Below are 64393 nucleotides of genomic sequence, written 5' to 3' on the forward strand. Positions count from 1 at the left end.
TAGGCGTGTATATGCATACACGTTATTTAAAAACTACTGTGTTATAAAATAAAGATTACCCAAAGAGGCGCATCCCTTCATGCAATAAAGTTAGGGTTTGACTCGTTCGTGAACGGGAAGTGACGTCATTTTCTTCTTCGTTTTGTTTCCCGGCGAGGTGGCACCAGCTTCAATGCGCATTACCGACACCTACTGGTTGAAGTCATATGAACTGAAAAAAGAACGGATCACTTCCTCACGTTCACTGAAAAGATTCGTCTTTTGAACGAATCGTTCACACACGAGCCAACACTAGTGAAGCAGAACTCCTTTAGTCAAGGTTGAAACCTGATGTAAAGACAAATTAATTAACAGTTTGTTGTTCTTGGTGGTGCTGGTGCAGGCAGGCCATCGGGAAACGTGCCTTCTAAGTCAACTTCCTTTGAAACATGCACAGGTGACTCGACCTCTAAAGAAACTTGACATTTTTAATGTTGAAGACTCTGCCACGAAGACCCTCCCACCTGCTGGGCAAACAATGCAGAATTCTTAATAATGTAAATTCAATTTCGCCATTGTTGAGTGACGTCACATTGTAGTCCGTCGGTAAACTCGGGAATGGATGCTTTTTTTTTTCTTTTACTTTTCTTTCCTCCCAGTTTAAAGGGGTGTTCAGAAATCAGAAAACTCATCAAAGCCAGCATAATGCTGCATTCTGTCCACTAAGTGTCAGTGAAGTTCCACATAGTAGAGGCTGCAGGTGTTTAGTGAAAGATGGGGAGGTGGTTTTGGAATCTGGGGCACCCTGCTGTTGAAGCCTTCCAGCTGATGAGGGAGAGAAAGAAAGAAAGAGAGAGAGGGTGGGACGGAGGCACAGCTTGATCACAGCTTGCTGGCCTTGTCTGCCTGCATCTGCTGCTGCTGCAAGAAAAAGCCCGAGCGAGGGAGAGAGAATGAGAGAGAAAGGAAAACCCCCATCATGGCATCAAAGGCAGCATGCAAAAGCACTGTCTGTCTGTCTTGTTTTATCCTGTTTGGAACATCCTTGAGGCTTCTGGGGTCCTTCGTCTGGTGACGAATCAGTTCCTGACGGCTGCGGCAAACCCGTCCGGGGGTGCCATCCATTCTTAATGAGTACCTAGAATTGGAGGGTCATCAGGACGCATTTACTGCAACAGTGCGGCTAATTAGACCGTGAAAGTGTCACACTCTGCTGAATTACTTATATCTCGAGCTTTTGTGTGTGCAATATGTGTGTCGTCGTGTGTTCAAGGGAGTTTTTGTATGTGCATGAAATGTGCCATGCTGCAGGCCTGCGCATGCGTGGGTGTGAACCTTTGATGCTGATTGTGTAAGAGAACGCTAAATGCATGTATCCATAAGTTAACATCAAAACGGTATTGCGACGAGGTTATATGCAGGAAGAGAAAGAAAATCAGAGGGGTGAAAGATTCCACTTACTCTGTGAGAAAATGAGTAATTACTAAAAATATCTCGGTTCATCCGTCTGATGTAGTGAGAGACGGAACACTTGAATGCTCTTCCGACTAATGACAAGGTACTATAAACTTGCGCATCCACCTGTTGCCATTCAGACAACAGAATGAGTCATGGCTTCCCGCAACTTCAATTTAACAAGCACAGATTTCACACCGAGCGAGTAAATTTAGAAATGTCATTATTTTTGTTTGGTGAGGTGTTTTTTTTTTTTTTTTTTAAACACTGGCTTAATTTATCCATAAGAACAAGGTGATATTTCATTAAGTCCCATTAAAGGAACAATATGTATAGTCTTAAACCATGGGTGTTAAACATGAGGCCAGATACGGCCTGCCACATCATTTTATGTATGAGCACCTCATATTATATACAGTAAAAGCTACAAAACAAACTGACAAATAACTCGTTCTCAAATCAGACGAGTAAAAGCAGGTCAAATATTTAAAAAAAAAAAAAAAGATATTAAAAGTGAAGACAATTTGCAATTCTAGTGATGACACACGAATTTGATGCACAATTTGTCTTCGCGGGCCACATAAAATGATGTGGCGGGCCGTATCTGGTCCCCGGGCCTTGAGTTTGGCACCTGTGCTCTAAATTATAAAGCATCTCTCAATGCAATGTCAACTCCAGACCTATTTTGGGGTTTGCCTTGGAAGATTGTCATTTGTCATTTCAAATATGTTGATGTAGCTATTTGTTACTGTTCTCCCAAAAACATCGTCATATTTTCAGTACAACTTAAGTGATTCATACTGTGGGTTGAGGGGAACCTTAGTCCAATAGTGACTCATACCTGCTAAAGGTTTTTTTTTTTTTGGCCTCAATGGTGCAATAATAGTCCACTCAGACAAATGACATTTATCCTGTCTGAAGAATTCAGCTCATTAGCCAAAATAAAGACACATCATAGGTTATATAATGCTTTTAATGGAAAACTAAAGGGGCACTCTTAACCTCATTTTCTAAGTGTGGTTTAAATAAATATCATTTTCAGGAACTTTGTAATGACCATTTGCAATACAATTGTTGTATCTGGTACCTTGAGATCCAAAATGATGGTTGTATTAAAAGATGTTCTGTCGATATAGTGTGTCTTGAGCGTGTAGCATTACTCAATCTTGATGTTACACGTGCACCCCCACACACACCCTTGTAGAAAGCATACTGAGCGATGACTCATCGGACCATTTTGTATCATTCTAAAGATCAGCGCCTATATCTTTCAAGCAGCACAATTTTCGATGCAACTACCTTTTTTTTTTTTTTTTTTGCCCGACTACATTTCATTGGATTGGTTTGTGTGTATAAAATAGTTCTTCCATTCTTCAGTTCCAGGAAAACATCCAAGCTTGACCACACAATCATCAACAACAGTCATTTATCATCTCTTACCTCAATGTGCTGCGCCGCAATCAATGAGTTGTCAACAGCCAAACACGCCAACCTTTGTTGAGTGAAAAAAATATCTCATGGCAGAAAAATACTGAAATAATGAGCATTTTGCTCAGTAGAAAAAAATAAAATGTGCGCAGGAAATCTATTGTATGAGTGGCAATAGGTTTATTTTACCTTCTGGCACATCTAATTCAAGAGAATTGAATTGTTCTGCCTTCTCACCAGCATGGAAGATCATTTTGTAATTGACAAAAATCCAACAAATTCTATGAAATTGGATAAAGTGAGTTGAACACATCTGAAATGCTTTATGAAGAGCTGCAGATTAATCAACTAATTGTTTCTGCTCCATTTTATTAATGTGAGCGTACATCCAGTCAAATCTTTCCCAGCCGACACATCAAAAGCAGATTTGATTCTTGAAGTTACAAATACAAACATTTTAAATACATTTTCAGACCTGTTTTATATTTTTATTTATATTTTTATTTATTTTAATATTTTATATCTATATATTTTTTTTATTTGCCCTGTCCCTATCCACCACAAATAACGGGTCTCAAGTGAAAATATACAGCCAAAAAAAAACTTTTTGGTTTTCAAGATGCATTGTGCAATGCATTTAATTAATTAATTCATAAGGACATTTGCTTGTAAAAATTAAGATTTGCTTTTTTTTCTTTTTGAATGACAGGTCAATAGGGCAACAAATTTCATTTGGCCGAATATTTTTGGCTGATGTTTGAAGGGCCGTGATCAGACGATTAATCGGTCAGGCCCATATCAGGTGGAAGTGAGTGAACATCCAAGTAAAAGGTCAACTTCTCCATTGCTTCATTGATTTTTTACATCTGTGGCCCTTTTGTGTGGCGTCAAAAGGGCCCAGCTGTCGGGCGAAAAACACCGCCAGGGGAATCGCATAGTAAGGTGAACAGGGGGGATTGTCGGCGTCTCGTCCCCTTGGCCTCGCCTCGTCGACGCACTCTCAAGCTAGCATCAGATCGCCTGTCGTTCCCGTTTACGATCAAGAGCCTGTCTCTGTGGACTCAGAGTTACTGTGGCAACCCGGGCGAGCAGAGCTGCAAGTGCAGGTGCTGAGCACGTGATTCCGAGCCATCCGAGGACGTGTTGAGAAGCACTGACTCATGAACACGAGAGGGAACACTCTGTGAACTTGTCAAAATGCTGCCGAGCAATTAAATATCTTCCATTTATGGGGTTGTGCAGAGGTCATTGCCATCACGGGGTTGATGAGCTATTAATGTAAAAAAAAAAAAAAAAAAAAGAAATGTGGAGCAGTCCTGGTTCTGGAAATTAGAATGTAGTTGAAAATCACAAGTATCCGTCGGCCAGACCACGTGAAAACATGAGAAAGTGTGTAGGTGGTTTGGAGATCTGTGTGTGTGTTCAACATTTGGGTGGGTGTGGGCAGATGGGATGTCATAGGAAGAAGAGTAAAAGAGAGAAAGAGTGGCCGAGCGAGCACTGGCATGCATGAAAAGAGGACGGCGAGTGTACTTGTGTGTTTTCGCACAATGGGGATTTCTCGGCGCTGATCTCAGCGAAATCGGCGCCCCGTCTCTTGCAGAGGTGGTGACATGAATATTCACGAGGTCCTCTTGTCTTTTGGTAAAAGCCTCGTGTTGTTCCACTCCATACTGGGGGCGGTGGAGGGGGGGGGGTTGCCCTGTTGAGGCAAATCAATGTTTCATTGCACCTTCCGTCATCAGAGCGTCACAACAACGGCGCTATTGTTGTTTCTGTATCCAAACAAAATGTGTTTTATCAGTCATGCATGTGTCATTATCTCAGCTTTACATTGAAAATGTGCTCGCACATGCAAAACAAGGCCCCGGAGCGCTTTCACTTTATGAATAAATAATACGAATTTCCTGTCCGGCAGACGCACTATTTGCCTCAACCCCTGCCTTCCACTCGGGGCTCTATTTTTTTTTTTTCTTATACCCGCCCCTCATAACATAACACACATATTTGAATGTTTACACATACACACACACGTATTACCACTTTGGATTTAATAGGCCTACTTTCACTTCGGGCTTCCACAGCGCCCTGTCAGCTTGCCCCCCCACCCCCACCCCACTTATGTAACTGTAAGAAGGAGGGCAAGCAGGCTGTCTTTATGTGCTGGCTTCATTGAGTCTCGCTCATGCCCAGGGGTGCGTGTTAAACCCTGCAAACCGCGCAGTGGAACATACATAAAGACAAGAGTGAACCCTCCGAGCAAAACCGCAGGCTCCATCTACAAGTACCTGACCCATCATCCATCCACATCCAAGTTTAAAGCGCAAATGAATAGGCTTGATGCGCCTGCACCTCTTTATCTGTCAGTGAATTAATGCAGGGGTAGTGGCGGCGGAGCGGGCGGCTGGCGGAAAGGGCTTTTATTGTGAAATGGATGCAGATATTAATGGGACGGAGTGAGAAAGTGAGGAAAAAAGGTGGCACTAATGGAATGTAACATCATCCAATCATTTTCAAGCCCAAATCATTCCAAAAAGGCTTTTTATGGCAATTGTCCTTGGGAGGCGATTAGAACTCGACAGTCCGATGTAACTGGCTTGATAATAATAGGAGCACACACTTCCGTTAAAGGTTGAGTGCTGCATTTTCCGTTGGGGTTATTAAGAGTACATCAGCTCTCATTAATGTTTCATACATAAGTGCCACTAGAACATTGTAGTTGGTAAATACCTGCGATCAGCACAGGCTTGGCTCACTGGGGTTATTATTGCATGGAGCTTTGCTTGCATAGAATTTGCATGTTTCCTTTGCATGTCTGGTGCAGCAAAATCGATGAACAGGTTCTCTGAATCAGACACGATGAGGTGTCAGTGTTGTGCAGTGAGGTGACAGGCACAGATGATTATAATCTGCACAAAGTGATGGGATGAGAATTAATGGGGGAGTGATTTCAAACCACCATTTTCAATTGTCGGCAAACTTGCATCAGGGGTGTTTTTCGCTTCTGCCCTGCGGTGAATACCAAGAATACCAAGGGTTTCTTATAAGTGCCGTACTGATGATCTAAGAGGAGTTGAGATGTCACAACTGACCAATACATCCACATTCCTGTCTTTTACAGGTGGCCAAGGTGAGCACACCAGAAAAACCAGCAAAATGTGACAAAAACAGTTCTATATTTTTGAATGACTTGTATATTTAACCGCCATTGCTGTCGTATTTTATATTAGTGCTATTTTTTTCCCCGATTAAAAAACACAGTACAACATTTTTGTTATTTTTGAGTGAATTCTGGACCGGATTAATGGCATTTCTATTCATTTCAATGGGAAAAGATTATTTGCAAACTAGTGTTTGGAATTATAAGCATGCTCATATTTCAAGCCATACAAAATGGACCAACTTTTCACAACATTTGTCAAATAGCTTATCTGAAGTTGTTGACTTTCTTTGATGCTCCATAACATCTTGGCATCTCATTATCAAGCTGCTCACCAGCCTGGTCATAATAATGTTTGATGGCATACAACTCCTCCACCAGGAGTCGTCACAAGTCAGTAAACTCCGCCAGGGTTGGTCAGCCTAGCTTGAACAGCAAGTTCATACCACAAGTATTCATTCGTGCTTAAAATTCAAGTCGATTGCAGGGACAATCACCTAGAATTGACCTTCGAGTCTAGACGTTCCATTCCGCAATATTTGCTTTAAGTTGGACTTTTGTTCAAACATGTCCGGTTATGTATAATCTAATTATCGGGAACAGGCTGATCAAACATTTAGCGAGTTAATCGAACATGGCAGGGCTCCTTGGCCATTAAACCTGATGGCATTTGTTTGCCTCTCACCTGTTGCCCCTATCGAGGCTTAGCATTAGCCTGGAAATGTCAGCGCTAGCAGCTCTGAGCCCAGCAAGCTCATTCAGGTTACAACCTGTCTATTATTCATCAACCATCTCAGGTGACCTCTCATAAACACCATGTTATCATTTAGGATCCAGTGTCTCATTAGCAGCCCATTCAGCATCCTCAAATATTGCTTTTGTGGCTCGAGTGAGTCACCACCTGCTTCCGTGATCTGGCCAATCGATCATTCGCCGGCTGTCAATCACCAGCCGCGATTGGTTCTTTTTTTTTTTTTTCCTGCTCGGCGAAGGAAACAGAAGATGCCCCGATGGTGGCAAATTTCAGTGAAACGCTAGCGTCGTCTCAGGTTTTTCTCTTGCAAGTTCCCCCGGAGGTCACCGTGGCAACCACGGAGGAAGTGCTTGTGCGAATACAAAACAGACTGCTGTGTGTTGAGACATGTACTTTAACTCTCCATAACCCGAAGGAATCTAGCATAAAAGGTTATTTTTAGACATTTGTGTGTGCCTCCGTTAAGACTGGACGCCATAATTGCGTATACAGCAGCTCTATTGCCTTAAGTGCTTCAGTATGACTTCATGCTTTCACGCTTTTCAGTGACGTAAGAGCGACCTGAGGTCAGATCAGCTAAAAAAAAATCTTACCTGTCTCTTTCAGATCTGCCCAAAATGTATTCACAGTGGTGAGGCTGATTTTTGATGTTCAAGTGACGCTCTGGTGTGATTCATAACGGAAGCAAGGCTTGGCTTGAGGGCAGGAGGATGAAAAGATGGAAGTCATCAAGCTCTTTTGACTGGGAGAAGCACTTCCTCTTGCCGTTTCCGGTAGACAGGCGGCCTCAACTGGCCAATGAGTACGTGCTGCCAGCCGCCCACCTGATGACTAGGCCCATGTGTGGGTGCATACGCCGGAGAGGCTAGCGCTGTTTTCCAGCTTTGTCTCATCCTCTGTGTACCTGTTTCAAACACATAAAAAAAGGATTGACGGTGAATGATAGGAAACTTTTCAGGGCCTTTTGTGGTTAAATTGTGGTCAAAACATTGTGCATCGCTTACCTCACTTTATTGATATTCATTATGATTTGCTAGCAGGGAGAATTCACAAGTTGTTGTTTCCTGAAGGTGACCAAATATGGTCGATAAAAAGCTACAAAAAAGAAAAAACGTAATATGACCATGTTCATTTTCGATTTCTTTTGATCATCTTTGAGATGTTTCTCCAACTTTGATTGATGTCCATTTGTGTTCAGTTTGCTGGACATGATTTGGAGAGGCACACATGTCTAAATATGGCCATCCATTCTTTTTCTTTCTCACAGTAAAAAAAAAAAGAACAACAACAAGATATGAGGTCACTAGACTGTGGCAAGGCTGCAAGAAAGAAAAAAAAAGAAAAAATCCTCCCATGAGCACGGTGACCTCAAATTCTGAAATGACACAAGTCTAAGACAACCACGTCTCATCCGAAAGCAATTTGAGCAAATTTTTCTCAGAGTTGCTGACCTCGGGGAGATAAAATATTCAACCTGTGGACCATAACTTGAATACCAATGTGTGCTGGATGAGTCAAGCGACATCATTATGGTCTCTTAGGTAATCGTTAGCATTTATTGAACAATTTTAAAACAGATGAGCAACACCGATGGAGTGACAACCTCTCTACCGTCTTTATGATAATGTGACGCCGCATTAACAAATCTACTCGAGAGTGAGCAGGTGCTTTGCAAAAGTTTTGACAAGGTCAAGTCTCGTTTTCAAAATGCCCCCCACGCTCCACATTTGTGGAGTAGCAGTCGCTGACGCTCGGGAACAAACGCCCTGTCCTTCCTGTCAGTACTTTTCACGTTGAATGTGATATAATTTCACCCCCCCCCCCCCCCCCCCCAACAACACACCCACCCATGTTTGTCTCTTCCGACCACCCTTTGACAGCATTTTTTTTTTTTTTAACCCCGCGCAGCACAAAAAGCAGCTTGCCACAGCAGGACACAAAAAGTCCGAGTCGGCTAGTTGCCTCAGCCTTTCTTGACATTCAAATGCAGCGTGAATTGTCACATCTGCAATGCCTCAGTCGGCTACCACTGCATTATGTTGCATTTGCATCTGCCTCTGCAAAACGACCCCCACCACACACACACACACACACACACACGTTCCCTTTAATCTTTCTCAAATCTCAGCTTCAGGACCATTCTGCAGGTCTGAGGCCGACTTTTTGTTTGGGGGGGGAAACATTGCAGGGGAAACACATCACATAGAGGAAATACCTTGGAGGAGGACCCCATCTTTGCAGCCTTCATCCACCCCTCCCCTCTCTTCTTCTCCGCTTTTTCTGCCCACTCTAGCTCTTTCCTGTCTCTTTGCATCACCCCCTCTGCATTGATCTCCCTCTCTCTTCTTTTCCCTTTTTTTAAACTCAGTGGTGGGGGGTTTACCCCGTTAGAGAAGATGCTGATGCAAGTCATCGCCAGCGAGTCAACCCTCACATCCACCATGTAGCAGTGTTGCTTACATGTCTTTGAAGTTTTTTTTATTTTTTTTACATTATCCAGTGCAAGAAACATTGATGCAATGCAAAATGGCAACCTACAATATATATGACAAACATTGTAAATTTTGCAAAGCTCCAAAAACACGAATAGCGTAAAAGTCAAGCTAATGCTAGCGAAACCCTAAAAATCGAGCTCCATGTACATCTGCTTAAATCAGGGGGTGTCAAACTCTGGCCCGTGGGCCAAATTTGGCTCGCAGTGCAATACACAAATTGCAAATTGTCTTCACTTTTAAAAAATTTAGATGTTGCGAGCAATTTTTATTCCCATTCATCTTTTTAAAAAATTAACAGTTTTTACGAGTCTCTTGATTTCAAAATTAGTTATTCATCAGTTTGTTGTGGTGAGTATGAATGCGGCCCGACAAAAATAATTTTGACACCCCTGGCTTAAATGTATACTCATCAAAATAGTGATGTTATGTTTCTTAAGTTTTTTTTTTTTTTTTTTTACAGCTCCTGTATTGGACTCTGTGTGGCTTCTAGTTACCACTGCGCTTCTGAAGCCTAACATGGCGCTAGTATTTATTAAAGAGGCTGTGTGTATAGCATGTTTTTTTTTTTTCATTAGGAGTAATCTTATATCATTGCCTCTGAATATTGCATGAGGTCTGGGGCGGCTCAGTTGTCCTGACACCTTTGTAATATTTTACAATCAAAGATGGATGAGCCTATTCTTCTTGGTAAATAGAAGAAGGTCTGACATAGACTGTGACCAGTGACGTGCGGTGAGGTTCATGACTGGGGAGGCACTGACGTCCCCCCCCCCGGTAAAATTTATCCGGCACCTAACCGTGTCACAAAAAAGGTTGGGGAACGCTGCTCTAGAGTGGCTTATTCATTATTTAATTTGAACTATTTTAATTAAAATCTCATATCAGCAGTCTTCACAAATAAAAACACTCAATAAAGCACATTGAATCCAAAACTTGTTTTCGATCGTGCGCTTCCGTTCCGAAGTCCCGTTGTTCGAATCAAACCTTTTAACTCCGGAGTTGCTCTTCCTTTACTGATGACCTCCTGCTTCGACCTAAAGTCCATAGTTGAAAATCGTTTGGATATGTAATCCTCCATTGTAAAACGAAATGTAAAAACGGGGGGGGGGGGGGGGGGGGGGGAACGAATGTAAAACGAAATAAATGGACGACTGCTCCTCAAGTCAGTGTAAATTTGAACTGGAGATCTCTTATTCTACAGGTAGCGCATGAAGCATCTCGGGATCACTAGCGCCCCCTGCCATAAGGCTGGAGAACTTTTTTTGTAGCGTCCGTAAGGTCTCTTTTCAAAACCGTTTTGTTAATCTAAAGAAACACGACGTTACAGACAGATGATAAAAAACACCAGATATTATATACATCAGCTTAACTACGGAAATTAGTTAATTTAGCCACAGTGTTTGAACACTTAAAAAGCGACATAAAGACAGAGCGGTTGAGTGTAACTACATAGCCTGTCAACATGGGCAGCCGTTTGATTACGCAATCCTCAGAGGAGGCTAGGCAGGAAGTTGGCTCCTCCGAGCGAATCGTCTTCGGTTTTAAAATAACTATAAGAATTCAGCGATTTTGGTTCAAAATTATACAAAACTATTTAAATTAAAAGGAAAAGGACTTCATAATAAAAACAATTGAATTTGTTTTTCCCCTTTTCATGATGGCAGGGGAGGCGTGGCCTCCTCTGACCGCACGTCCCTGACTGTGACAATGATGGACAGTAGAGAAAGAAAAAAAACTAAAGGTGATTGGAATACATCAAAATGAAAAATGCAGATGGCTACCATGTTAGTTCCAACTAGACAAATTATATGCAAGCCATTTAGGCCACAGTTGTGTTTGCTCATTTAGTGTTTTTTTTTTGTTTTTTTGTGGGACTTGTTTAGTCACATGTAGCACAAGTAGGAATAATAAACACACCTATTGCACGAATAATCCATTAAACCTCCACATGATGTGATAGATTTTGGCAACATTGCCATTTTTTGTCCAAATTGTGACAGAAAAAAACCCCATCTGTCACAGTTTGCCATGTGTCAGGAAACAATTGCAGGGAAACATAAATGCCAGGCTGGTTTGCTCACAAAAAATAATTTGAAAACACAAAATCAACAAAGTCCAAATAAGATTAAAAGTAACAAACACCAGGAAAACTTGGCTTGAACAGAATTGAGAGAACATACAAACAACACGACTCGGACAATAAAATGAGTAATACAAACAAAGTGACGAAACACCTGAACAAGTGTCTGAGGGAGCTGATTGGAAGAGCACAGGTGGCCCAATGGACCCAAACAGATAAATTAACGCCCGTAAATCACGATTCAAGTTTCACAACTGCTTTGGGCGAGCAGAATTCCTACGGTGTCGGATTGTACATATTCTATTCGCCCCAATAAGGGTCCAAACATGGCTGACCAGTTCTCATCCATGCACACTTGGCCCACACATAAAATATAGTATGCACAAGAGAATCCGAGACATAATCCTACTTTTTTCCATCATTCATCTTGTCAGTGTTTTTCGTTTCTTACCAAAGTAGGCGTGGTTGGGCGTGACACATGATATCTGGTCCTTCTCACATTACGGCCTCCGCATTGCGCCGCTTCATTTACACTTGAAATATTTATGTTCTTAATTTAACCGCCAGTGTGCTCAGGTGACTCTTCCTCTAGCCTTCTTGGTTGAAGTCACACCCCTTCTTTAGTGGGATTGGTTAGCTGGTCTGCTGGCTGCATGTGTAAAGAGGTTTTGGCGATGTAGCCTGACTTATTCTTGATTGAGTGCGGGACTGTAAGATTTGAGTTTCCCTGTTGACCTTTGGCCTTCCCTGCAACATGTCTGCAGAAATGAGTATGTTGGAATTGAGACCATAAATTCAGACGTACCCTTACATTTACTACAGTATCAATAAAAAAACGTTTGGGATTTTTTTTTAACTTTCACTTCCCTTTAAAAGTTTTCTTTTAAGGATAAGAGTGAAAATGAAACTACACTGGCAAGGATACAAAGTTGTGTTATAAATAGTGACTATGGTTATGAGACTAGTGTGTGTGTGTGGGAGGAGAGCCGCCTCCCCAAGATGGTCGTGTGGTCCAAATATAGCAAAGCAGTGCAGTTCTTTGCTGGTTTCTCAGATGTTGAAGTAGGAAGGTGTGAGGGGGGCAAAGCAAACGCCCTCTGCCTTCACTCAGTGTCATTTTCTTACCAGGCCGAGCCAACATGGAGTCAATACTGAAGGCTTTATTCCAACTCCCACCGGCCTAAAAAAACAAAAAAAAACTGACATGCCAGTTACAGCATGTTCCTGTTGCCTAGCAACCATCCAGTTTTTCAGGAATATAGTTATGTGTTTTGCAGTCCCAGTCTTGTAATTGAGCACGGCGTGATGCGCCACTGGCCCCGCCCCCAATGACAGTGCACATGCAGAACTGCAGATGCTTACAATCGTTTATTATTGACACATTAGTCATTAGCGGACAAAAATACAGATTACTTTGTCTATTTTTGCAACCAAACATATAAATAAATGATTGAGGAAAAAAAAAAAAAGAATGACAAAAGACATAATAAAGTTCATGGTTTTTATTTGAAAAAAAAAAACAAAAACAAAAAAAAACTATAGCATGTACAACTTGGAATGAATGTAAACTGAACTCGGATGTAGAGCGGCGGCATGCTCAACAGCGTGCGCCGTCAACACAGCATGCCGCTCGCCCGTCCGAGTCGAGAAACAGAAGAGAAAAAAAAAAGTGAAGGCCAGTGATTCTCTTGCAAGAAAACAGGACAGACACTCCATCTCAGCGAAAGAATGAAAAAGAAAAACAAATCAAAGAAAGAAAGCTCACTGTAAGACTCTTGAAGTCCCCCCCGCCTCCTCCTTTTAAAGGGCAGGACACACGACTACTAAGATGGTCATCCATATAACCCCCCCCAAAAAACAAAAAAACATGCCAAAATGTTTTTGTTTTCTTTTTTTTCTTTTTTTTACACTTTTTTTTTTTCAATTTTAAACTGGCAAACAATTAAGTCCCATTTTACTTTATGTTTAATGAGACAGATCCTGGAATATTCTCTCATCTTAACATTACAGGGTTCCTCTCCAAATACAAAAAAACTGTACCAAACCATCAAGAGAACAGCGTATAGAGCCCCGGACGTTGACGTCACGTATCCCACAATGCACTGCGCTAAATGTAAACAAAGCTGCTTTGGCAGTATAGAAAGCATGTCACTCCTTTTTGAGTAAACGCAAAAGCCACAATTTGAAAATGGTAGACAGCAAAAAAAAAAGAAAAAGTGACGAGCACTCTACAGACTACCATTAACAAGAACCAACATGTTGTAAATGGACAGCAGTCATAAAATATTTGTTACTTTTCAATGATGGTGAAAGAGTGCGCCACCGTTGCAATAAAAAATCTAATCGACCGAAATGTTGCCGACTAAACAGCCGCCCGTGCAATTATTATAAGTACACACGCCTGAACGCTAAATTTGTAACCTGCTAAGCTAATGCAAACTCGACAGAGAAAATTATAGAAATCATTCCATGGCAAGGCGTGCCGGCGCTACTTTACTGCCACTGTGGTAAACGGGAATAGTCATGTGACGTCCGGGGCTCTATGGTGGAAACAGCACACTCTAGTAGCCCAGAGGAGATTTAGGTGGGAGGAATATGGGGGGAGGGGGAGACGGGGGGTGTTTGTATGTGCTCCGGTCTCAAGCTTGCATGCACAAAGAACAGAAAAAGAGAGATATAGCGGAAATGACCAGCCCGGACATTTACCACGAGCAAACGGAACTGGACACCAACTTCTTTGCTTAAGTCTGAAAGTAGTCGTTACAGGGTGGATGTTATTATTTGATCAGTACTGATGCTAAATTGATTTCCAGAGGAAGGAAGGGGAGGAGGGAAGGGAGGGGAAGGATCACTAACCATCTTTTTCATGCAGATATTTTTGTCTATTTTTTTTTTTTATTTCCCTGTGTGGACAGAAGGATATTGTATTTCAACATTCAATTATTTTCTATACAGAAACAGTATGAATAAATGAACTTTTTTTTTTTCTCCAAGAGGTAAGTAAAACATTTGGATTTTTTTTCCCATTTTTTTTCTTTTTTCTTCTAAGAGGGAACAGAATAGGGTGGGCAAGCTTCACTTTGCAGTCATCATCTGTACAAACTCTGCAGAAAAGAGAAAAAAATAAAAATACATGAGCTTTGTGAGCGGGAGCTTTGGGAGATTGTCGAAAAGTAGGGCAATTCACTTAATGGACATAATAAACAACACGATGAGCGCAGAGACAAATTTTTTTTTTTTTTGCCTCCATCTAATAACCAGAAGTGACATATTGTCAAGTGCGCCGAGCTTGTGTCGCCCTCCCACATTTAATAAAAACAGCCGACTGACAATCTCACTTATGTGCTTCACATGCAGGGGGTCTCAATTTAAATTGAAGATATTTCCTAGATATATACGACATCCAGTTATATCTGATTGGCCGACTACAGTACTAGGTTACTAGTCATAGCTATGTGTTTACCTTCGTAGTTGACCTGACCGTCTCCGTCAATGTCTGCTTCTCTGATCATCTCGTCCACCTCCTCGTCCGTTAGCTTCTCGCCCAGGTTCGTCATGACGTGACGAAGCTCTGCGGCGCTGATGTAGCCGTTTCCATCCTGGACACAAGAAAAATATTAACTCCACGTATGATTTATCTGTAGTGCAATAAATTTGTTCTTAAGTAGGTCTTAATCGATCTTTGATTTATTTATTATTTGAGTTTTAATCCAAATAGTGTGGAATTTTTTTGCATTTTGGAAATTTCTATACATACGACGTACCTTATCAAATACCCGAAAGGCCTCACGAATTTCCTCCTCGCTGTCTGTGTCCTTCATTTTCCTTGCCATCATGGTCAAAAACTCTGGGAAGTCAATGGTTCCATTACCTGGAATAATCAATAAAGGCGCCATTTAATCCAAATGGCAATTACATCAAAGTCAATTTAGCTAAGTACAGACGACATGACCCCAACATTAAGCTGATGAAAATCACTAAAATGAAAGCCTTCATTGCAGAGTTCGGCCGCCATTTTTTTTCTTTCTGTCCTAACGATGGTGACACAACAAAAAATTATACACTTTTGACAAATGCAACGACAACAAGGATGAGAAGGATGGGTGGGTTGGGGGTTGTCGAGGGCGTGAGAGGGACTTGTCTGTGTCTTCCTTAGGGAAGCCCGGCGAAGATGCTGCATATGGAGGGAGGTGGGGGTCGGTTGGGGGGGGGGGGGGGGGGGGAGACCCTGAGCCACTCATCCATAATGTAGACAGAGCATGAACAGCTGGAAGGCTGGATGAATCAAAGACTCATGGTAGGAAAACCCAGCTGGAGACATGTGGATGGAGGAAGGACAAAATGGGAGAAAGTGGAAATGGCCAAGGGGTTTCCCACCCACGCAACATGGGTCAGACCATTTATAAATCCATATTGTGTAGAAGTGAAATATTTAGTTGCTTTTAGGACTAAATGCAGACATGTATGATATAAACATCTATTAAAAATAAAGGTCTGATGGAATTACAGTTAAAAGGTCAGGGACACTCAGGGCAAAGCACCCAGAGGGATTAGCCCTGGGGTGGGACAGACGGGCGAGGGGATTGTACAGATTAGACAATGACAGAGAACGACTTGAGATAAAAGAAAGCCACGGATGGAAATGTAGGCGTGTGGGCGGGCGGGGTGGGGGGGGAACAAAAAGGGATGCGGTAATGTGATAGGGCAGATGGTGATCTCGCGGCCCAGGGTAACAATCTAAGGACCTGTTATCTAACGCGAACAAGAGCCGGTTACAAACGGGTGAGGATGGGAGGGCGAGGGGAAACAGGGAGGGGGGTGAATGGAGAATTTAGGCAACCTTCCAGCAACAGCGCCCCAAAAGCACCGCAGCGACAAGATAGAGGGATGGACGCAAGGAAGTATGTGAGGATGAGCGACAGAGTGAAGCAAAGGGGAAAAAAACTAGAGTTGAAGATGAGGGAGATGCGAAGAGGAGAGTGTAAGGAGTGAACCGAGTGGGAGATGGTGTGATTACACATAAGAGGCGCTCTGACGCAAAACTAGCGAAGGCTGAGGCTTCTCTGTGCTCTTGAATGTGTGCTCATTGTTTTTATTCTTCTGCATCTCTCCCAAGCCTCTTTCATGAAGGCCTTTTAGGCAGTCACGAGAAGTGCTTGCTTTTATGCCGATCATCAAAAAACATTTTGTTTTGTACCAATCTGGTGTTTAACATTTGACTTCCAGGAAGGCTGATTAAGTCGATCTCTCTGCATGTGCATGTACTGTAATAAAAAAAAACTATTTCAGTCAAACTAAAGCTGTCACCCTCTGATACATTCGCTTGAATGTGCCGCTTGTTTGGTAAATAAAGGTGATTTCCAATGAGCCGGCTTACATCTCACGGCTGCCGATGTGGGTACTGGATGTGCAAAGCTAAGAGCGGCCTTATGTAACCACTTTTATTTTCCATTACTAGCTTCATTGCTGTCTGACCTAGATTGCATCAGCCCAGGCAGAACGAGGGGATGTTGGTGATGGTGTGTGCGCAAAAAATGCTTGCTTGCTCCTCTTGGGTGGAAGCAAAAAAAAAGTGCTGGTGGGAGGACGCTGTGCTAGCCGGGCGGCCAACCTGTGCCGCAATTGATTCCTGCTCATCGATGTGGTCCCGTTTACGAAATCCTATAAGCGGGTCAATGTGTTCTCACGAGAATCTGACAGAAACTCGTGCGAGACGTGAGCGCCGTTCTCATGCACTGTTTTCCAGCAACTTGAACTGACTGGACGTGAGCTAACGGTTAGCAGCTAACAGATTATGAAGGACTCTATTGAGGTCAAGAACAAAATTCTCCGAAGAACCGCACAACACTGACAGCTAATCTTAAAGTTTAAGTCCTCTTCTTCTTTTCTTGCCTTTTAGTTGTGACAAAGTAGAATGCGGAAGTTGAACTTTTGAACCCTGGCTCTTTATGTAACTCCCATTTATGATTCTTGTATTGTGCACTTCGGTCGTTATCGTTATGAGACAAGCTTCTCTATTATATTGACCTGCTACTACCCACAGGCTAAATGTGAGTGATACTACATGGCTCACAAAATGGAGGTCTTGATTCCCCTTTACCGTCATCACTCAACCGTTGAAGAAATGCGGTCGAAAAGGCCGTACTGACCGTCAGCGTCCACCTCATTGATCATGTCCTGCAGCTCAGCCTCTGTGGGGTTCTGTCCCAGCGACCTCATGACGGTGCCAAGTTCTTTGGTGGTGATGGTGCCGTCGCCATCCTTGTCGAATAAGGAGAAGGCCTCCTTGAACTCTGGCAAAGAGAAGAGGCACGATAACATGAAGACTGGGAGGGCTTATGTGGCAAAAAAACGAAGAGATAAATAAACAGCCCCATTTTTTAATTAAAAGGCTTAAATTCGTGAAGGGTAAACGGCGATTGAGTGAATAGAACCCACAGCGTATTTAGGATTAACCTTGGAGCGTTAGCAAAAGCTAATTAGCCACAGAGTTGGTGGGATGGAGCAACATCCATATTGAGAATTTAAGCCTACATGATTTAGCGTGAAACCAATTGGAGACGCCATGTGAGGTGGCACGTCCGTCTCACGATTCCAAAGTTGGGAGTTCAAATCTAAACTCGGGCCTGGAATTTGGCTGTCTAAAGTGTAAGCTGACATTTTGCTCCACGATATGCGGTAAAGAATTCGGGTAGATGAATGTGGGTCTTACTCCTGTTAATACTCCCGCTACTAAATCCCATTCATTTTTTTTGCAAAGCTAATGCTTTTCCAAGGGAGTGCAAAGTCCTTCATTATTCCGTTTTATTGTATGCCGTGATAACAGCCGCGTTACGTAACGGCTGCGAGAGAAAAGCTTCATTGACTAAATTGCAAAGGCGCCGGTCATACCTGCAATCTGCTCCTCTGTTAGTTGGTCGGCCTGCGGGTGGAGAGAGAAAAAAAAAAAAAAAGAAGGGGTGGGGTGAGCGGGGGTGGCAAACAAACAAGTTACTCAGCACGCGCATTTTCCAAAATCCCAGATGTACTGGTCATCACATTCCACATCATCCCCGCCCACCGTCACACGTTTCAACACTGAAGACTGTGTTCAGGGTTCTATCCTGAAATAGAATGGACTCATGGGGGATGCGAACATGTACTTTTCCATTTTTTCCTTAGTCCCCCCACAACACATGATCTGGGTGTGCTAAATTGATTAGATCCTTATCACGTTTTAATGACTTTATGAGTCCATCTCATTTCCTGCTCAGTTTGATTGCTGTGAAAGCAATCGCACACATGCGGATGCCGAAAGCCACTACGTTAAATGTCTTTGTGTTTATTGTGTTTGTAAAGGTTGACTTGAACCATCGACAAGGCAATTTTATCTTTAGGATGTAGTTTTAAGATGCAGGTCAACATAACTGCATCTTCCAACCAGCAGGGGGCAACAGCTACTAGCGACATTGGAAAAGATTTGCTGTCATTGACACACCCGACTGATTTTGTTGCGAAAAAAAAAAAAAAGAACATACACAGACAATTACATCACAGATGTACACACACACATACGCTGGAGCCTCTGAATGGCAAGCTTCCTTGACACCAAAACTTTCCATTCCCATGGCTCCAGTAAATTAGTCACAGTTGCCAGTTCTGCCTCCAAGCCAATTCCCACAGCGGTTTGGTGCACTTAAATGAGTGTACCTGCAAATTAGCTCCGGATACAGACGTGCATTGAGGTCATCATTGAATCCCAGAGATACGGAAAAACAAAAGTATGGAGCTATTTTTGTCCAGTCTGGCCAGTAAATTAGCACGATAGGTTGGATTAGAAATAGTGGCATGGACCAGCAGACTTAATAGAATGGTCTTTAAAAAAAAAAAAATTGCTAAACATGACTAAAACAAGTGGTGGGTGGCATTAACAATCCCCCCCCCCCCCCCCCCCCCCCTTCGCAATCACACAATGGAGATATTCAGTTAAATCGGACTTTCTCCGAATGGCACGCCACAAATTGACCTTTTCACTCAGCTATGCGAAAAACAAAATGCCTTCCCTCATGATTTGAGTAGCAAACAAGCGGATGAATCGATGGAGCCAGTCAAGGATTGTGAATAACCTCGGCAACACTCATTGGATTAGCGGACGTGATTCAATGACTTCCCCGGCAAACAACACGGCTGACTTTTTTTTTTTACTTCCTTCCTGGTTCTATTCTGTGTTACGTCAAGAGGCAAAACATGCTGAGTGATGTCACCTAACTTGACGAACGTTCATTGTTTTAGCATTTATGCCAGGACTTTTATCACCCTCTTGTGGTAATTTCAAACTGCATTATTAATAAAGCATAGTTAATGTTATAGTGGAACAAAAACACAAGGTTTGTACTTCTAAATTATTTTTTACCCCTTTAGGAAATAATCGGAAAGTCAAATCATCCATTCCAGAGTCAAACATCATCAAATCTTTGTATTGTATTGATTTTAAAACGTGTCGCTGTCATACAACTATAAAATATGGCAATCTGTCAACAAAAGTAAATCTATTTGTAATGACAGACACTAATAACAGCTGACTTAACAAATCGACATGCTTCCATTTTCCAAGCTATCATTAACTTGTCATGATCACATTTTGGAAGGTGCCACTGCTTTCGAGCTCCCCACTGCATCCTGCGTTGTCATGATGCATTGCTGCTAACTTCGGGGTGTGGGGTTTGGTGAGTCACTGCTAGATCTCCTCCCTTGGATTCAGTCCAAGCTGTCAGGTCTTCTTCACCAGTGCTGCAGCCACCAGGCCTATCAACGAGCCCATCCCTTCCTTGACTCATTTTTTTTTTTTGCATGCTGGTCCTCTGAGCAAAACCTCTTTTGGTTATTTCCTCCTCTATTTCCTCTCCACATGCCACTTGGAGGAAAACTCCCTGTGATTCACGATCCTTCGACAGATTGCAGTTAGTGCGCTTGGTGACTGAATGGGGGGGTTGGCCATGAGTGGGTCAGCCACACCCACTGTTCAGCCATCCCGACAGCATTGCAGTCCAAAGAAGACTGCAGCATGCTAGAGCTAGTTCACTGGGCCAGGGAATCCACTCAAGTTTCCCCACTTGCACTCTCATATGATTGCACAGGGTTCACATGGTTAGGTCAAAGGGTATAAATGAATCTTTTAACGACGCTGATGTCGAGTCATTATTAGCCAAGTGAAAGGTGCAAAAGCAGCTGTCACTCTGGCAGATGGGCGTGACACACATACACACAGTCCATTCATTCTGACACCAGCTCCAACACAGTCAGCGTGACCCACACACGCGCTCTTTGTATGGAAGCGCTCGACAAAAGACAGTGAGGCCTGAGTTGAGAGAGGACGAGTGTAAACAACACCAGCTTCCCGACACCCTGCGGACAAGGCCGGTTCACCATATGGCCGGGTACTCCTCCGCGCCACTCACGCCAAGTAACTGGGAGCGTACACGGGACATGGCAAGGTGTTGGCCGGCAAGCGTGTAAATTATTCATCACGGCAGATCAGATGTCCTTCAAGTTACAAAACATGCATCGGGAAACAAGAGCGGAGCAGAAATGAGATCAGGCCTCAGCGTGGTCAATACTTGCACCGCAGTGGGGGGGCGAGGGGGGGGGGGGGGGGGGTTACACTTCAGTGGATGCACTGCTGCAGACAAGGGGCTTAAACTTTTTCAAGGGAGGCAGGCAATAACAATCCACAGTTAACTGCGCAACATGAAGCTTCATTATAGCCAATACCAGAAATAGGACATCTGATTGCTTCAGCAGAGGGATGATAAGTCATAATCACAGGAAACAAAAAAAGTACTATATTTCAAAACTTTTTTTTTTTTTTAAATCTACTTTAGTAATCTTTTATCATTAACAATGCATCATTATAATAAACTTTAAAATGTCTTTGTTTAAAGACTGAGAGCTATCTCATGATTCCAAACCCCCCCCCCACACACACTAAAAAGCGTCCATTTTGATTTATGTTTTATGGCACCAAACATGGTTGCTTGCCTTAAAAGGGCTACCTCAAAGACTTTTACAGAGTACCATAACCATCTAAGGGCGTTCTCCTGATGTTAGCGTGTGCCTCTGTCAACTTATTTTTTTCATGGTAAAACGTCAAAAAGATGAAGGCTATGGACATCAAAAATACAAAGAAGCAAAATATTCCATTTCTAAGCAACCCTGCTTTGATTAAAGACAAAAGAGAGCATTTAACACGTCATAACGCAAAAATATAGATCCATGAAAGACTCCCAATAGGCTGCAATGCTGTTATACCACGCATATTATTTCATCCATTAATTACACCGATGACATGGCCTGGCACCGCTAGGCCTCAAGAAGAAAAAATAGAACCCCGAGAAAAAGACTCCGTGGGCAAAGTTCCACGGAATCAAAAAGAAGGCCATCTCCCACACTTCCTGCATGTCCTAAAAGAGAATAATGTCAGCGTGTGCCTCGAATAGCGGCAAGGTAGGCGTCCCAGCACGCCTGCGCTCCACGGGCGCATTGGAGCAACGGGACTCGATGTACTTGTGACTGCGGAATATGAACGTAATAACTCAATCCGGTCCGGTTATTACGATCGTCCAAATCGAAATACAAAGTGTACAAATGCTGCAGAGAAATAAAACAACCCGGCAAGCTTTCTTATCGCCCCTTTCGAATTGCGCAGTTATGAGGAAATGCGGTTCGATTTCATACATGCGATACAGTCACATATATTAACGCATTTGAAATCGAATTCAAACATCTTGCAATTTTGACATTAAGGGCGTACACAAACACAATGAGCGTTTTTGCGGGCGTTTTCCGCCTGTCCGCATAACAAGTGATGGCGCTAAAATACATTCGAATTATTTTACCCCCACTTGGACTCGAGTTTATATTTCCCCACAGATTTAATTGAGGTTTAGCACCGGACGCAAAGAATGAATGAGAATACATACCATGTCGGATGGATTGTGTGCTTGTCGGTGTGTGGAGGCAGACTAGGAATGTGCTCGTTCCTTAGATGGAGCTCCACTGGCGGGTGAACGCGCGTATATTGCCGCGGCCAGAAAGGGGGGGAATTGCTCTGTGTATCCCTCCGCCAACACGCGCACTAATCACTCACTTCCTGATTTCCACATCGATTCCTTTTGCGGCTGACTGTATGCAAATCTTCAATGTGATGCTGCCTTGTATTAAATGATATATTTGTCAAAGTATTAGAGTATATTTATTATATTATATTAATTTATTGACAAAAAAAAAAGCAGAATAAAGCCTTCAGATAATAAACGTATGGTTGATATAGCTACTGGAAACCAAGAGGCCAAGATTTTTTTTTCTTTTTTTTTTAAAGGTTGTCGGACATATTTCAATGTTTTGTTGACATTTATAAAACACAGAAAATAGCCATTGTTTTAAGGCACCTTTTGTAAAATACAAACTTGGCTCCTTTTGTACACAACTCAAATGCCTGTGATGTGTTGTTTCAGAATATTTTTTTAATGAGATAACAGATAAAATACATTATTTTTTATAAAATCCAATCCAAAGCCATTGTCAACAATTTTTGTAAAAAAAAACAAAAAAACCCAAAACAACAACCAAATAATACTTTGTGCAAAACAAAACCTACAACTTCTAAGTGTAAATTATAATAGATAAATGTATGAACTCGTAATTGGGCATCAAAGTGTATCTTTAAACGTTTAAAAAAAATCAACACTCTTATTTTGGGAGGTATTTTTAATTTGTAGACAAAGTAGTTCCCTAGCAAAAGCACTAGTTTGCTTCCGCGCAAGGATCCCGCTAGCATAGGAAGTGCCATGGTTGAAGCTGGAGAATTTGCGGTACCCGGCATTGTGAAGTCGCTTCTGATTGGCTACTTCAGACCCGCAATATTATACTCCATGTGTCGGCTCTTCTCATTGGTCACACGGGACCTGCATTGCACCAGGCAGCGGCGTTTGATGGGAATATAATAAACATAAATTTAGAAAAGTTGAAAAGTAATGTACCGTTCAGCACTGGTCTGCGAACGCCTTATTTTCTAATCCCTTGACATTATGACGACGGATATAAAACGTAACTATTTTTCATTGGCCCGCAGAAAATGATATGGGGAGAGTGCAGATTTACGATTGGCCGCTACAAGTGTGTCAGGCCCGAGTAAAATCGACAGCTTTCATTTCGGCATTGCAGGGTTTCTCCTTACGTTGGTACGTGTGATGACTAAACAACTTTACCTCTCATTTCCTGCGGTGTGGCAGACAGTTTTGACATATTGTTCCTCGCGTCCCAACACACTTGTAAGTCATGTCTGTCAGAATGGGAGTTTGACTCTATAGCGTCACGTAGTGGCCACAGAGCAGAAATGAGTCACATATCTATGAATATGTCATCTCATAATATCATATTAGCCAAGTATGTTAAAACACACAAATTTGTCTTCGGTTTTTTGGAGATGCTCTAGTACTGCAGTAGCTGCTATCTGGGAGGGCGCTGCACTGTGGCTTAAGAAAATTTAGTCATAAAAAAAAAAGTGTCCAGTGGTGTGGTAACAGTGATCGACAGTTTTGCAAAGTATTACGCAGTGTTTCTTTGGTGACCTTGTTTCCTGTTCCCTGAGGCGTTCAATTTCAAGGCTTGTCTGGTGTTATTTTCCAAGGATTTGACCAATTTTACTTCATAGCATTTGAAATGTCGACCGGATTCAATAAGGAAAGTGTTTTGAAGGAGGGGCACTTCTCGGATGCCTGCTGCACGGGACCTCTTTCTGCTGAGCACAGCGATACATGTGGCTCCACATCAAGAGGGATTAAATCAGTTGCTGCTCTGTTGCACTGTCAGACATCAGCTTAGCTGCATTTACTTATCTGTGCTGTAATCATTTAACTGCTGATTAAAATATGACAGCAGATTCAATTCAGGCTGCACTTGTATTGGATATTTGCTGACAGCTTTGTGAAAATTCACTGATTTTGCCCCCCCTCTCTTTAAACAGCACTCTATCAGGACAGGACTTGTTTCTTTACCATCTGTGGTGGAATCAGACGTGCAGTGTGGTTTGCAATAGATTGGATTGTAGATTTTACCGAAATCTTGCACAGGACTGGGTATAATGTATTTTTTTTTATTAATATCTGAAACTGGAACCTAAAGAGAGTGGGATAAACCAGACATGACATGCACGAAATATGACAAAATTCTCACTGAGGAGATGAACAACTCATCTGATGGCCCCTCTCTTTCACATGGTGCTGTATACAGGCGGGGTGGGAAGAAAGAGAAAGGTTTGGGAGTTTAGAGGTATAGTCCCTCCGGTGTGCCTTCTTGCTTCTTGTACAAGACGTTTTCCTTGGATTTCTTGAAGTCCTCGTTGGTGACTTTCATGCGGCGTTCCCGCAGTGCCATGAGGCCTGCCTCTGTGCAGATGGCCTGCAGTGGACAAAGACTTTATTTTGCTGAAATATTTTGCTGAATCATTTATGATAAATGGAGCTGAGTGTAGTGAAAACAAATAATTTAGTTGCCTTCTTCTGGCAAAAATGCACGTCATTTCTTAACATGCCACATGAGGGGAGCGGACAAACTTCCAAGCAGTTATTGACACTAATAATATATAAGTATAATATTCAGAGGTCTCCCTCTGGGCAGCCTCAAATTCTTAGTTTTGACAAACACTGTACAAGGTATTCAAACACCAATCTAAACTCAAACCACAAAAAAAAAATATTGGGAAAATGAATTAATCTGACAATGTCAACAAAACTGAAAATTGTCCTCTTAATTTATCGCACCTTAATGTCTGCTCCCGACAGATCGTCCTTCGCCAGAATGAGGTCGTCGAGGGTGACGTCGTCAGCCACTGTCATGCGGCTCGTGTGAATCTGGAAGATCCTCCGTTTGGTCTTTTCGTCAGGCAGGGGGAACTCAATCTTTCGATCAATTCGCCCTGAGGGGAACAAAATTAAAACAAAAAGCACTGATTACTACTACAAATAAGAAATAATAATAATAATAAAATCAACAAAGAAAAAAAAAACAATTATCTACAAAGGAGTCCAACTGACCAGGTCTGATGAGGGCCGGATCCAGAGTCTCTATCCGATTAGTAGCCATGATAACTTTGACGTCGCCCCGCGAGTCGAAGCCGTCCAGCTGGTTGAGCAGTTCCAGCATGGTCCTCTGGATCTCTCTCTCGCCACCAGAGTTGGAGTCATACCTGTGCGACACAAACACGTCAGACGGCCGCCATTCCGTCCTGAACGCCGCTTACGACGAGAACGTCTTTGCACCTCTTAGTCCCGATGGCGTCGATCTCGTCGATGAAAACGATGGAGGGCGCGTGTTCTTCTGCCACCCTGAAGAGTTCTCGTACCAGCTTGGGCCCGTCTCCCAGGTACTTCTGGATGAGCTCGGAGCCCACCACACGCAGGAAAGTGGCGGACGTCTGATTGGCTACGGCCTTGGCCAGCAGTGTCTTACCTGGTGAGCAAACATTACGCATTAGAAATGTTCTAGCAAAAAAACAGTGACCACAATGCATCATACCAGATATGCTTTGAATGTGTAATGATGCTATAGATGACTTGTACAACTAATTTTGAAACAGCTAGACTAAAAATGGCCCTTTTGTGACACACACAGCGTGTCTCTCAGTCAAAATGTGCCACTTCACCCTTCTTCCTTGGCAGCACGATGCCACAAGATAGCGCCACAGGCCTGTATATTGAAACCGAAGTACTTCTTAAACGGCGCTTTGGCGCCATCTAGTGGACGTGTCAGTTTGGCTGCGGCACACGGTATTATTGAGAGGATGAATCAGCGCAACAGAGAATGGATGGTAGATTGATTGATTGATTGATTGATTCCCTCCAAAATCTGAATAGGTGATTTTATGAGTAGTAAACAATGTGTGGAAGAATATTAATGTTGTCCACTTACATGCACTGACAATAATTTCTTAATACTGCAACCGCTACTGTATGCTCACCTGTGCCAGGTGGTCCATAGAGAATGACACCTTTTGGCGGTTTTATGCCCATTTCTTCATAATACTCTGGATGTGTCAGAGGAAGTTCCACTGACTCCTGGAAGAGCACCACACAACCACACACAATCAACCTATGGACTGGGGATTTAACAACTATATACAGTATTACCACGTAGACATCCACATATATTAAAAAAAAAATGCAGCCTTTCAATATGCATTCAAACGCTCAGCTGTTAGTATTTCCAAAACCTTTATAAAATATACAAAAAGATTAAATGAAACAATTTATTTACTCTAACCTTTATCTCCTGGATCTGATTGTCCAGTCCCCCGATGTCAGCATATGTTTCTTGAGGGGCCTTCTCCACTTTCATCACAGTCACCAATGGATCCGTGTCATCCATCAGCACCCCGATCACAGCATGAACCTGAAGGAGAAACGAGATGAATATCAACCTTATCAAAATTTTGAATGACAAATGGAGGAGCTTCATTGAACATTACCTTATGGTTAAGCAGGACTGAGCACCCTGGCTCCAGCAGATCTTTATCCACAAAGGACAAGATGCTGACATAATGCTCAGATCCAACTGAGGTGGACACAATAGCATGGTTGTCATCGATGATCTCTTCCAGAGTTCCCACAGACATGGGTGTCCCTCGCAGGTCGTCCACCTTGGACCTCTCCTCCTGTGACGCAAAGACAACTTTTTTATCCAGCAGCTGCTCATATCTAAGAATTCCTATATATTCAATATGTTTATAAGACTTACCTCTTGTTTTTCTTCCAGGGGTTTCATTTGTTCCTGGTTTCTGATGAACTCCTCCTCCATGAGGAGATAATCCTTAATCCGCTCCTGCTTTAGTAGCTTCAGGCGGCACTGAGTATGAGGGGTGACTGAAATAATCAAAATCATTTCAGAATGATCAGTTACATAAACGCACAACATTTCTACTGCTAGAGTTTGCACCCAAACTGATTTGCAAGTAAAAACGATTTTAGTTGGTTTTATTTACTTACCCAGTGGTAGTTTACTGGCAGCATCTGGTCCTTTTGTCTTCTTCTTCTTCTTGCCAACTCTAGTGGGAATTGGGGGCTCATATTTCTTTTTCTTATCCTGAAAAAGTGAAACGTTTATCAAGCACCATAACCAAAGACTTACAAATAAATACAAATTTGAATGGAGCCAACATGGGGGGAAAAAAAGTCTAAAACTAACATAATTTTAATGACGAGAGGAAAAACATAATGAAATGAACATGACATAACACGTGAGTGGATCATGCGGTGTAATATAAACAATAATAATAACATAAGCAGGTTATTGTTACCTTAAACGTGCAATGCCAACCTTACCTTATCATCCTTTTTGCCTCCCCCTGGACCGTGACCGCCGCTCTGGCTTTGACCCTTGAATAGTCACACGTTGTTTAATATTAGTGTCAGTCATACCAAACTATAAAGATGTTTCAATAACAGACAAGACAGAACTCGCGACCGTCCAAATCGACTCTCACGACCCACATATTAGCTCCGTTCGTCAAAATAAATGAACAAGTACAGAATAAATAAACGTTCTTAAAAGGAACCCCACCCGCACACAGGATGTAAAGTCACTATTTTCACGAAGAGATTTTAAATGACATCGCAAGAAATGACAACAAGATGACAGAAAAGCTAACGCTAATAGCATCAGCTAAAGGCTGAAGCAGTCGTTAAAACGTGGTGCTTTTTGTGAAGATACCAAACAAAAGTAATCGAATAAAAACAATACATTGAATACGACTACATCATATTCTATGTTGGTCCAACATAAAGTATTGCAATGTTACTGTTCGATAAACCTTTCGAGGCGTAGAGAAAATTGCTTGCTCACTTACCATTGTTTCTCGTCGCTTGGGAATGACGTCACGGAGTCAACGAACCACTTGCTTTGCCTCGTTGTTTTGAGTTGCCCATCATATGGCACATCGGCGCTCTACCGCCATCTTGTGTTTGGAGTGCAGTTCTCCTATATGTACAGTATTTATATCTAATGTAGTATATATTACATTGAAAAAAATGACCATCAGACGTGTACTATCAATTTTTGTTTGTATTTCTGAATGTTTTAAATCTTTCCGTACTGTATTGTACAGAAAGAGTACATCCACACTTATACACATATACAAACAGGTGTCATCCTAAACTCAAGAAACATGTCCGAAAAATGTACTTCGAATTTTTGTTTTCTTACCTTTATACTTGTGAATGGCATGCAGTCAAATTTGAGCTAAAATTGTATCATGAATAAAGGCTAGATCAAACGAGTAGTTATTTTCAATACTGTATTCTGTTCCCTCTCATGATGATGATGGTGTAGCATAAGGTCATTCAATAAATTTGGAAACTTATTTTATATTCTGCTTGACACTCTAATTTTTGTAAATAAAAGACAAATCCCAGCAAAACAGCCACTTTATTGAAGTCAGTTTTCTCCCATCCTTGTGAAACAGTGCGAGATGCTGTCCAGTGCATGTACTGTAAAGTACTTAAGCGCAGTGGAAGTCAGCTGTGCAGTCGCCTATGGCAAATAAGCCTTTTAAAGCTTAGATACAAGGGAGCAAAGCAAGCTTCTATATCGCCATGGAAACTGAATACCCTGGGGAAGAACAGTCCAAGAAACTCAACCTGGCCTACATGTGAAATTCCTGCAAACTATCATGCATCATTCATGTTGTTTGTCTACACATTTGAACAAGAAATACACAGTATTCAAATCTCCAAGGAAGCATAAGTCTGTTGATTTTCCCTCTCCACGCTCATCCTCACGCTGATTAATATCCAATGGATCCACTTTACTTCTCTCTATCTGTCCATGCTTGTCTCAGCAAGCCGGTTGTTCATGATGCCGAGAGCCCCCACTCCTCCCGAGAAGCCGTTGTGATGTGAAGTAGGACCGGGCTGGCGCGTGTGTCCTATCGCCATCTCGGAAAGCTGCTTCTGCATGATAGCCAAGTTCACCTGCAGCAGACATGAAATAAAATCAGATGAGAAAGAGCCACTTGTGAGTCGTGTCGGCAGTAGTTATATCTCTGAATCCACTTTTGTTCCTTGCCTGTGTTAATTTAAGTGAAGAAAGATCGCAACAAAGTGCGGCTGACAGGTATAAAACTACTCCCATCCTAGTCACACACCAATTTTGTCTTTTGTTGGACATTACAGAACTGTGCAGAAGACAGTGAATCACTTTGGCAAGTAGTTTGAGCCCAATGGCGCTGGCAGCCCCCACATTTTCACTCGCAGAGGACTAATTGGGCCATATTGTTGCTAGGTTACCAAAGGCACTCTTCTTTACCCTGTGCATCAAATCTTGCTGGGTTACATTAGGTTAGTTAAAAATTCACCCCCCCCCGTGTGACCGATGAATAATACAAGTAGAGCATACAAAGTGGATCAGGAGTGGTGGCGTAAAATATATATTTTAAACTTCAGTGTAGAGGGTTAACAGTCAGGAATTGGATTTTGGAGCCAGAGTTATGAGTATTCGATTAAACAATAGATGCAGCTGTGTTTGCACACCACTATCAATTTGAGACTTCACCATGCATGCCTCAAAATTATTCTCTGTGTGATGTGCCGCACTACATTTCTATGTTTGAATGAGGTGTTGTGTGGACAAGGAAAAAAAAAAAAAGCATAATAAAAGAAAAAAAAGAATCCGAAGATGGCGGATAATAAGCTGACTGGAAAATCAAATCATCTCCATTATATTAAATTGGCCAGCTACAGCCAATGTTGTGATTGAACTGATTGGAGTAAAAGTGAAAAATAATTTTCTTGTTTTGCTTATTAGCCTCCTTATCTGGAAGTGTATTTTCTTTTTAAACCAGACTGGAAAAATAGCAGTAGAATAATTTCTTTAATTGAAAGATGAAGCTCGAGAGGCTCAAACACATCAATTCTTGAAATATACACTCTGATGTTTGGAGTTGACATCTCTTGGCGCTTGCATGTTTTTTTCCCCCTCCCAATTATATTCCAACTTCCTCCCACATTATAAAAACATGAATATTTCAGCCAAACTTTCAATCACGTTATATTTCCAGACAGTCTGACATAACAGTTTGTTGCTCTTATACAACATATTTGCTCTACTTTATATTGTTTTCTTCCTCTGGTCACTGGAGCATATTATTCAAATGATTCTGATGAAAATGAATCCATAGTTCCCTTTCTACTTTAAAATATAATCGGGAGACTGATTAGAAAGCTAGCGCCGTGCACGTGTTCCTCTTATGTGTGAAGTAGTGTCACTTATGTAAATTTAAAGACAAATGGCTCCAATGAAGAGTTGCTCAGGAGCTTCTCACAATAGGGATGGACAACTGTTATTCGGAGAAATGTCACAACATTAAATTCATAGCAAATATATTAAAAAGATATAAAGATAGGAGTGAAAAGATTACACATGTTCTGACCTTGTTTGCTGCGAGAAAGTCTCTCATAGAGATCATCTCTCCAGACATCCTACGTCCGGCGTCAGTCTCGCTCTCGTTGACGGCATCGGTCTCTATGGAAGGTTCGCTGCGGGCTCGCAAGTGGCCCGGGGCCACCACGTTCCGACGTGGGTGACGAAGAGGGTGGTGACCTTTCCTGGAGTAACAACACCTACACGGGGCTTCGAGTCGCCCTAGCAGCCAGTTGAGGACTTGCTTGATGACGATGGAGATGACGTTAAAGAGGGAGTAGATGCAGCAGACCCCCGTTAGGGTGAACAAGAAGTTTCCCAGTTGGTACGCTGCCGTGGCGTTGCCCTCGTAGATGAGCCGCTGACCGCTCACCATATCTCCAAAGCCGATGGTGCTGAAGGCCACGAAGCAGAAGTAGAGCGAGTCCAGGTACCCCCAGCCTTCAGCTGCAGAGTACATGAGCGAGGCACAACAAGAGACTAAAATGGCCGCCGCTCCGAGGATGAACATGACACAGTAGACTGAAGGCTTCCAGCCGGCGAGATCCTCCCCTTTTCCACTTGACCTTGCACGGACCCCCTGACCATTGTGAGGACCAACCTCCCCCTTGTTATGGCGGTGCTCATAGCAGGACTTGAGGACCACGGCGATCACGGTGATGACCCGCTCGAGGAAGAGGTTGAAGAAGAGGATGGTGGCTGCACAGCCGAGAAGGCCATAAAACATCAGAAAGATCTTCCCTCCAATTGTGGCAGGTGTGGTCATCCCAAAACCTTGGACACACAGAACACATCTTAAAAGTCCCGCCCGACAATATTACAATGTTTCCTTAAAACTAGAAACAACACAACTTTAATTAACCATAAATGTTTTGGTCTAATAGGTCTTAAAGGCAAATAAATCACAACTTAATATAAAAGACAATTTATTATTTCAACTCCAGCAGTCTTTAAGCGTTCCTTATGACAACTTTGACAAATTGTGCTAAACAAATATGTGGCTTAATAATTCATACTTATAATTAATTTTTAATTCAGGAGACTGACCAAAACAAGAAATTTTCTGCAAATCGAAAACTGAATTCCCCATTGCATGCCATGTCTATTAGTATTTGATTAATCCACTTAATATTTTTATTTATTTGAGGTATTTTCTGCACTCACCAATGGTGGAAACCACAGTTCCCACAAAGTAGAACGCTCCAGTGAAGTCCCATCTGGGTCTGATGTTGTCCACTCGAATCCCAGCCACATTGGCTTCCTCGTAGTTCCTGAGGAAACTGTTGAGCTCTTTCTTACTCAAATTATAAGCCTGCCTGAAGATCTCGAACCTCTGCGTCCATCGCTCCTTGGCCTCCCGCTCTTTGGGCTGCTCCAGCGCGGAGAAGACAGCTGCTCCACAAAACAGATAGAAGATAATGAACAAAGCCAGAAGCAAGAATCTCGCATTATCTTCGTTAATTGGACCGCAGCAGCAAGCACTTCTAAGTGCCATTATTTTTTTGTCCTCCTCTTGGCGCAGCGGGGGTGAGGTTCTTCTCTCATGATGCTCTCCAAATAAGACGCGCGCTCACAGTCGAAGAAAGACGTGCGCAAATATACATAAGCAAAGCAAAAGATGGTTGCCTTTTCCACATCTGGTGCGTCTTGTTGCGCAAAAGACACGACGAGAATTGCGCAACAACCTGTGGATGTCGTGCTGTGGTGCGCTCGAGTCCTGCCTCTCCAAAATAAATGCCCCCCCGCCCCCACCTTTCCAGAGCGCACGTTTTACGCACGACTGTGAGGGACGACACCAACACCACTGACTCATTTTAGTTGCAAATGCAGACTAGGGATTAAATTGCACAACATAATATAATTTGTACACTTATTTGTTTTGTAAAAAAAAAAAATCATAAACTCTGCTTGGTTGAGAAACCTACAGTTTTTTTTTTTTTTTGGTACAACAGCTGCTAATTTGTTTATTATTCTGTCACATCAATGCAGCTATTAGCATAATTTAATTGACTGTTTGCAACAGAGAAAATAGAAATGATTAGAAAATAATGATTAATTGGAATGCGCTGTAAATAGATTTTTTGCATGCATCGTCATGTCACTGAAAAAAAAAAAGCTTCTTAAGAAGTTAAAAATCAGAATCTGTCTTTTGCAGGCATCCAATTACATAATTAAAGTTGTTTGTAAAATTATTAGTTGAATGTAAATATTGGCACAGAACTTTGTTACAAGTTCCAAATGAATTTCATCCACTGAGAACCAGGTTTTAAATATTAGCCCTGGTGCAAAATGTGAGGACCCTACTAATACAGCATATTGTTTACAAAGTGACATCTTGACATTTTCAAGCTCCTATGAGAGATTTGCACTCTTGGCCTATTTAACAGACGACGATGTGAGCAAATGTCAAGAAAGGAAAGAGTAAATTATTCCTGATCAAAAGCAGGGACGACAAAAAACTATTTCAAAAATGTTTAAAAAACTTTTAGCACGTTATATATTTCAAATATTCTAAATTAATTTTTTATTAAGTGTTTCAAACAAAACAAAAGTCTGGCAAATTCTCACCTATGCTATATCTTAAGTGCTCCTGCATAAGAAAAACCCTTTGGAGCCCATCCAATAAGATCTTGTTGATTATTTAAAACAAATAGGGCTTGGCAATGCTTCTTACATAAACTCGATGTTCATGTTCGTGCATAAATGTCTTTGAGAAAAATGGCTGTTGACAAGCACAGATGTGTGTGTGTACATATTATTATTATATTATACTGGTACATATTCAGTAATGCATTGTGGGTACTGGTCCTTGGGGGTGATGTGTTGCCCAAATTTTATTCGATCAGAAAAATACCCATAATTAATTGTTCATCTATCAGAAAAAAATAAATAATTTCTTATTGGATGGCAGAAAGCATCCACTTTTTTCTTTCAGCTGTTATTTGCTCATAATTCAGCTTGTCACGGCAAAGTGTGTCTACCTACGCTAGTGGATACATGAGTATCGGTCATTTGAATTCAAGTGAGCCACTTTTACGAAATAAAAAAAGCTGCAACGCTGATGATGTTGATGATGAGGTCAGTGAAAACTGCATATCAAATACAACAGATTGTATTCACTCTGTTCAATGGGTTTATTAAATGTCACTTATGCATATTGTATTCAAGCGAAACAGGTAAGATTTTTTTGTGGGTTGCTATAGAAATTGCAAAAAAGTCGCCAATCCTTTGCCTGCAATACCTGTACCAGACTCATAGATATTACAAAACTTCCAAAATGCCACTTTCAGTTGTTTATTTGAAGATTTACTCCCCCCTCAGTCTCCTTTTTAATATTAAAATACATTATTTCTCGGGTTAAAATCTGAAGGTAGACTAGATACGTAATTATCATTCTGAAAATGTCAAAATATACTTTTCAGATGATCCAAAATTTAAGATCAGATTTTAAATCAGAGCCTGTGATCAATTATACAAAGTACCCCACCCCACAGTATATATATAACAATACCATTCTGTTTCCATGACAACGTATTTTCCTGTTAGGTGTTCAACGGCATTCTTATTTTTATTCAGAGTTCGTCATTGTCAAACTCGTTTCATAAAAGCAAAACACAAATAACTGCCACTGGATTGATTCACGTGGCACCCAGAAATATCGATTTTATTTTTTTTTATCCGTATGTTGTCACTTTAAGTGAAAGTAGAGACAAGCAATTCACATGCAATTCATTAAATAACCCCCAAATAAAATGCAGCATTAGGTCGGGTGACGACTAAAAGTAATTTCCTATATCTATAAAAATAAACAACTGCTTTTGTCAGTCCACCCCAATGCAAAAGCACTTTAAAATCCAATACTGTAGTCCTAAAACAACCCACATCCATTAATTCTGGAACACTCACTTTATTGACACTAAGGTTAACTCAGTGGAGAGCACTTAGTTTTTATTTGTGTGACTTATGAGTACTAGTTGTGCGTCATCACTGGTGTTGTGACGTTGTTTTCTGTCACATGCGTTAAATATGATAGCCCATATCTCATTTAAATTGATGCACTTGGCATTGGCATGCTCAAGTAGCAAGTATGTAAAAGAGGAGTACACATGGATTCATTTTGGACTATTGTTTTGTCCAGTGCCAACACAGAAGAAGCGAAAACAAACAAGAACTATAAATGTGAACTATTCAGTACCGTATTTTCCGGACTATAAGGCGCACCTAAAAACCTAAAATTTTCTCAAAAACCGACAGTGCGCCTTATAAATGGACCAAATTCCTAAATTTAAACTGGCCCAAAGCATTGTGTCATGAAATCAATCATAAGTGGCCCGCTGAAGACTATGAATCATGAATCAAAAAGACTATGGATCATTATTTTGTGATTATAAAGTAATTTGTTGAAATAAAAAAGATAAAATGGAGAATGATTTGATTTGGATTACAAATCTGACATGATGCATTAATGATGCGTCTTATAGTCCGGTGCGCCTTATATGAGGACGTTTTAAAATGGGCCATTCATTGAAGGTGCGCCTTATAGTCCGGTGCGCCTTATAGTCCGGAAAATACGGTATTTTTTTTTAAGCTCTCAAGGATGTATGGCAGTTCCATTTTGATATTGGTCATTCTTTGATTCATGATTCTTCTCGTATTCAAGCTGTACTCACGTCGGCTAATTTGTGTGAGATGGGAAAGCCTTGATGACAAACTAAATTGCTAAATCATTCACTGCCATTGACGGCTATAGACGTCAAATATCCATTTGACCTAGAATGTGAATGATTTAATAACCCAAGATTGAGTCATCTGTTGTTTGACAACATCAATATAGTTCCAGCTGTGTCCAAATCAGTGTTCTTCTCATTAGATAATAAGCAGCTCATTAAATCGAACAACTATAAATTGCAATTATCATCATGGTTGCATCATGCTGTACTGACTCATCATCAGTAATTACATCTTCTAAACATGGAATGTATGAATGTGAGATGGAGAACGGGAGACTCGCCTCCATTCCGCTCCCATGAGTTATCCATCATTCCACCACTGTAACATCGCTATGGGCAATTGATCAATTTTTATTGTATTATATTTTAAAGCAAACTAAAGTGGATGCACAATGTGAGGCACTTGTCGACCGTCCACCCCCATATGACTTTAAGGAGGGCTTGTTACCTTGACAACAGGTGGGGGTGGGGGGAGCAAAGTACAGGAGATTCAATTGAAACCTTGGGATTTTTCAAGGTTGTTATGGTGATCGTTTTGTCATATGGCTCTGGGAACAGGTTTTATGATAAGGTCACGGTCACAAAAAAAAAAGGAATACTCACAACTCTGACAAAGACATTGCTGTGCATTCTTTAATTAACATTTTCACATAATCTCACCTTGGCAATGGTAAATAAGGAACAGGTGAAGGATAAAATAGAGCAGGCAGCTGAAAAGCAATAAAACAGATGAGATGGAGAAGAAAAAGTGGATTAAACAAGATGACAAGTGATTATAATGGGAAGGAGCTTAGCTGCAGACATAAATGACTCTCAGGCTTGAGAATTGAGTCGGCTGTGCGCGGCTGCTGAAGGATATAAAATAGCACTTATTACTGATAGAAATGTGTGTGCGCGTGATTGCAATCGTAAAGGCAATTTGTTATTTTGGATATTCCTTTCCAACTGGCAAAACCTCAATTGCTGTCAAGTCCAAATATCTCTCACAACTGTGAAAAGTTTGGCTAATTTTTAAGTGTACCGTATTTTCCGCACTATAAGGCGCACCTAAAAACCTCAAATTTTCTCAAAAGCCGACAGTGCGCCTTATAATCCGGTGCGCCTTATATATGGACCAATATGGATTCGTGGATGAGTACTAATTTATTAAAGTAAGCTTTACGTGTTTATTTTGTGTGTTGTGTGATATTACCATTTGAGCAACGTTGAGTTATTGATATATCGTTATTGTTTTCACTATTTTGAGTGTTACTATATTGTGATTGCATTAACGTGTGAGCAACGTTGAGTTATTTATTCTATGCGCCTTATAATCCGGTGCGCCTTATATATGGACAAAGTTTTAAAATGGGCCATTCATCGAAGGTGCGCCTTATAATCCGGTGCACCTTATAGTGCGGAAAATACGGTAGTATCTATTTTGACTGCTGGACTTATGAGCGTTATGCTTAGGTGACCGAAAATACATTTTGTAGTGGCTTATTGAGTCTGGACTGTCTTGGTGCTGATTCTAAAATGATATTTATGGAATATTCTGTATTTAAAGTACTTGAATCTGTCTGTTTGTGGAGGTGGATATGTTTCCAATATTGAAAGCAAGTAAAAATATGTGGCACCATGTTGCCGAGCAACACTGCACATAAGCGGCCCCTTCTGGGAATTCCTAGATGGAATATTTTATAGAATCGATAGGATATAGAGCACATCTTTATTGGACCTGCATTGGGGAAAATTCTAATTTACAATAACACAGTAAACAGTAACAGCATCCATCCATCCATCCATCCATCCATCCCAAAATTTCCCCAATTTTAGTGTTTGTTTTCTTTCGTGATGTGCTCTAGTATTTAAATGTCACCAAAAGCGAAAAAGGTCACATTTTCTATTCTTGAAAGGTGTGTGTGTGTGTGGGTGTTTGAACAAACTCTAGGATGTTTGTACAAAGAAAGGTTACAATTGTAAAGTCAAATGTGATACCTTACACACCACTCTCCAACTTTTGATGGTATTTGACATTCAATCAAATTGAATATTTTTTTGCACATAGCTTTTTTTAAAAAAAAAAAAGTCAAATAATGACCACCAATATATATTCTCATGTTGCGAAATAATCCCAGACAATGTTATTCTTGTTCTTTGTAATGGTTGTGGAGTCAGTGAGGAGAGTGACACTCTCAGAGATCATTTTCTATTTTTGTTCTCCCTGTTATGATGGCCCTTTTTTCTGATGACACAGACGCCGGACAGATTGGTCACAATTTTACAGTTATTGTTGTATCATGAGAGGTCTATTACAGTCAGTGGCGATTCTGAATGACTCCCAGGGGGATTATTCGTACTGACACGATTCCCGACCCCACCTGTACTGTTGCCACTTACCAAAAATAGCCAATCAGCCCAGACAGGTCATGAATACAAAACATTAGAATTATTATTAGGATTTTATTGCACTTTGCTTTCCAGACAATATTGAGTACTGCAAATTAAAATTTGTAAACTGTAATAACTTTGTAGACTGACAGTATAAATTATACTAATCAACAAATTTTCACTCAATTTTTTAATCAGTGATGCAATCTGCCCCCCTTTTTATTTCTTACTGTGCCAACATAATAATAATAAAAGTGCCTGCCCATTAATAATATTAAAAATAACAAGCGTCTTTTAATCTGTACATTGGTACAATATTTAAATGCATTCAAATTGAGGAAGCGTTACTACGACAACCGTGACAGAACCGCATCCTGCATGTAGTTTTTTGTGGCCATCTAGTGGTCTTTAATTTACATTACATTCTATGTTGAAATTGAAATCTGGAGTTCCACTTTTTGTTTTGTTGTTGTTGCGATTTATTTGTTTACACAGAAAATAATAAAAAATGCTTTAAATAGATCATACAGAGCTAACAAGTCACAGTCAAGTTTTTTTTTTTAACAATGTGCAACACAAATTAATATATATATATAATAGTCAACTGGGTAGTTTTGCATGGCATGTCACTGTCCAAATATTTCTTTTTGATATAAATAAGCAAATATGTTCCTTTCACAAACTCAACCCAACACACACTCAGCATACACTACTCTAACCTTTTACTTGTCAGATGAAGTGACTCTTGGCACCCCCATTTAAACCTCTGCTTGCTCAACCCTTGACCCTTGTCTGAAGGAACCCCCCTTTTATAAAATTCCAAAGAAGACTGAATGACCTTGACCATCCTCTTAGTCTTGGCATACAATCACTTGACACATGAAAAGTGTGTGAAGTGCCTTTTTCTGCCGTAAGATGGTGCTGAGATACTGACAAATGTTGCCATTCTTAACCTAATATTTTCTCTTCCTTCCTCTCTCAACATGCATGTTTGTATGTGTGTGTCTGTAAACTGTGTACATGCTGTGCTTGTGTGTGTGTATTTGCACACGTGACTGTTTCGCTCTCTGTTGTGGAACAAATTACACTGTGGCTGGGGAGCCAAATGACTAATCAGTGGTACACAGATTAAAATCCAATTGCTGCAATTTGAAGCCTCACAGGAGTAGTACGGAAAATTAACTACTACAGTGGGTGCACCACGCTCAAGCAAAGCCGTGACATGTTCGGCTTTTGATCAGGAGTCAGTAAAGAGTAACTCTGACAACTTCCAAATTAATAGAGATTGATACGGTCCATGAGTCATTACTAAAAAGATGATTTTACTCTATGCATGAGGTGCATTAAGTGAATGAGTTCATTATGTTGTCTGCAGATGCTCATTCTCCATCATGGACGGCCATTTCGAAAAGTTTATTTTTACAGCGTGGCAAATGATTCATTTCACACAGAGAGGCATCACAGAAGAAGTGAGAGTCAATTATATGAGGGCAGGCCAAACCAAGTTTGTGCATTGCCTTCAGGTGACACCAAGCAATTTGCCTTCTCAGAATATAATCTCATTATTATTATTTTTTTTTTTCATGGATACACCAAAGTGTGTTATGAGCTGAGACACAACATGAACGCCTTCCTGGAATCTTCTCAATGGCAAAGCGAAATAAAAAAAGAGAAATAATCTCATTTTGTCTCGGGGTGTAAAAATCGTGTTTGCATGGTTGTGGCTCCTTTTGTGCGCGAGTGTCTCATGGCAGACATGATGCTGTCGCTGAAACCCGAACAATAATGCTGGAACATTTCACTGGGATTCAATTGAATCATGCCTTGTTTACTTTTTAGTTTTTAAAAACAAACTTGTAACATTTTATGCCATTTGGATGAGGCTCACCGGGGGGTGGGATTGGGTTTTTTTTGTGGTAGGAAAATATTTTTAGGTAACAAATTTGCACCAGCCTGGTTAACAAAACCCCCCTGCTGTTCCACACCAATGTCTCACTTGTCCTCATTCAACTGCGGAACAAAACTCACCTGGGAGCTGCAAAAAAAAAGCCTCCATAAACACTCTGCACCTCCTCTGCAGATGTTCAAAAATGTTGGAGAGCTGGGAAGGAAACATTTTCCAAACTGGACGAACGATCTACTTTATCTCCAAAAGCTGAATCCCCCAAAGTTAGAAAAAAAATCTTCTAGGAGATTTTTAAAGCAATGCAGTCGTTAAGTTTTGTGAGGAGACAGTGGTGATGACTGACAGTGCGTTAAACAGGTTTTGTAAGTAGCCGCTAGCTATTTAGCTTAACTTTTTTTTATCTTTTTTATAGAGATTGAAAATGGACAATCTTTGCAGCAACAAAAAGGCATGAAATTGTCTCAAATGACTCAGCATCCAGTTTCAATCTTCTCACCCATTGCGTATGACTTTAGTAAGATTTTGCACAAGCAATATAAGTTGAGTCATTATTGAGTTACTTTAAAAGGCCATTTAGTTGGACCGGGATTTTCTAATTTAGTCCTACCAATAAGAAATTCTTTATGCATGAGAGTAAAATTTTAGAGTGGTGACCATCCAGGATTGTGATTGTCTTGGATCAGAATAACACGTTTTGTTTCCAGTTAAAATGAAGTGCAGGCAGCTAACTAGCATGCATGAAATAATTACCTCGGAATGGTGGAATAGTAAACTTTTATTTAGTCATAAATCCATAAAGGGGAGTCACTGTCAATAAGAGAATAAATCATTATAGCCAGGGGCTTGGTCATGGCCCCAGCCGAACGCCATTACACCAGATGGTGCATTAGGATGAAGATCATTACGGTGATGTCATTCCCCACAGGTCCTTTTCATCGTCGGTCATTTTCATCTGATCATATTTCCACTCTACTTTGTTGTTGGATTTTAAAAGCCCGGAGCAGGTATTGTTCCTATGACAACACACGAGATAGAAAAGTCTTTTTGTTCGCGATTAAACCACTTTGAGCGGGTTGTTCTTTTTTTAAAACCCCATCTAGCGTACCAAGGAAAATCTCTTTACAATCCTTTGCTGTAAGAAAAGAGTCAGCGGGCTGAAAGACTTTCTTCCCTGGCTCTTCTCTTTTAAATCTATTTCTCAATTTACCCATCCATTAGCAGGAGGCACAGAGTTGCTTGAGCTCTTAACAAGGCTACTGCTCTTCAGTGTCATGCTCGACTGGGCTTCAAAACATGCAGCACTCCATTGTGTCACTATTGTGTAGGACACAAACTAGATGTGTGATTGGATTTTGATTGGCGTTTTCTGTCCACTGTGCAGTGTACATAAGGGGTAGGATCAGTGATGTGTGTGTGTGTGTGTATATAAGTGTGTGTGGGTATGTGTATATATATATATATAGATATTATTTTTTATATATATATTTTTTATGTTGTTTTTCATTTTTTATTTTATGTATATTTTAAATTAGGTTTTCAAAAGGGATGAGGAGTTTTAATTTGTTTTAATATTATTTCTTTTTTATATCGTTAGTTTTTTTTACATTTTTTTAATAGTAATTTTTATATTTTATATATATTTTAAATTGAGTTTTCAAAAGGGATGAGGAGTTTTAAATTTTGCTTTCACTCAATCTCACACACAATGTACATTATTTTCCTGAGAAAACCAATAATCTGGTGAGTAAAAACCGAATTAAATTATTTGATTAATATACTGCATGTTAATCTTTTAAATTTATAGCCATAAAGTATGGCTATTTTTTTTTTTAATTACTTTAGTGCTTTGTAACTGGGGTGAGACCCTCAAAAGTCACCGACACCTGACTTCATTTTGAGGATATCAATTGGTGTTCTGTCCAGTGGGTTCTGCAAAATCTGCAACCTGGTAAAGATGGCCGTACTCATGGGTCAACGTGTGCACGGAATTGGCGGGCACAGCCGTGAGAATTGGACCAATATTTTGGCCTGGGTTGTGTTTCCTTTGCCACGAAACACCCGCTGGTCTTGCTGGCAAGCTTGTGAAAAATGACCCATCTGTTACATGCGATTATTCCCGACAAAAGATATCACCTGTTTGGAGACACTCAGGAGAGGTTGGATCATGGGAGAAATTTGTTTGTCTTGGGCGCTGGACAGTATAGACGACCTCCCCACCCCCCAAAAATTGGAAGCCAAGCCAACCATTGATTCTGTTTGACCTTTAAAGCTTCAACTGTATTATCATGTTGATAAACACACAATAACATCTAAAGGGAAATTGAGGTGAGAGTGGCTGAAAAAAAAATCTCTACCTGCATTGCAACTTCCATCCAGGAGGCAAACCTTCATCCAAAGTGAGACTAATACACCATCTGCATTTTAATGTCTGAAACGAAACGATATTGCTTTTGAGTGATGAATTGGTGTCATGTCAGGAGGGAGGACAATAAAATTTGGCTGAGGAGATGTTGCTGCAGGATGCTCAAGCACCTGACCTCAGGAAGCCACACCCCCTTCTCTCTGCCATCTGTGGCTCACAGGCATGAGTGTGTGTATATACAGTATGTGTGTGTGTGTTTAATTTGGATGATTCACTGGTTCTGGCAAGGTCGACCTAGGCTGGTCTGAGATGGATCGAGTTTGGATCAGGTGGAGGAGTTAACATCGGAACCTTGTCTCCTGTTCTCCCATCTGCTCAGCGGCATGGAGGTGCATGTGGGTGATAATAACCCTGTGTGTGTGTGTATGTGTGTATGTGTGTGTGCAAAACAAGTAAACTAAGACTCACCCATATTATTTGAGGTATGAGATATCAGCATTCTTTAATTTCTTAGCCAAAAATAACTCCCTTTTGAAAAACTAGTATACAGGACTGTCTCAGAAAATTAGAATATTGTGATAAAGTTCTTTATTTTCTGTAATGCAATTAAAAAAAACAAAAATTAAATTAATAAATGGCTTGCAATATTTCAGTGATGAATCCAGAATGTATGACTTTTCAGTTTTTTTAATTGCATTACAGAAAATAAAAAACTATCACAATATTCAAATTTTCTGAGACAGCCCTGTAGTGCAAAACGCTTGTTAAATAATGTGTAGATAATAATAATAATAATAGGCTTGGCTTTTATATTTAAAGTTCCCACCAAAATGAAAATACTGCCCATTTGAACCCGTCAAATATAACACTCAGCAAAATGAGATCCACCAAGGTGATCAGAAATCTGTCTTAATAACATCTTTGAATCACAAGGACAATAAGCACAAATGCATTCCTCCCAGAAGGATTCTTCAATAGGGCGAGAGGCTCCCACAGTCAAAGCTGTGCTGCTCCTTCATGCTACAATGACTTTTTATTTCTCGGGGTACAAATTAGTAGTTTCAGCAGGATCTGGGTTAGCTTGCTCTCTGAGGTACAAATCACACCTTTAACTGCTGAGCATAAGATGTCTGCTGCTCTCGCTAATGTCAATGGTGCAGTATTTCTTCTGCTTTTTTTTTTTTTTTTAAGATGTGAAGAGCCTATAATCCAGGGATGCACAGCAGCATACAAACATACAGGTAATAGCAGCCAGTGTGATTATGTCCTGGAAGGACCCTATGATGAACAAATTATTTATAGTACATTCTACCATTTGGGTAAAATCAGGCTTGTTTCTAAAACATAACCTAAGTTAATGCAGAGAGCTGACCTAATTACGTGTTAATTTATGTTGATGCAGTTTTGAGTAAGCGGAATTCCAAAGTTAGTTAAGTGGATTTAGCTTTTTAAAATCCTGTTGGTGTGGCGGGGGATGCATATAGTTGCTTTTATGTTATGAGGAAATGTAGCTGCTGAGTGGGATGCCATAGAGTAGAAATGGGCTTTTCTTATTTTTAAAGAAGCATTTTTTTCATAATTTAAAACAGTTTTCATGTTTTGATGAACATGACATAGTTTCACTGAAATACCACGAGGATCACAAATTATAGCAGATTATTATTATGACCTATTTTTTGGTTTTACTAAACCTTTAGCGCACTGGAAGGTGAGATTTGCTGCCGTCAATTGCGATGATGATTTGAACTCCCTGGGCACTGTTTTGGAAGGCAGACTTGGCGGTGTAGTCAAACGTATTTGTGATTTTCAAATCTATGCTGGGAGTTCCGGCTGACGTGCCCCTCAGCGCATCTCAGTATTTGGTGACAAAAAAAAAAAGCAGACACATTTTTAGAGCACCTAAAAGCAGGTCAAACTTGTGGCGCAGGTGGTGTATTTGTTTGAGGTGCAGTCAGAGAGAAAATAGGGCCTCTTGTCTTTAGAGGAACCGTATTTTCCGCACTATAAGACGCACTGGATTATAAGGCGCACCTTCAATGAATGGCCCATTTTAAAACTTTGTCCATATATAAGATATATACATTTGGCCCGCGGGCCGAACTTTGGACATGCCTGCTGTAGTGGCTCAATATTGGTCCATATATAAGGCGCACCTGATTATAAGGCGCATTTTGAGAAAATCGGAGGTTTTTAGGTGCGCCTTATAGTGCGGAAAATACGGTATATATTTTACAAATGAGCTAATATTTGTATAAAAAAATATTACAAATTAGTTAATCACCAAATTTAAGCAAGATGAAATTTAACACAAGGCCTTTGCCCACTTGAATCATTCCCATTTCTATTCTCAAAACCTGATCATTTGCTCACTGGCTCCTGATAGAGAAAGAGATTGCATCAGCATGTCACAAAATCAATAGCAGTTTCATAAGGAAATCATCACTCCCGCTCACCATTTTCCATTTCCTATGACCGAGCTGACTTTTTTTTTTTTTCTTTCCTTCCTGGCGACTGGACAGAGATTGCGACAGATCGCAGAACAGTGCTAAAGCTGTGTCGCAATCAATACGCAGTGGGCAAAGCGTTGGAGCCGAGGATAAACAGTAGAGATTGCTCCAAGGGTTGAGCATTGATATGTGATTAAAGTCAGAGGATCCCTCCGCTGCGCGCAACTTGTGAGTGAGATTTCTGACGTGGCGGTAATTGGTCTGGAAAAACAATCAATAAATTTGGCGGGTAAGCTTGACGCATCTGTCGAGGCTCTCCGACAATGTAGCGGCAATGCTGACATTTCAACCTGTGACTGAAATTGACATTTATGTTGAATGGGATTAGATTCGGACTCAACAACAATCGATGCGGTTGTTGAAAAAAAAAAATATATATATACTAAAAAAAACCACTGCTACTAACATCAAGGATGTTTGGCTCCTTCTTTGCTTTGTTTTTAAAATGTTCAGTGACAAAACAGTGCTTTTTAGGATACTATCAAATATTTTTTTTTTTCAAAGCATTGCACAGCAAATTAATTCAGTGTAAATTCAAAATGATTACCACACACTTTTTGGAATAAGAGAACATTTCATATGGAAAATAAATCACGGTAAGTGGTAGAGTCATTTAATGTCCGTATCCCCATGACATCATTTTGGAGAGCAGGCCATCATTTTCAAGAAGGTCATTGATAATGCATGGACATGTCATCATACGTCTTGACGTGGTGACAGCCTTGTGCCTCGGAGCAATCGCTTTCACAGACCAATTAAATGGCCAATCAAATAACATCTCATCAAAAATGACTTGATTTTACATTCCTGAACAGCTAGGACAGAATAAAGTATTCCTAACCTTATAATTACATTTATTCATGAAGTGAAGATGTTTGCTGCTCTTGAGCATTTGTGTGTACCGTATTTTCTGCACTATAAGGCGCACCGGATTATAAGGCGCACCTTTAATGAACGGCCCATTTTAAAACTTTGTTCATATATAAAGCGCACCGGATTATAAGGCGCATAGAATAAATAACTCAACGTTGCTCAAATGTTAATGCAATCACAATATAGTAACACTTGAAATAGTGAAAACAATAACAATATATCAATAACTCAATGTTGCTCAAACGTTAATATCACACAACACACAAAATAAACACGCAAAGCTTACTTTAATAACTTAGTCCTCATCCACGAATCCATATTGGTCCATATATAAGGCGCACCAGATTATAAGGCGCACTTGAGAAAATTGGAGGTTTTTAGGTGCGCCTTATAGTGCGGAAAATACGGTATGTATGTGTGTGTCAAACATCCTCATATCGAAAAGCTTTTTCAGCTACTTCCATTGTTGTCTGTGTCATGGTTGGCATCTGTTTAAATCAAGTGTAAATAAAACAGAGATGCTGGCAGCAGTGAGGTTACAAACAGTGCATGATGCAAACTTTGTTTACTAGGAGGCCTGCCTGATCTGGGAGCTCGTGTGTGTGTCTTTGCTTTTGTTGTGTCTATTTGTGTTTGTTTTCATCCTAAAAAAAAAAAAGAAAAAACAAGTGTTGTATTGAATCTCTTTTGGCTCACTGTCATGCTAAGGGCGTTGTGAGATTTTGATCCAGGGGGTCTTAGCCAACAGCTGGCTGCAAGTGTCACATACTTTGGCCCAACAGGGTCTCAAGTGCGAGTGTGATGCGATTTTCTTTTTTTATTTTGGCAACACGTTGGTGCTAAATGATCACCTCTGTGGCGTGTTGTCATGTTTTGCCTAGCGATCACTTCAGAGCAGTGTCAAATTTACATTGACATCACTGGAGTGGCAGCAGCTGCCACGGCCAAAAGCCCGGGCTCCTCTACTGATATGACATAAATAAGAGGAGGAGGTCCATGAAGGGGGAGACACGACTGTTTACAGCGTGCAAATTTGTTGGATGAGAGTATGTCAGTGCATTTGAGATTAATGATATGAGGAAAATGATGCAATAAATCGAACTCTCTAGGTGTGATTTAATAACGCTGGCTCAAGGCTCTTAAAGTGACCGTATGCAGAATTTTCAAATGAAAACAATCAATGGAGCTCCAACCACTGATAGGCTAACAGTAAGTATAAGAATAAATTTAAAATACATTTAAAATAGTAAACAAATAAATAAACGAATAAATATATAAAGATAAATATATATATATATATATATATTTGTTTTATATATATATATATATATATATATATATATATATATATATATAAAACAAATGAATCAATAAATAAATATATAAAGATATTAAAAAATATATATATATATATAACAAATAAATAAATATATAACATTAAAAAAAATATATACCGTAATTTTCGGACTATAAGTCGCACCGGAGTATAAGTCGCACCAGCCATAAAATGCCCAAAAAAGTGAAAAAAAACATATATATGTATATAAGTCGCTCCTGAGTATAAGTCGCCCCCCCACCCAAACTATGAAAAAAACCGCGACTTATAGTCCGAAAATTACGGTATATATATATATAAAACAAATGAATAAATAAATGAATAAATATATATATACATATATACACACACACACACACACACACCCGCACACACACACAACCCAGGTTTTCATAATATAAAAAGTGAAAACTTTTCGTCAGCATTATTAGTCTGCTATCTGACCTAAATTCCCTAAAAACAAAACATTTTGACCCGAAGTAGATTTTTCTTCTCATTAAAAAATTTCTCTTAAGTTAATTTCTCACTTTGCTGCCGCTGTTATTCAACAACTGCATATTTGATTCATTGCCATAATACTTGACAGGTCATTTAACATAATGACTATTGGACCTGTAGATGTAAATATTTAGTCAGCGTGATCAGCCACATCATGCCGCCTGCAGCTGAACTTAAACAATATATTAAATACGAATAGTTGAATTGTGAATAGAACAGTGGGTGTGCTCGCCCAGCATGTCCTATAATCACACGTCATATTAAATTGAATTCCTACTTGGCTGAATATGACATAGAATACCTTTTTAATTAAATCAAATTCTATTTACAAAAAAGCAAAGTGGCACTGTGGGAAATCGAGTTCCGATCTGAGGGAGCCTGTGTTGTTTGTGTTTATGACATTATAAACCCCTGAGGCTGAGCAAGTTTGTTTGCTTCATGCAGGGGGGAATACACTTAACTGACACCCGATGAAAGTGTGTCACACACATACACACACAACTTGGCACCCACGCTGATAAAAGATCATAACTGACTATTCCATTGCTGAGTCGATGCGGCATACTGACAACACTGGTAGAGGCGCACTAATAGAAAGTCTCGGAATACAATTGTTGACACATCCTATTTGCCTTTGTCATACGATTCTATTTCCGCTAGCATATAATTGACTGTCAAAAATGACTTCCCGCGTGTGTTGAGAAATGTTTTGGGAAATATAGCTTGCTTTAATAGAAATGGTGTAAGATCGATAAATGGGCATCTTGTAGAGGACTTTTTTTTGTTTTGTAAGAACACTTGTTGCTCACGTTGCAATAAATAAGACAAATATTTCTTTTTACCCTTGTCACGAACCGAATCTGACAATGTAAACAGTCGTATTGGTAAAGTTATTTCCAATGCTATTAGCCGAGCAATTTTCTGTAACTGAACCCAAAATAACATCCTCTAGATCATTTTGATGGCACATTGGCTTCTAATGGGGAGAATAGTCTCACTCTCGTTGCCATGGTGACCCCATAGTTCCTACTTTGCCGGTTCCATTTCCTTCCAATTGGATTTAGATATTGGATTTTTAAACATGTTGACTACTAAGTAGGCCTACATTATTAATAAATGAAAACGTAGTTACAGCAAACGGATTTTATATTGGCCATACAGTAGCATTTATATTATATTGTAAATACATATATCTTTATTGATCCAGCACTTTCACAACAGCTGTCACTTCAATATATTTCATGCCTTTTTGCACAATTTAAAATGGCCGTGTCTTACACAAGTGAATCAGCTCTTTGTAGGTTTACAAATTACTTGGTTTATGGTGAGGATTGATTTTGACATCATGATGACAAGCCCGCCCCCGACAAAAAAAAATGTTGTTCATTCCTTGTCCAGCCTCCTAATTAATGTTACTCGTGTCAACATCTCCTTTAATAATTAAATGAACAAGTTACAGTGTGTTTCGCTCTAATAGAGGTTATGAACAACCATGATAAGGGTCTACAATTCCAATATTGTTCCACCTTTTGGAGACAAGGCCAAATGTGGGCTGTAGAAGAAAAGTCAGTGAGAATCAATTGACAGATCAAGGAGGAGTGAAGTGACGGATGGGTATTTATCCTCCCTCCCTTCACCTCAATGAGGACTCTGTTACCTTGATGCTTAAACACCTGGCCCATAAAGCGACACTCTCAGGGATCAAGCGCAGACACCGCATCAACTAGAAGGGCACTCTGTAGGGACTAAGGCCGATAAGACAACCTCCTGCTTTAAAATACAATGTTGGTATGAACGGAAAAGTCAGAGGTTGCCACTGTGGCTCGATCATTTTATGAACAAAATAGGAAGCCACCCGGCTGAGCGGAACATTCGTCATTTTATCAACACTGAGCTCAATGTTTGTGTGTAATGAGATGGTGTACCGTATTTTCCGCACTATAAGGCGCACCTAAAAACCTCCAATTTTCTCAAAAGCCGACAGTGCGCCTTATAATCAGGTGCGCCTTATATATGGACCGATATTGAGCCACTACAGCAGGCGTGTCCAAAGTCCGGCCCGCGGGCCAAATGTATATATCTTATATATGGACAAAGTTTTAAAATGGGCCATTCATTGAAGGTGCGCCTTATAATCTGCTGTGCCTTATATATGGACAAAGTTTTAAAATGGGCCATTCATTGAAGGTGCGCCTTATAATCCGGTGCGCCTTATAGTGCGGAAAATACGGTAGTTGAGGCAAGTGATGGCAACGTCCCACAGCTTCTCTCCAGACAGATGGGGAAAATCTAATGAGCCTGTGAACCTGCTGAGAAGAGCGTACGCGCACATCTGGCTGTGAGTAAGTACACAAACGCGTGCTTTTAAATTCCCCGGACTCAATAAAAATGGAAAAATTTTGGCCCGATACATCTCTCCCAGCTTCAAACTCCCCCCCCCATTCGCCAGCTTTTCTTATTCCCTAAATATAATGCCAAATGAAATCAACTCCGTCTGAGCCGGCAGCATCAGCCGTCTCCCGTGGCAACGCAAAATCCTGCCTGCTTCCCAGCAACCGTAAAAAAAAAAAAACTTGGTAATCAACACTACTCAGGGGGCGGATTGAATTTGTGTGTGTTGCTGTGTGTCATTCATGACAGCCGCGCAGCAGGAGGGGCATCTCGTGACCTTCGCCGGGTGCTAATGTCGTTGCCACGGCAGCACGGCGTGATGCTTTCTGACAGCTTTGCTTCGCCCTTGACGGAAACACAACTCGTATACGATACGTACATTACTATAGTCACACGTTCACGTTACTTCCCGAGGCCCCCTGCTGGCCACCATTTGAAGAAAAAGACTCACTTTGTGCAACACACATCCATCCTCCATCCTCATGCCACTTCATTTGACTTCCCTCTTGACCTTTGATCTTAGGGGAAAGGTTACGTAGGATGACTGTTCGTCTCCTTGCGTGCGTGTGCGTGAAAGTTTGTGTGTCCCCCGAGTAGTTAGTCATGTGGAGATATTTCATTATATAATAGATGATAGTGTTACAAGATAACCCAATAGAGCTGATGATGCATAGTTGTGCAAACACACACACACAAATGCAAACGCACACAAAAATCACACAATCTTTCCTGCTCTTAATCTCTGTCTGCACAGCACGGGGACCCTGAGCGCATCCTCATGACATTGACAAAGCACTATGGGTGTTTTTGGCAGTCATCCTCCCCTCGTTACCTGCATACCACTTCATCAAAACGGCGAGCACCAAACTGGCAAGGGATCAATCAAGTGGCCTCGCTGAGAGACGATGTCATCAACGACGGCACGCGTCCTGGGGGGATTGTTGCTGATAGCTAACATGGATCAGAATCAGTGAGGTGAGGAGTCCGCTGACCGGTCCGGGGGAAATATAAATGACTTTGTATCACTGATGTGTTTATGCACATATCCTGTCACAAATCATTTGAATAATTGACTTTCGAAGTGATACAGAGCAGTTGGTTAGTTCCTTGCACTCCTCCCAACTTTTGCATGACCTATAGAGTGTGAGAACCGTTTTATCACTTGTGTTATTTATTAGCTGAAGAGTTCATTTGAATCGAACAAAGTGACTCTCGTATAAATAAATGTGCTTTGTCTTCTGAGTCACTTCACACATTGCTTTCCAGAAATATGCCCTCGCATTTCACATCTTTGTTCAGTCAGGTAGCTTAAAATAAACAAAATACTGCTTAATTCAATAATGGCTGACCAAATCTACACAGATTCAATTTGTATTCAAGTTAATGATTAACAGCGGGATTGAGTAAAAATTCCGTGATTGTGGTAAGCCTGAAATAACAAGAATCAAATGTCATTCCTCTGCAGGGTTTTAACAAATGCAACGTGACTGTGTACGGTTATTGTGTAATCTCCCACAGTTATAGCTACTGCAAATCCTATTTGAGGTAATGTACAGCACTTTAAGTCTTTCTAAATCTCCCTCCCTGACACTCATCCTCAATTTGCAGTGATGCCTTTCTCTTCGTTATTTAGACTATTCTTCTTGCTTGTCAACTTTTACACTGAAGACAACATGACAATAGGTTGTATCCATTTTGTGTACCAATTGTCCAAATAAGGTAAATCTTTGTACCTGCACTTACCCCCCAATTCAAAATATCTTTGCCCCCTCCTCCTTCCCCCAACATTTTAATTGACATAATTAGAGGATTACTGCACAAAGCCAGTTCTGGGTTGCAACCGGCAAGTTGACAGCGAATTCACACGCCGTTTCTCGGTTTGACACCGACATCCTGGAGGACAACAAAGATAAGGCCATGTCGAAGGAAAGCCCTTCGTTCTTACAAGAGCAAATTAACCTGCTGTGCCTGGCGGAGAGCTATCTCCTTTCTTCACCTGCATTCCTTGCTTCTTCTCCGTCGTCTTTTCGTCATCTACTTCGGTTTGTTGAATGATTTAATATTGAAGCCATGTGTGATTGCATCTTAATCATCCCTGCCTTTTGTTATTGTGCTCTAATTTCCCACTTGTTCAACGTCTTTCGTCCCGCTCTTGCGCCTTTAGCGCTCTCCACATCCATTGCCATCACCGGTGTAGCCGAGCAGTGAACGTCTCACCTGCTGTGGGTTGTTACTAATCATATCCTGCAGCTAAATGGACTAAAATGGCACCTTTATCATGCCTTTGTTGTCCCTATTACCTCAGGCTTGGATGGAGCTACATTTCCATATCACAAATCTTCTGCTGCAGGCAAATTTTGTGTGCATGTCTGCTACTGTGGGCGTGTTTGGTCTTCTTCACAAGTGGTAATGAATAGCAGCATGCCGGCAGAGGGGTATCTATACGATATGCACAAGAGTGGTAAAAATCTCAACTCATTTGCATACAAGAACAAATGATTCCACTCGTGTGAAGTCATATATTATATTATTGCGCCATGAGAGATGTGGCACGTCAAATAATCCACAAATGTATTAAACATTTTGTACACTTAATTTCTTTAGAAGTTATTACTACAAATAATGTTCATCTATCTATGTATAGTACCGTATTTTCCGGATTATAAGGCGCACCGGACTATAAGGCGCACCTTCAATGAATGGCCCATTTTAAAACTTTGTCCTTATATAAGGCGCACCGGACTATAAGGCGCACCATTAATGCATCATGTCAGATTTTTAATCCAAATCAAATCATTCTCCATTTTATCTTTTTTATTTCAACTTCAGGCGCAACAAATTACTTTATAATCACAAAATAATGATCCATAGTCTTTTTGATTCATGATTCATAGTCTTCAGCGGGCCACTTATGATTGATTTCATGACACAATGCTTCGGGCCAGTTTAAATTTAGGAATTTGGTCCATATATAAGGCGCACTGTCGGCTTTTGAGAAAATTTTAGGTTTTTAGGTGCGCCTTATAGTCCGGAAAATACGGTAACTTAGGCTTCTTTCTACTCCTTTTCGAACAAATATGAGTTTATTATACAGGGGAAAATTATAATGCAACATCATTCTTTTTTATGTTCTATTGTACTATTGAGTTATCATTTTCTGTATTTTACTTTTTTCTTGCATTTCCTTTTTTTTAATGTTCGAAATAAACATTCATTCATTCATAACAGACAGGCAAGAATATTTACAAATGTAAACTGCTGCTTATTGTGAAGTATACGATCTAAATTCTGTTCTAGTCATGTCTGTTGTTTGCTCATAATGTCAAATTTAATTAAGAAGCGCCGATATTGTAACAGAAGGACTTGTCGTGTCTGTCGTCCAATCTTTTGGTCTCGCCCTCATTGTTGAACTCTCGCAGCTGCAGGTGTGTTCAATTTGTCAACATGACCTCTACTGTCAATATGGAGTCACTCCAAGTGACGACTTGTTCGTTTTGTCTTTTCTGTCTGCTGCCTCCGCAACATCCGCCCTCTCTCTTTAGTTGGAGCCTCACTCTGCTCCTGCTAATCACAAAGTTACACATTTACATTAATGGCAAACTGATGATGACTCAACAGGTGTTTGGGAGAGGAATTATTCTGTTTTTATAAATGTTTTGTCTCTTCGATAGGATTTGGGTACAGACAAACATTTTAGACCCAATTCATGGCAACTTTTTTTTTTCCACATAATAAAGAAGTGACATATGAAAACAATTAACCACAGTTTTTTCAAATAATAAGCAAGAGATGACATATGAAGACAACTTACCAAATGCTAGCAATTGTTTGACAATAGTGTCCTGTAGTAAAAAGAAAAAGTTGGTTTGCTGCCACTGGTGATTTGGCAAAAACAAGTTTGCTTGTTCCTCTTATTTTCTCTTCAGTGCTGGTTTCAGTCCAATTCTGGGAACCCGCTATGAAAGTTTCAAAAAAAGTCCCTTCCGCGACACGAAAACATATACTTAAACATGAGAGGCCAGACGCTAAGATTTTGCCAAAAAAAAAAAAGCAGCTGACCAATCTTTGTCGGGTATTCCTTAATGTGGATTGCTTTTCCACTGCTGACTGTGACTATTCAGAATATTGTCGAAAAAAAAATCAAGATTAAAACTGACCAAAAACAAATGAGATTACCAGACTCCAAACTCTGAAACGTTCCCCTGACAATAGTATCACAATACAGCAATCATCTAGAATATATACTATTAAAATCTCTTGGAAAAAATCTACTATTCATGAATAATAAAATATTATGTATGGTATAAAATGAAAGAAAAAAAAAAGGTAAACATCTGAAATTTGCATAAAAATACAAAGAGCATCAGGAAAGTCAGTCTGCCATCCCACAGTCATTGTATGTTATTTGCACATGAATATTTGATGTTTTATGGTCGCTGATGGTTGAATTTCGCTTGACTTGGTGAAATCATTTCCCACTCAGTAGATGTCTGTATGTGACTGAGTGGTGACCAGTTCAGTGTGTAGTTTGCATTTCGAGGTTTGCCGTGAGCTCACTTCAGGAAAATCGGTAGAGGAATGGATGAATGGATGCCGTCCGTCCCTAGTAAGAATTAAATTATTTTGATATAGAACTTTACAGCAATTCTGAGTCCAATTCAAGCTCAGTAGCAGCAAGACTAATTTTCCTGCTCCAACCATCAGAATAAATCAATCTGCATGCGATCGGGTTCTTTCAACTTTTTATTTTATTTCTCTCATATCACTTTGCCTCAGTAAATCTCTTTATATGGACTGTGTTAGAAGCTGGAGATAGCAGAGCAGTCCGCTGACTTGACTAAACAGCCCGACCATCTGCCCATTTGACCTACATCTGTAATTGACTGACAGCCAGGCCGATTCATACATGCAAAGATAAGTATGTAGTTTGTTTGTCACGTGTAACCGTCCTACGCTTGATATAATACGTTTTACATTGCTCCTATATTTGCATCCAAATTGCAGGTGCGTAATAATCATCCATTAGTTTTCTATATTGTTTATCCTCATTACTGATTATGAGCAAGAGGCTAGGTACATTATTAACAGTTATTCGTAGACAAGCATTCCTACTCGCACTTACGGACAATAAAGTCTTTCATTAAATGTTTTTGGAATGTGGGAGGAAGCTTGTAATCCCATCCAAGCACAAGGAGAACACACTAACTCCACACAGGCCAAGACTTTTGAACCTTAAAACTGTGATACGTTAACATTGTGCCCAGCACAAAATTATGAATCAAATCAATTGAAAATGAAATAGAATTTGTATTTTTATTAATAAGAATTCTGTTGAATAGCTTTTTAAATAAATATCTTGAAGGACTTGAGTGTAGGGAGGCAAGGTGTCTTAAAACTCATATTTTCCAAAATAAAGATGGAAACTAGGTACAAATAGTTCATTAATAAAGTCAAAATTCAAAGTATCACATCAACACAAAGAAGAAAATGACTCATCATTGAAGGACGTATGACAATGGGGCTTTTCACAATTACCCCAAAGTTACTATTTTTAGAACAGCGAACTGCGCCGCAATCGGACAAACACAAGAGCCGCTATTTCACAATCAAACTTACCTTTCGACCAAAACGACTTTCTTCCCGCTGACTTTGAGGCCTCTGCATGTCAGCCAACGTTTGAGTTGTTCCACACTATGTTTGGCAATAACATCATGTTGGAATTTCGCCCCTGGTACGTCGCCCTCCTCCAAAACCATGCGAGTCCTTTCCAACCTTTTTTGTCCGACTGAGATATTTATGAGCGAACATGACGTCATTTGAGAAAAGCCCCATTAGCACCAACAGGAAGGAACCAGAAACAAGGAAACTGATGAGACAGCAAGGAACACCTGAGCAAGATAGGCGTGGCCTTGGGATTTTTACCTGTTGGTTGGTTTGAAGCATCTAGGTCTAAAACCAAACCCCATTTCTACCTTCTGGACCTGGATTTTCTGGATCAGTGGTGGCCTAATTATTGTTCCAATCAAAAGAACAAATAAACCAAGAATGCACAGAATATCCTGATGTTGTTGACCATGCTTAAGAAGACCAAGACCGTCCTCAGCTTTCTTCATTTTGAAAAACGGGCATGGACGATGGAATATTTATTCAGCATAGGTAAATTGCAACCTCGGCACCCCTTGATGCACTGGTGTCAAACTCAAGGCCCGGGGGCCAGATACGGCCCGTCACATCATTTCATGTGGCCCGCGAAGACAAATTGTGCATCGAATTTGTGTGTCATTGCTAGAATTGCAAATTGTCTTCACTTTTAATAATATCTTTTTTCTTTTTTTTAATATTTGACCAGTTTTTACTCGTCTGATTTGAAAACGAGTTATTTGTCAGTTTGTTTTGTAGCTTTTATTGTCTATAATATGAGGTGCTCATACATTTATTTGGGTTGACAGTATGACTACAATGCGGCCCCCCAAAAAAACGAGTTTGACACCCCTGCCTTAATTTAAAATCTAGGAAATTTCCTACTAATATTGTCAATCACAATGCTCACACTCTTAGTCCAACTCTGACTTTTAGCTGACTTTCAACTCCTTTCCAAATACTTTTTGTCAGTGTCTTTTTGTTCTTGTGTTAATAACTCGACAGCCATGTGTCAGAAAGAATGATGAGATTAAAGGACATGGAAGAGACAGTGAGAGTTAAAACGGGAGGGACAAAAAGCGTGAGAAGCTGTAGGATAAAGCGATCTAGAGAGAGTCGGAGACGGCGCTAGTCAGACAGCCATTGTGTGGCTGCACGCTGGGACATGTTTTTGGCCCCGGACATAGGTTGGCAGGCTTATTGAGTCACACTTGGAGAATAAAAACATCTGTATCAGCCCACAGGCATCTCCATGACTTTGCAAAAAGGCATCATGACCGCCAGGGACTTGGTCTTTAGGACATCTGTCTCTCATCCCGCTTGTTTTCCATGTTTTGGCACACAATTCCAGATGTGCAAGAAAACAAAAATAATGGAGGATTTGCCAGCTGGTTAACTGTAATCCAACAATCACATTTTCCCCCCCAAAACCACACGAGTTTGTTTTCAATGATGTAAACCAGCATTTATATGTTAACTTTAGCTCACATATGACTCGGCCGGTTCTTTTATGCAAAGTAGCCCAGTGTCATTATAAAACAATTAGGTGATTCTATTCTTTTTTTTCCTCAGATGGGGAGTCGGCAGAGAAACATGCAAGACGACTCGATGGATGATGATGATAATAATAGGTTTGTATAGGACACTGCAGCAACTAGCTGATCTCCGTTAACCTAGTACATAAAATGTCTGCTTATGTCACAGCCCAGTTGGCGGGATTCTGGTTTCACAAGCATGCCAAAACATTTATTGTTTAAACTTCATGGCTTGCTGTTTAATCCCATGATTAAAAAATATTAGGCAATTTGGAATTATTCGGAGCGCTATGTAATCTTACATTGTTTCCAATTGATCTTTTAAATCCATTCTTGGAAGTGAGTGTCGCCAAACATTCCAGCAAAATGAAAACCTAATTAAAAATATATATATTTATATATATATATATATATATATATTTTTTAATATATATATATATGTATACATATATATATATATATATATGTATATATATATATATTTTAGTGTCCATTAGCCCAGATCTTTCCTTTTCTTGTTTCTACTACATACACCAATGAACCTAATTTCCTTTTGGAATCCTATTGATTGCTAGTAATTGTATTAATTGCACGAGGAAATTGGGTTCATCTAGATCCTCACCTTTTTCCCCTCCTCTGATCTCTGTCATTTCCTGTCTGACAAAATTGAAGTGTTCCACTTAAGTTCTTTGCTGTCAAATGATTCGACTTGAATCATTTGCATTTTCGAACTTTAGCCTTTTTGGCGGCACAAGTCGGCAAATAAGTGCATGCTGTGAGTGCTAAAATCTCAACGTGGTGATGATGAAGGTCCATCGGAAAAAGGATAAGTGATTCAGGAGGCGGATCAATAAAGAAAGATCCATCCCTCCCAGTCGGCTCAATCAGACCCTCGGGGAAGGGGGGGGGCTGAAAGGAACATTACGAAATGGTGTGTGAGAAAACGTGTGTGTGTGGCCCAAAAAAGGGACATGTGGAGCTTTTGTCTTCATACTTGGCATTTTATTCTCATCTATCAAGCCAAGAAGAATTTGAATCCACCCGACTCCTAAGTGGAGCTTTTCTATAGATTTGTTCACGAGTTCCTCCTGCAGAGCATTTTTAAGACTTTTAAACAAGCAAGGTTTGACTCATAATTTGGTCGCCCACTTTGCCCTTGACACAATCCAGATTCATTGAAGCCCCCCCTCCCCTTCTGACGTCCAAATGACTTTCTTTCCTCCATGAGATGAGTCACTTTTCAAGGCGCTTCATCGTCAAACCATTCCATGTGTGATTGATTAAAATAGAAGCCGGCGCTGTGATGCCTCGGAAGAGTCATCACGTTTAATGCATTGATGTTAACATCTCTGGCGGCCGGTGAACGTTCTCAGCATTGACCTCTGCGGAAATGTGGAAGTCAGCCCCACAGCACCCCATTGTCCTTGTACGACCGTCACACGGATGCCCTCAAGACAGGCGCCCGCTACAAAACCCACCCAGCCTCCTGTCTGCCTGGTCTCCCACTGAGATGTTTTCCTTGACTTGAATAATGTATCAATTTCTACAGAAATGGCAATGTTTGCATTTCTCTGCCTCCCTCCCTCTTTCCTGCGCTCTCTCTCGTGCTCTCTCTGGATGGTTCTCCCTTTTCAGTCTGAAAATAGAGTGCAGAAGAAGGCTGTTGCTATGGTGATACATCCACTGGCGTTGCCCGGGACATTTTTAGCCACGCGATACACGGGGTGGGTGGGGGGACTGTGGCTAGGCGAGTCGGGGGGGAGGAAGGAGAGAGAGAGGGGGGGGGGGATTTAGCTCGCCTGTAACTTTCTGTAATTTCCATTCTAATTATATCACTCCTGCATGCGTCGGGGTAAAACAGCAGAGCGTGGCCAAGCGAGCAGTCTTGTCACTGCTCTGCCCGCTGCCCTCGTGTCACATTATGCGATGCTCTTGTATGATATCAAAGACAGGGGTAAGGCGGAAAGAGGGAATCGGTGCATGTGGGCTCGTTGCACTTGTATGCCAATGAAATACGAGACACAGCAAAGGAGGAGCTGCCCGCGTGCTTTACACGCTGCAGAGATGATGCTAATATCAGAACATAAGTACAAGAGGGGCAACCGCTCGTGCCAGTAAGGGGCTGCTAATTGCCATTCATCAAATATAAATACAAAGATACCACAATAATGACATTTTATTGATCAATTATGAATTAGTATTTATAGAGACAACTGTTAAGAAAGAAATTACCCTTAAATCACAACTAATAAGAAAAAATCTCAGATAGCAGGTCTGAAGGAACCTTCACTCAAGCTGACATTGGATGGGAACATTTCTTTGAACAAACTTGATGAGAATTTTAGTTTAGTTTTAGTTTAGTTTATTTCAAACGTGTGAAAAAAAATAAGATTACTGTACACAAATGAAAAGACAAAAAAATATATATATATTATATTATATATATACGTATATATATATATATATATATATATATATATATATATATATATATATATATATATATAAACTAAAAGAGTAGCAAGCAAGATATAACCCACAAAAATAATCACTTGGTTTAGAATTGTATTTATTAATTAATGAAAAGATTTCTATTTATTTATTTATTTATTTATTTATTTATTTATTTATTTTATTCATTCATGTATTTACAGTTTAATGATACTCGTGGCTAATATCTGACTACTGCTCACTCTTTACAGCTCCAACTGCCATTGTGACTTCCACCAATGTGTCTTCTCATCATCATCATCATCATCATGATCATCATGATCATCATCATCACTCGCCTTCAACGTTGATACACAGCCGGTAAGGGCGCGGAGGGAAATTTTTCGCAAAGAGACGAATTATTCAAAAACTGTTACTTTTAAATTATTCATGGACATCAAAGGCCTTCCTCATTGAACCGTATGAATAAATCAAAGCTTTGGACCAGCTTCAGTGTTCCACATAGTGAGTCAACAACAGAACAACCTGGGAAAAGTATTCAAAGTGGTTTGAAATCAAGGCAAGAAAGGAAAGAAAGTAAACAATAACTGGGCTTCATTGATCACAACCATTCATTTCCCAAATCGACAGCTTGGATATTTCAACTCTGAAAATACGTCATACATAATCAAAGAACATGTTCAGCCATTGTCTTTCCAAACTTGAGAAGAAGAAAGTTACAATGTGCCCATCCCCTTGTTGGTCACGACATCTTGTAATTCCAAGTGTCATTTTATGCTCCATTAGGGCTGCTGATGTTCATTAATGATGACTGCCCTTCAGCAGATGTGGCATTGCAAACTAATTACAACTTTTTAGCAGCCAGCACTCCCAACGTTCATGAGAGAAAAAGACCCTGGCCCCTGGATTTTTTTTGCACGGGGAACTCTGGACGTTTAGTCACCTGCACTCTATTGAAAGATTTAATTTAGCAGTACACAAGGAAGATTTTTTACCAAATTATAGCTCTTGTTAGTGTATGGATGGAGCACAAAAGATATATAACCAGAACTTCTCCTCTCCTTCACCCCCAAGTTTTTTGGTGATGGTCCCAAACACCATCTTCCTCAATCCCTCATCACCCTCCCCAATTGGAAGCAAAACAGACAAGCAAGCACAATTGCATGAGAGGGCCTCTCCACAGCAGATAATCATCCATTCTCCTCATTTTGGCTCCCTTCTATTTGTTCACATCAACATCAAAGTCTGACCGCTGCCTCCGTTGGGAAGACGAGCTTAAAGTCTCTGACTGATCTGCCTCGCTTGCCCTGGTCACGTCCATCCCCTTCTTGTGCACACATGTATGTACATGCTAATGTTAACCCACATAGAAAGTATATATATTGTAAGGATAATCGGTTGTATTGGAAATATTGCAAAATTGCCATGGTAACTGGGAAGCATCGTCGCCATGATTCCAGCTGCAGCATGAGAACTTTTCCAGGCATCTACTGGGCTTAGAAATAAAAGTGTTTTTTTTCTTTCACAAAGCGATGTGCCACACACTCACAGTTGAAGTGTTATTTAGGTTGGCACACCTCGCTTAGTAACACAAACGTGCGCAAAGCAATCAGGTTGACGGCCGTTGATTCCCATTTGCCACGTCTGTGACATTGCCGTCTCCTTTCCCTGGTGTCCCGTGGATCTGTCGAGATTACAAAAAAGCATCTCGGGCAAACCATGCAAACAAAGTGATGAGCTGCTGCTGAAAAAAAAAAAAGACCACAGGGTAGATGATCTCCTGAAGTCGGCAGGAAACGTACAATATGTGCACCATTGCTGGGTTACTTTGAATTCCTTTAGAAGTCAACCCTTCTTAATCTGCCCATAATCTATTCTTTTTCTGTACCCCCCCCCCCCCCCCTCTCCTCTTGGCTTCATTCCATCTGTCTGGATATCTGTCCTCACTCTCACTTCCTTTCTCTCATGGCCTCGTTCTCAGCTGTCTGACCAACCCCCCCTCCCGTGATCCCCGCATCTCTTGACACTGCTCCTAATTACAAAACACACAGGGGCCATTAGAGCGGACCGCCAGTCCTTAATCCATTCATTCCCCACCACTTTTGCCGCTATCTCTGCATCTTCTGTCCTCCTTCTTGTGTTCTTGGTCAAAAGTGTCTTTGTGTGGAGCCAGTTAGCTGAACAAAGGCTGCAGTGGTGCTCAGAAAGGTCACAGCGATGTACAACCCCCGGGGGCTCTGTCGATAGGGTCTTGCCTTTTTTTTTTTTCCAATGGTGACACACTTGACGACCCAAAAGCATTTCTGAGTTTGACTACATACAGTCAACAATTTCCGCATGGTGATTTACAACAAGCATCTGAAAGTGTCACTTTTAATTGTCATTTTCATTAGAGTTGGTAAACTCGTAAAAATAGTTGCAAACATTAAAAAAAAAAGCCGCGTAATTGGAATATTTTATGCGCAGATGAGTTTTTTAGAGGCCTATAACAGTAATACTGTCTGCAGTTGATTTATAAATTGCTATTATGAAGGCTCTCTGGAAAAGAGATTTTTGTCTCTGCTAAAATATGAAGGTCATTGGAGCAAAGAAGAACTGTGCCAGATGAAATTCAAAACAAACATTGAATCTCTAAAATACCAATTAACAAACTATATATTCATTAAAACCTTCAAATTGACATTCGCTAATCACAAAGTGAAAAATACGCTACCAACGAGCAGGATGCAATTTTTTTTTAAATTAATTGTTTTTTTTTTATCTTTGATATATTGATCACCATTTTCTTCTGCTGTGTCATGCTTGAACTTACCTTTATAGGGGGTCTAAAGTATGACATTTAGGCGAGTTTTAGTACAGTTATGCCCTTTAACAAGACAACAATACCCGAAACAGATTGCAGAAAACCTCCAATGAATCCCGCATTGATAAATATTCCTGGGCCAAACATAGTAATATAAAATAATAATATTGAATAAACAGAAAATGGATGGATGGATAAAAAATTAGAATAAATTGATTTTTATGAAAAAAATGTGTTCTTGCACTTGTTCAGCAGTTCTGTGCCGTCCTTCACAATGGTGAATTTTTTGCAAGTGAGCCATTTGCACTGGGAGGACTTTTTTTTTTTAAATGTGGTTATTTTTGTTGGCTTAAACCCTTTATTGGGTTAAGATAATTTTTTTTTTTTATACATGCATAAAAATGTATTCTCAAAAATGAAATAATCCCAAAAACTGGAATGAAGATTGTCCAAAAATTCGCTTCTATACAATAATAGGCTTGGAATGAGAATCCCTTTTTCTAAAATTAAGATTTTTTTTTTTTTGCAACAAACAGCTCTACCCCCCCCCCCCCCCACCACCCCCCCCAAAAAAACACAATGTCCTTCCCCTCTGAGTGAAAACCAAGCATAAGAGTCTGTATTTTATCCTCCATACTTCCTTTTTTGTGGTGTGTTGCTGCACAAGTGATATTTATGTCTAGCTGTATGACTTATCAGGGCTTTGCAGGACTTAGAAAATTGAACCCCATTAGTGCTGGTTTCAGCCTGTCTTTGGTTTGTGTACCATCTGAAATATGCCTTGCACACTATGAATGTCAGCGTGTTCAGGTGAGATGAGCTCAATTTCACTACGACTGTATTTTCACGCAGCTTTGTGGCACTGCATACCAAACGCAGCGGCAGCCTTGACCCTGCATTTGTTGTGCGAGTGCCCGCATTTGTCCAGCTCCCGTTGCCGTCCATTCGTCACTCAACTCATGGTCATTACAGCAATCCATTGCGGGATTTATGACACCGCTTGATGTTTCATGGCTTTATAAAGGAAGATGAAAGTAGCTCTCAATGGCAGCGGGGAAAGAGGGAGAGTGCCAGTGATGGGGGGGGATAGAGAGAAAGAAAATAAAACTGAAGGAGAAAGAATTTTCAACTTTTCATTACTTTGGAAGGAAATTGATGGGTAATTTCTGCGGGACATAAATGTGTCTGATATGATGAGCTGAAACACGGTTAAAAGGGCTGGGTTAAAAATTGGACCAACCAAATTATAATTTCTTTTAAGTAACCCCAAACTGGGTCATTTTGACCCAACATTTTTTAAAATAACCCAGAAGTGGGTCAAATTGACCCAACTTCCTGGGTTGGTCATATATTTAACCCAAATTAGGTTGTTTTTAACCCAGTTTTTTTAAAGGTGTATGTTTATGAGGAAAGACAAAAAAACTCAAATAAAATCTAGTATAAAAATTACAACGCATCTTTTCCGAGGCATATGGTCATATATTTAACCCAAATTGGGTTGTTTTTAACCCAGTTTTTTTTAAAGGTGTATGTTTATGAGGAAAGACAAAAAAATAAAATAAAACCTGGTATAAAAATGACAACGCATCTTTTGCGGGGCATATTCTAAATTAAATAAACTAAAAAAAAATAAACGGTCAATTTCTAGTTTGTATTTTGCATGGAGTAGTAGCACTTGAACTTGATCAAACCCGAAACCACAAAATGTTTTCATTCCAGCTAAAACACAAACGCTAAAAAAACAAACAAAGAATAGCCAAAATATCAAGTTGATGGAGATATTTAAAAAAAAAAAAAAAAGACTCATTAATTGGAAGACACACAAGCACACTCACACATAAATCTTGCAAGACGGCCATCATGACACATCTCTGCAATACTATAAGCTTGTTGTTTTTGTTTATTGTCTATCTCCAGGCACTGGGAGGCCTTTATGCACGCACACACACATATACCGGCGCTCCAAATTGTTCGATTAAGTGGGTCATCCGCTCTTGGAAGAAAAGCTTTTTTTTTTCTTGTGTGCATCTCTTAGCCGAGAGGCAATCGCACCCTGCTATGGGTTTTGGCTGCACCTTTTAAGAGTATTTATGGAATTGACAGTAATGCACTCAGGAGGACTACTGGTTAGTTGTGTGACGTCTGCTTGTGTACACGTTTGAATGACTCTGTGTGTGGCGCCAAGGGCAAC

General features: G+C 40.4%; 3 protein-coding genes across 3 annotated transcripts; all 3 read right to left on the reverse strand.

Annotated features, from left to right (window-relative positions):
• Nucleotides 1-12838: 12838 nt before the first annotated feature.
• LOC119117989 (calmodulin-1) lies at nt 12839-22427 on the reverse strand. Its single transcript, XM_037244665.1, has 6 exons — nt 22310-22427; nt 18243-18273; nt 17501-17644; nt 15116-15222; nt 14815-14950; nt 12839-14455 (listed from the first exon to the last, which is right to left on the reverse strand). The coding sequence occupies exons 1-6, from the start codon at nt 22310-22312 to the stop codon at nt 14427-14429; spliced, it is 450 nt and encodes a 149-aa protein (XP_037100560.1). The 5' UTR covers nt 22313-22427; the 3' UTR covers nt 12839-14426.
• A 2035-nt stretch (nt 22428-24462) lies between these two features.
• Nucleotides 24463-28301, reverse strand: LOC119117983 (26S proteasome regulatory subunit 4). Its single transcript, XM_037244657.1, has 11 exons — nt 28231-28301; nt 27707-27760; nt 27371-27467; nt 27123-27247; nt 26854-27039; nt 26649-26777; nt 26347-26443; nt 25649-25838; nt 25424-25575; nt 25151-25305; nt 24463-24788 (listed from the first exon to the last, which is right to left on the reverse strand). Exons 1-11 carry the CDS (start codon nt 28231-28233, stop codon nt 24654-24656), a joined length of 1323 nt encoding a protein of 440 aa, XP_037100552.1. The 5' UTR covers nt 28234-28301; the 3' UTR covers nt 24463-24653.
• A 490-nt stretch (nt 28302-28791) lies between these two features.
• Nucleotides 28792-32520, reverse strand: LOC119118269 (potassium channel subfamily K member 13-like). Its single transcript, XM_037245146.1, has 3 exons — nt 31965-32520; nt 30811-31574; nt 28792-29353 (listed from the first exon to the last, which is right to left on the reverse strand). The coding sequence occupies exons 1-3, from the start codon at nt 32293-32295 to the stop codon at nt 29198-29200; spliced, it is 1251 nt and encodes a 416-aa protein (XP_037101041.1). The 5' UTR covers nt 32296-32520; the 3' UTR covers nt 28792-29197.
• Between the last annotated feature and the right edge of the window lie 31873 nt (nt 32521-64393).

The sequence above is a fragment of the Syngnathus acus genome, chromosome 24, assembly GCF_901709675.1.
Source record: "Syngnathus acus chromosome 24, fSynAcu1.2, whole genome shotgun sequence".
Taxonomy (NCBI): Eukaryota; Metazoa; Chordata; class Actinopteri; order Syngnathiformes; family Syngnathidae; genus Syngnathus; species Syngnathus acus.

Coding starts and splice junctions, on each gene's coding strand:
- LOC119117983 (XM_037244657.1), bottom strand. Junction 26,444..26,648: donor ATCAGATCCAGGAGATAAAG/GTTAGAGTAAAT, acceptor GTGCTCTTCCAG/GAGTCAGTGGAACTTCCTCT. Junction 25,576..25,648: donor GACGCCATCGGGACTAAGAG/GTGCAAAGACGT, acceptor TGTGTCGCACAG/GTATGACTCCAACTCTGGTG.
- LOC119117989 (XM_037244665.1), bottom strand. Junction 14,951..15,115: donor CCTTTCGGGTATTTGATAAG/GTACGTCGTATG, acceptor TCTTGTGTCCAG/GATGGAAACGGCTACATCAG. Junction 14,456..14,814: donor CGGTCAGGTCAACTACGAAG/GTAAACACATAG, acceptor TCTTTTCTGCAG/AGTTTGTACAGATGATGACT.
- LOC119118269 (XM_037245146.1), bottom strand. CDS start 32,295: ATGGCACTTAGAAGTGCTTGCTGCTGCGGTCCAATTAACGAAGATAAT. Junction 31,575..31,964: donor AACTGTGGTTTCCACCATTG/GTGAGTGCAGAA, acceptor TGTGTGTCCAAG/GTTTTGGGATGACCACACCT. Junction 29,354..30,810: donor ACTTTCTCGCAGCAAACAAG/GTCAGAACATGT, acceptor TGTCTGCTGCAG/GTGAACTTGGCTATCATGCA.